Source organism: Schistocerca nitens, chromosome 4 (assembly GCF_023898315.1).
Source record: "Schistocerca nitens isolate TAMUIC-IGC-003100 chromosome 4, iqSchNite1.1, whole genome shotgun sequence".
Taxonomy (NCBI): domain Eukaryota; kingdom Metazoa; phylum Arthropoda; class Insecta; order Orthoptera; family Acrididae; genus Schistocerca; species Schistocerca nitens.
In genome coordinates this window covers 705,278,058-705,350,146 of record NC_064617.1, presented here as the reverse complement: position 1 = coordinate 705,350,146, position 72,089 = coordinate 705,278,058, and positions in this window count along the sequence as shown.

Sequence of the window (72,089 nt, the reverse complement as noted above, 5' to 3'; positions counted from 1 at the left end):
ACATCAATCTTCGTCCGATTTCGACTTAGTAAATTAAGTTAATATCATGGATTTCTGCTTTGCAAATTCCAAGGTGCTTCACTGTAAAATAGACCCTGAAAAGATTCAAACCGACTGTCAACGATATAAATTTGAGCTTTGTTCGTCATATAGGTCTAACATGTCAGAAGGTTGTTTATGAAGCGCACATGTTCATTAATATAGTTCCCTTCTTCTAAATTTTTGCAATAGCATTTAACTGTAGACGTTTTCTAACACCGGCGTTAGCAATTCCTTTCCGTTCTCTGAAACCTTCAAAACGACAAATTTTTCTGGTTTAAATCTGATGACCTTAACTATCACTTCCGATCAACAATAAATACTTCATGAACCCATACATGGAACTCCAAATGTGCAGTGTTCCTGCACTGCTACAGAGCATGCATTGCAAGGTATTCACACAGTTTATCGCATAGACTTACCATAAGGAATGAAACAAGAACTGTAATACACTTTACACCACAGACGCTCACTCTGGCTTGACGAAAACATCCAAACATTGACCAAAAGTTGCACAAATAATTGAGTTTGAAAGGAAAAGAAACGAGGTATGAAGCATTTATAAATTCATCGAATGTAGTGAGGTGGTTTAATTTCGTCCCAGTCTATAAAATTAATTTCGGGCCATACTCAGCTCTTGCCGATTAATGTAATATAATACCCGCCTACTAATCAGGGCGTCTGTCTCCGTTGCTTTTGAGCGTGAATGGAAATTGTAGAAATTTTCTGTGGAGCAACATTTAATAATAAAGCGTTTTAAATCATCAAAAGCGATGAGCGGTAGCAGGCGCTTTCGATAAAGAACGGGGGAGTGCTGCGCCGCTGCTGTCGCCACGGCCGCTGCCAGTAGCCAGCAAATGGATCCCGGAGCTTTGCCGCATACGGCGTCCAGAGGAGGACAGTCTGCAGGAAATCTGCCGCAAAATCGTTACTGGATAAAATTTTGATATCGGTGTGTCACAAAGCGAAATAGATTGAATCTGCGCTACCATTACATTCACGTCTTCAGCATTCAGACAGAAGAGGCTATAAAAATGTTTTATGCCAGCTGCTCTCGATCCACTGACATTATGAACAGAAACAACGCACGCTACCGCTAGACCACAGGCGTAATCAGCCTTGAGTTTCTCTATCGTGGGACAAGTTTTCCTCCAGGAAGTGCCGCAGTCTACAGTGTTGCCAGATTGTGCAGATAACCGGACTTAGAGAATTAGCGAGTTGGCCAGTTTTTTTGTCCCATGTCGCGATCGGCGCGGACTTAGCCTCTGAAGCGGCCGGCCGCCGGTCAAGTTTTATGTCAAAGAGTGTACATTATTCCTGTCAGCAAAAAGGATGCACGAGCTGTTAGCTGACTGTGTGTCGCACTTGTCACGTCTTGCACTCCTTCGAATTGTGTGGATGACATTTTTCCGGGAGTCAGATGGTATATTGCCAAACTCATGCATTCTAGATACAAACGTGAACAGACATATTGTGTCACTGCCCCACTAATTTTAGAAATTTTAGTGGAATTTCATCTATCCCTTCAGCCTTATCATATTTGAAAGACCTACCCGTGGTCTAGGGGTAGTGTCTTTGATTCATCATCAAAACGTCTTTAGTCCCGGGTTCGATCCCCGCCACTGTCTAAATTTTGATAAACAATCAGCATTGGCGGCCGAAGACTTCCAGCATAAGAAGTCAGCCTCATTCTGCCAACGGCCTTGTCAAAGAGGGCGGGGGAGCGGATAGAGGTTCAGGCCACTCTCTTGTCCTAGGGGTGGGAAATTGCCCCTAAAGGCGGAAGAATCAGCAATGATCAACGACACGAGGATGCAGAAGGCAATGGAAACCACTGCATTAAAGACAAGTAACGTGTATCCACAGGACATGTGGCCTGTAATTGAAGAAGTGTCATGATGATCTCTCCATTGGTAAAAGATTCCGGAATAGTCCCCCATTCGGATCTCCTGGAGGGGACTGCAAAGGGGGAGGTTACCAAGAAAAAGATTGAATAATCAACGAAAGGATAACGTTATACGAGTCGGGGCGTGGAATGTCAGAAGCTTGAACGTGGTAGGGAAACTAGAAAATCTGAAAAGGGAAATGCAAAGGCTCAATCTAGATATAGTAGGGGTCAGTGAAGTGAAGTGGAAGGAAGACAAGGATTTCTGGTCAGATGAGTATCGGGTAATATCAACAGCAGCAGAAAATGGTATAACAGGTGTAGGATTCGTTATGAATAGGAAGGTAGGGCAGAGGGTGTGTTACTGTGAACAGTTCAGTGACCGGGTTGTTCTAATCAGAATCGACAGCAGACCAACATCGACAACGATAGTTCAGGTATACATGCCGACGTCGCAAGCTGAAGATGAACAGATAGAGAAAGTGTATGAGGATATTGAAAGGGTAATGCAGTATGTAAAGGGGGACGAAAATCTAACTAAGAAGGGTGTAAGACAAAGCTGTAGCCTTTCGCCCCTACTCTTCAATCTGTACATCGAGGAAGCAATGATGGAAATAAAAGAAAGGTTCAGGAGTGGAATTAAAATTCAAGGTGAAAGGATATCAATGATACGATTCGCTGATGACATTGCTATCCTGAGTGAAAGTGAAGAAGAATTAAATGATCTGCTGAACGGAATGAACAGTTTAATGAGTACACGGTATGGTTTGAGAGTAAATCGGAGAAAGACGAAGGTAATGAGAAGTAGTAGAAATGAGAACAGCGAGAAACTTAACATCAAGATTGATGGTCACGAAGTCAATGAAGTTAAGGAATTCTGCTACCTAGGCGGTAAAATAACCAATGACGGACGGAGCAAGGAGGACATCAAAAGCAGACTCGCTATGGCAAAAAAGGCATTTCTGGCCAAGAGAAGTCTACTAATATCAAATACCGGCCTTAATTTGAGGAAGAAATTTCTGAGGATGTACGACTGGAGTACAGCATTGTATGGTAGTGAAACATGGACTGTGGCAAAACCGGAACAAAAGAGAATCGAAGCATTTGAGATGTGGTGCTATAGACGAATGTTGAAAATTAGGTGGACTGATAAGGTAAGGAATGAGGAGGTTCTACGCAGAATCGGAGAGGAAAGGAATATGTGGAAAACACTGATAAGGAGAAGGGACAGGATGATAGGACATCTGCTAAGACATGAGGGAATGACTTCCATGGTACTAGAAGGAGCTGTAGGGGGCAAAAACTGTAGAGGAAGGAAGACAGAGATTGGAATACATCAAGCAAATAATTGAGGACGTAGGTTGCAAGTGCTACTCTGAGATGAAGGGGTTAGCACAGGAAAAGAATTCGTGGCAGGCCGCATCAAACCAGTCAGTAGACTGATGACCAAAAAAAGAAATTCTGATTTTAGTACTTTATTGCCTATTTCCTCTAAATCGACTCCTGTTTCTTCTTCCATCCCATCAGACAAATCTTGCCCTCATAGAGGCCTTTAATGTACTCTTTCCGCGTATCCGCTACCTCCTTTGCATTTAACAGTGGAATTCCCGTTTCTCTCTTAATGTTACCACCCTTCCTTTTTAATTTCACCGAATGTTTTTAGATTTGCTTTGTGACGAGTTCGATTTCTTCAGATTTTTCATGAAACTATTTCGTCTTAGCTTCTCTGCATTTCCTATTTGTTCCATTCCTGACCGACTTATATTTCTGTATTCCTGGGTTTCCCCTTAACTTTTTTTGTACTTCCTTCTTTCATCGATCAACCGTGGTATTTCTTCTGTTACCCATGGTTTCTTCGGAGTTACCTTCTTTGTACCTACTATTTTCTTTCCAGCTTCTGGGACGGCCCTTTTTGGAGATATTCCTGTCCATGACTATTAGATTTTCATCTCCCTTTATGTACTGCATTACCCGTTCAATATCCTCAATACTTTCTGTATCTCTTCATCCTCGGCTTGCGGCGTCGGTATGAATACCTAACCTATCGTTCTTGGTGTTGTTTTGCTGTCGATTCTGATGAGAACAACCCTATCACTGAACTGCTCACAGTAACATACTCTCTACCCTATCTTCCTATTCATAACGAATCCTACTCCCTTAGATTATTTTCTACTGATTTTGATATTACCTCATACTAATCTGGCCAGAAATCCTCGTCTTCCTTCCATTTAACTTCACTCACTAACACCATATCTAGACCGAGCCTTTGCATTTCCCTTTGAAGATTATCTGCTTTCCTACCCCGTTCAAACTTCTGACATTCCACGCCACGACTCGCAGAAAGTTATCCGTTATCATTACATAATGTATGAGAAACCTTCCGTAGTGTCCTGCTCTCTTCCACATGTACAAACTTCTTTTATGATTTCTAAACCTTGTATTAGCAATAATTTAACTGTGCAAAATTCAACAACGTGGCGTTTTTTCGTTCCTCTCCCTCCCGCCCAACTTTTCCTATATTTAGTGGCTTTTACGCTTTGACATTTCTAGCTGTATGTCTGTCTAGGTAGTGTAGTTTCATACCTATTAGGGACTGTACGTCACCATTAGTGGCATTTCTAATGGCGCTTCTGTGTTTAAACTACCTAATTGTATAATTACGTACATTGCAATCGGTCCCTATAAACACTGCCCGTCTGAGCTTCTATATGTGATTACTGTGTTACCGTAAATTTCTCATGTGCGTCTTCACACTTCAACTCTAAAAGTTTTACACAACCTTTGAAGTTAATGATATCGGTGTGTGTGTTAATCGTAACAGCATTTTGCTAAATGGAATCTGACGCGCAAAAGCGTAGTCCTCAGTGTTCCCTGAATGCACTAAACAATATTAAAATTTGGCCCCAAATAATGTCATGGGTTTCCTGTGCGACAACAAATGACTGGGCTCTGCTAATCAGTGCAATTACAGTATTCGCGCTGCTAGCAGTGTTGTGTAAATAAATCTTGCAGAGTGCGATACGAGAGTGCCAAGCGCCAACATATCTCATTATCACTCAGATTGCGAGAGGTGCAATGCGATTCCCAACAGTTTTATTTCACAAACATTTGAACAGCAAATGGGATATGCAGTCTCAATGACGAATAACTTGAAAGTTATTTCTTTAGACTAAACTTTCATGAAACAAATACTTTGAACTAAATTTAGATTCAGTGCTTTGAAAGAAAAAGGGGTAGAGAGTGATTTGGTTCCTTCCTGAGCTTATGCATATTATTAAGTAGTTAAACCGACAAAGCTACTGAAAATGCAAACCCAAAAACGCTGCGTAAACACTACATTCTACTTGTTCCAATGCTAGCGCAAGCCAATTCGTAGCCAGATATTATCTTATTTTATATCTTTCAAGCTTAACCAACAGCATTTCGAATATTTCGACCGACGCTCAAAACAGGAGTCCTCCCCAGCGGATATGCTACTCAACAACGTCATGAACTTTGGAATCAAGAGAGTCTCATTTATGTGTGTCCTCAGGAAAGGTGTTCTCTGTGGCAAATATAACAACAAAACTGTCACTTCTCATAATGCAGAAACCCTACAGTATCTTTCTCGTCGTCCTATTACTGAACTCCAGTCATCCATCACATATAAATCTTCCCTTTCGTTACTATCTAAATACTTCTAATTCCATCATATATTCATTCAATATATTCACAAACCGTGAAGCTAGTTGGCATATAGACTTCTGCTACTGTGGTTGGTATTGGATTCATGTCCGTCTTGGCTACTATAGGGTTTTCACTATGCTTTTCATAGTAGTTTACATCAATTCCTACTTTCTTATTCATTAATGAGCCTGATCTGGCGATACTCGTATTAAATTTTGTGTTGATAGCCCCCTACTGGGCTGACCAGCAGTCCTGTTCTTCTTGCCACCATCGCTAATTCGCACTACTTCTAACTTCAACCAATCTATTTCCTTTTTTTAAAAAGAAAGTTTTTAAGCTAGATATCTGATTGAGAGGTTTCATATTTCACGCTTCGATGGGAAGAACTCCAGTTTTGTTTCTCTCGATCACAGTATTCTCCTGAATGGTCACCGCCTTGAAATCCGAATGTGGAACTATGTTAGTTCCCGAATATTTTACCCGGAATGATGCCGTCATCATTAATCTACACAGCAGGGCGGTATGTCTTCGGGATATACAGCGGATGTACACTGAGCAAGACAGTTAAAGGGCCACTAATTCGATACCGCGTTACTGTCTCCCATTCCTATGCAGAACTTTGAATTTTGGTTCAAAGATGCCTACAATGTTATTCTGTAAGGGTAAAATTGTATGACGGCGTATGAAATCACACTCGAGCTTCAAATATCAAGATTTCCACACATGCGAAGAAATGTCAGATCTGGATTAATGAAGTCGCACTGGCACCACATTTCACCACAATTCTACCCAGCACCACCGTAGACCTGTCACATGATAGTAAGGTCGTCTTAGCCCCTCTTAGCCATATTACACCCCTTCTTTTGAGGCCTCTGCGATTGAGGTCGAAAACCCGATACCCAGCGTTTAAATTATGCAGCTTTCTCATGAGTGTCGGCGGAGAACATTTCAGACACACCACCTCTTAGTACCGACACGAAAATGCTTCAGGAGGTGCGACAAAGAGTGTTAATGAAAACGTTCTTTCCTTTAGGGCCTTTTCTTCACGAGTGCTGGCGTCGCCGACTCCGACTGCTACGTCACAGGGCGCCACGCTTTGGCAGCAGTAGAGAGGAAGGTTAGAGACATGTTTGAACAATATTTCAAAGTTCTGCGTCGACATTCGAGATATTTACGGGGTTTTGAAAAAATAACCCCTTAATTGCTTTGGACAGTTTAGTTTCTCCTAGCTATCAGCCGTTCGCGGTACCTGCATAACAAGACCCAGTTGGCTACTCTTACAGGGGCAGTCAAGTATACAGACTGTTACCCTGCTACCACTGCAAAGGCTGCTGCCCCTCTTCAGGTAACACTTGTTTCACCTCTCCACTGTTCTTCCCAACGCGGTTACACTTATGCATGTAGAACTCAAGTAAGTTACATGCCATTGGCAACAACAGTGTAACACTTCTTAATTCTTATATTTTCTCTTTATCTGATCCGAGTGAACGCTTGGTATATAAATTTACGTAACATACCACATTCGAGCAAGTATTCCTCTTACTAAATTTTTCCAGTCAAGTTAGTACGTAGTAATGAAGCTAAAGAGAACGTAGCTACTTGGAAATGGTATGGTATTAAGGTCTCCACTGCCAGATGTGCAGTGCCAGTACCTGCTTCCCTCGAGGATCCTGTTTCAACTACCGTTCATCACATCGTGATGCTCTGTGACGCAAAACAACGGAACGAGTTACGTCTAGTCCATAACGACGAACCAGAAGCCGCTCAAGTAAAATACAATCTAAGACCAAAATAACGACACACCACGAACGTGTGCCCGACCGAGACTCGAACTCGGGACCGTTGCCTTTCGCGGGCAAGTGCTCTACCATCTTTTTTTTTTTACATGGCAGGCGCTTTATCCATCTTCTTTTTTGTTTTTTTTTCTTTTTTTTAAAACCCTTTAATAAAATGGAACTAAAAAAACAAGTGCCACCGCCACTTTTCATCCTATAACAAAATAATCTGGGCCACTTCAGGCGTTGGCTCCTGACTATACCTACCCCAGAGAGCTGCCCATATACCAGGGGAAATATGGGAAATCAAGGTTAGGGCTATCCTTACAAACAAAACAAAATCTTCCTTTTTCTGAATTTTATTTTAATTTTTTTTGTTTTATATTTATTTATTTAATTTTTTTTGTGTGTAATTGATCACATGCCTTCTGCGCCCCGCTGGTAATATGTTGAGTCACGTCTTCTCGAAATTGATGTGTTCCGTTCAATTGTTCAGAAATGTTCATTGGTTCAAACAGGAAACCTTCTTCTCTCTTGGCTTAACACATTCCAGCTGCGAGGCGGCTCGTGGAAAGCACTCCCAAGGAAGTTCGAGAAAAATTGTCTGTATTTTGGGTGACGGGCAACGACATAATGACGGTCATTGAGGTATGTCCAAAAATCGAGTACAGAGTCTACAGTTTGTCCAAATAAGTAGTGAATGGCATGTCCGCGAATCCAATTCACAGCATTGGTCTTTGTCCGAGGAAAATATTCACGTTCCGTAAATAATAATAAAAGGGGAGTACCATCTGAGCTACCGAAGCACGACTCACGCCCGGCCCTCACAGCTTTACTTCTGCCAGTATCTCGTCTCCTACCTTCCAAACTTTACAGAAGTTCTCCTGCGAAACTTGCAGAACTAGCACTCCTGAAAGAAAGGATACTGCGGAGACATGGCTTAGCCACAGCCTGGGGATGTTTCCAGAATGAGATTTTCACTCAGCAGCGGAGTGTGCGCTGATATGAAACTTCCTTTCTTTCAGGAGTGCTAGTGCTGCAAGTTTCGCAGGAGAACTTCTGTAAAGTTTGGAAGGTAGGAGACGAGATACTGGCAGAAGTAAAGCTGTGAGGGCCGGGCGTGAGTCGTGCTTCGGTAGCTCAGATAGTAGAGCACTTGCCCGCGAAAGGCAAAGGTCCCGAGTTCGAGTCTCGGTCGGGCACACAGTTTTAATCTGCCAGGAAGTTTCAAAATAATTACAGTTTCAGAAAAATTGGATAATCTATTCAAAAGAAAGAGCTTGACAAATTCAGCAAGTCAATAAAGTGTTGGTCCACAGCTTGTCCTTCCAGTTATTCGGTTTGACATCGATTGACAGAGTTGTTGGATGTCCTTCGAAGGAATATCGCACCAAATTCAGTCCAATTGGCGCTTTATATCGCTGTTTATCAAGGCTCAGTTCGAAGTGAGACCTATCGCTGAAGACATTTCTACTCCAGTCAATGAAATTTCAGGACGAAGACGTATCTGGAGACGCTCCGGACAGCAGGTAGTAACCTGAGGGTCGCCCAACATACGGCCCGCAAACCAGGAGTGATGATGGTCTGGGGTGCCATTACTTTCCATAGCAGGATCCCTTTGGTTGTCATCCGCGGCACCCTTACAGCACAGCGATCCGTCGAAGACATACAAATCTCCATTCAGTTTCCCTTCTTGGTAAGCCACCATGCGCTTATATTTAAGCGAGATAATGTCCGTCCACACACAACCACGGAAAAATATAGGTTCATTCAATATAACACTTTGTGCGGTTCCATTTGTGCCAAGTTTATTTTCCAGGCTTATTATGTGTTTGTAGACAGGCATGCGGTAGCGGCGTTGACGATACACACGTCGACGAGGCATAGTGCTTCAATGTTGTTGCAGATAGAGCTCATAGCGGAATGATTCCGCTGGCGTGCACTGCCCGCTTATAAAGGGAGCGAACGACCATGGTTACGTAACGCAGCTGATACGGGACTTAGACTCTGCAGGCACCAGCAGGCGGGCGTTATCCCGGACGCGCGCTGTAGGTGTTCTAGCAGCGCGCTCCGCTGGTGCTGATTCGAATCCAGGTAGAGAGACATTCTCACATCGGACACATAATAAGCCTGGAAAATAAACTTGGCACAAAAGGAACCTCACAAAGTGATATACTGAATGGACCTATATTCTTCCGTGGATGTCTAGTTAATTTCAGTCTCAAAAATGGCTCTGAGCACTATGGGACTCAACTGCTGAGGTCATTAGTCCCCTAGAACTTAGAACTAGTTAAACCTAACTAACCTAAGGACATCACAAACACCCATGCCCGAGGCAGGATTCGAACCTGCGACCGTAGCGGTCTTGCGGTTCCAGACTGCAGCGCCTTTAACCGCACGGCCACTTCGGCCGGCATTTCAGTCTCGATGCTGGCACTGGGAGTACTGGAAGTGGATGGGTTACTCTAGCTATTGCCCGATGTGAGCGTCTTGGCCAGATACGTCACCGAATCTCTTCCCACTTGAGGACGTTTAGGGCATTATGAGCATGGCGGAATTTTTACCATCTAACGCGCTAATTGGACGGAATTGCGCACGATATTTCTCTGGAGGACATCCAGTTAATGCCATACCGAATAACTGATTGCATAAGGGCCACTCGCGGACCAAATCGTTAGTGGCTTGCTAGATTTGTGAAGCTCTTTTTCTTGAATAAATCATCCAGTTTTTCTGATATTCCAATCGTTTGTTTGTCTGTACATGTGCATCACATCTATCAGTTTTCGTCTCATTCGGGTAACTCCTACTTAATGATTTTTTAAAAATTTTTATGTTACTTTTTTAGTGGAATTCAGTTAAATCAATATACAGGTCGATACAGCGAATCAAAACAGGACGGGATGCATTACTCATGCTGTACCGTGGTTAATTGCGACCGCAAACACGCGTTGAAGTATGCCACAATAGAAACAAAACCATTGCAGTACACATGGGTCCACAAGTGAGGCATTTGCGCTCTGTGTAGTTACGATTCATCACTCACTTGAATATGAAACATTGTTCTAGTTTCCAAAACTGTAGACTCGGCCGCAAAACTTAAAGATGAGATAGAAAGAGTAACATGACGTGTCAACAACAAGGCGGAAATAACTGAAAGTGCCGAAGCACGATTCAAGAGTTTTCCAAGTCGTCCACAGTTAGCTTGATGTTACATGCCATTGAGTTCAACGTGACAGCAACGCCAAATTGGCTGGTCCCACAACACGAGGTATATATATATATATATATATATATATATATATATATATATATATATATATATGTGTGTGTGTGTGTGTGTGTGTGTGTGTGTGTGTGTGAGTGAATGTCAGTTAGCGAGCAGTTACGGTGCACTCTGGATGTATTCTTCATTAGAATGTGGCTCGAACAGGACATCTGGATGTCTTCAAACGAGGAAGAATCAGCAAGGGATTGGAAGAAGGACGAAATGTGTGGGGTGTAGCTCAGGAATTGGGTATTTCTTAGAGCACTGTTTCACGTGCGTGGGGAGCGTTTCGAACCATAGTTACTGCTGGTCAAAAGACAGATCGCCAATCACAGTCAAGTACTGCAATACATGATCACTACATTGTCAAACGTGCAAGAAGCGACAGACTTCCAACAACGGGAGCAATTGCAAGAAATTTTACAGGACTGCAAGGCATCTAATCTCACCCCGATTGCACGGGGTCGATCTCTTTCCCCGACGATTAGTGCCTTGTGTTTCGTTGACACCCGCACCTCGGCGGCTCCGTTTGTGACAGTGCCAAGAGAATAGGGACCGGACGAATGAGGTGTGGGGTGGAATGCTCATCTCGGATGAGAGCAAATTCAGTCTGAGTAGTGATATGGATACGCCGTCATGTAGCGAGAGGTGGGAATACGTAATACACCCAAGAACATTGTCGAACACGACCATTTCAAGAGTCCATGTGTAATGGCATGAGGACGCGTAATGTTGCGTGGGAGAACTGAGCTAAAAATCTGGAGTACGGTACACGCGCCGATCAGTGTTGTGAGTACTCCTTTCGCTTGTGCATCTTTATTGATGACAGTGCGCGACCCATCCAACAGCGCAGTCGAAGGAGATCTTCGTACGAGAGGAGGCACGTGTAGGATACTTTGTGGGAGGCATATTGCAGCACTTCGACAAGCAGCAGCGATAAACCAGCCGTTGTCAGTCTCGCTGGTGGAGGCATGGAATGCCCTACCACAAGAACTCCGTATCACGCTCGTGGCCAGAACAGGAGCACGTTGTAGGGTATACTTCGCAGTCCGCGGTGATCACATACCCTATGTAGAACCATCTCCCATCTTCTGTACACTTAGGTAACAGATGTAATAGGATAGCCATATGCAGATATACAAATGGCGGTAGTATCGGATATAGACATTGGCGGGGATATCATTTGTACTGAGGTGATTCATTAGAATATGTTCCCGACGTGATTACGGCTGCGTGACGGGTATTAATAGACTTTGAACGCGGTACTGTAGTTGGAGCTAGACGCATGGGACATACCATTTCGTATATCGTTAGGAAATTCAATATTCCGAGATCCACAGTGTGAAGAGTGTGCCGAGAGTAGCAAATGTCAGCATTACCTCACAGCACGGACGATGCATTGGCGACGGCTTTCACTTAATGATAGAAAGTAGCGGCGTTTGCGTACTGTTGTCAGTACTAACAGCCAAGCAACTCTGCGTGATAAACCGCAGAAATCAATGAGGGACATAGGACTAATGTGTCCTTTAGGACAGTGTGGTGAAGCTGGACCTGAATTGGCTTTGGAGGAAGACGATTTAACTCAGGTTCCTTTGCTAAGAGTGCGGTATCGTCTGCAGCGCCTCCGTTGGGTTATGACGGTAATGGTTGTTTTGTATCCCGCCTGGAAGGCGGCACGTGGGTCTTCTCCTGAAAGCTGACAGACAGGCCGAATGAAGGAAGCGATCAGGAGCAGGTGAGGTAAAGAACGTCGGTACTGCAAGTAATTAAAAGAGGTTTTGACTGGTGCATGAATATATATGAATGTATACGTAACTTTGTACAGATGAGCAAGTAGGTGTGCAGTCAAAGTCCAGATAAGAGAATCACAATACCAAGCTAAGCTAAAGCGATGGTTCTCGGCCGTCTGTTCTTCACGAACTGAGGGAAACTGGAGCGACGCTCGTAGAGATGCACAGCGTCGGCTAGAGGGCGCTGTCGTCGGTGTAGATCTTCAGCTCTCCCAGTGCCAACCTACGTTGTCGCATCGAAACTATCGATACCACAGGTTATATCCAACCTTATTCCCGATTTCAGTTGCTGAGAGATGATGGAAGGGTTCGAGTGTGGCATAGACCCGACGAAGCCATGGACCCAAGATGTCGACAAGGCACTGTGCAAGCTGGTGGTGGCTCCATAGTGGCCGTGCGGTTCTAGGCGTTTCAGTCTGGAACCACGGGACCGCTACGGTCGCAGGTTCGAATCCTGTCTGGGGCATTGATGTGTATCATGTCCTTAGGTTAGTTACGTTTAAGTTTCTAAGTTCTAGGGGTCTGATGACCACAGATGTTAAGTCCCATAGTGCTCAGAGCCATTTCAACCTTTTTTTTTTTTTTTTTTTTTTTGGCTCCATGGTGATCGAATGTACTGTGTTCTTTGGTCAAACTGAACCGATCATTGACTGGAAATTTTTATGTTCGGCTACCTGAAGACCGTCTCCAGCTATTCATGGACTTAATGCTCCGAAACAAAGATGTCACGTCACAGGGTCACAATTGCTCACCATTGGTTTGAAGAACATTCGGGACAGTTAGAGCGAACGATTTGGCCATCCTGACCGCCTGAAATAAATACTATTGAACATGTATGGGAGATAATCGTGAAGTCAGTTCATGCACAACACCCTGCAAAGGTAATATTTTCGCAATTAAAGACGACTATACAGGCAGCATGGGACAATATTTCTGCAGAGGGCTTACAATGACCTGTTTAGTCCATGCTACGTCGAGCTGCTGCCCTACGCCAGACAATAGGAGGTCGGCCGCGATATTAGGTGGTTTTCCGCCTCTTTTGTCACCTCACTGTAATGTCCAGAGGACGAACGGCGGTCACTTCAGTGTAATTATCCTTTTTGAATAAAGCAAAATTTCTGTTCTGTACAGTACTGTATCGGTTCTTTGAATTTATGGTCGAAGTTTCGTCCAGCTCCGTTATTTGACAGTGATGCATTATGCGATAGGTTAAGGAAAGTCAAACCTACGTTTCTAGCGTTTGTAGACTCAGAGAAAGCGTTTGACAATGTTGCCTGGAATACTCTCTTTCAAATTATGAAGGTTGCAGGGGTAAAATACAGGGAGGGGAAAGCTATTTACAATTTGTACAGAAACCAGATGGCAGTTATAAGAGTCGAGGGACATGAAAGGGAAGCAGTGGTTGGGAAGGGAGTGAGACAGGGTCGTAGCCTATCCCCGATCTCATTCAATCTGTATATGGAGCAAGAAGTACAGGAAACAAAAGAAAAATTCGGAGTAGGTACTAAAATCCATGGAGAAGAAATAAAGACTTTGAGGTGTGCCGATGACATTGTAATTCTGTCAGAGACAGCAAAGGACTTGGAAGACCAGTTGAACGCAATGGACAGTGTCTTGAAAGGACGATATAAGACGAACATCAACAAAAGCAAAATGAGGATAATGGAATGTAGTCGAATGAAGTAGGGTGATGCTGAGGGAATTAGATTAGGAAATTAGACACTTAAAGTAGTAAAGGAGTTTTGCTATTTGGGGAGAAAAATAACTGAAGATGGTCGAAGAAGAGAAGATATAAAATGTAGACTGGCAATAGCAAGGAAAGCGTTTCTGAAGAAGAGAAATTTGTTAACATCGAGTATATATGTAATTGTCAGGAAGTCGTTTCTGAAAGTATTTGTATGGAGTGTAGCCACGTGTGGAAGTGAAACATGGACGATAAATAGTTTGGACAAGAAGAGAATAGAAGCTTTCGAAATGTGGTGCTATAGAAAAATGCTGAAGATTAGATGGGTAGATGATATAACTAATGAGGTGGTATTGAAGAGAATTGGGTAGAAGAGGAGTTTGTGTCACAACTTGACTAGAAGAAGGGATTGGTTGGTAGGATATGTTCTGAGGCATCAAGGGATCATCAATTTAGTATTGGAGGGCAGCGTGGAAGGTAAAAATTGTAGAGGGAGACCAAGAGATGAATACACTAAGCAGATTCAGAAGGATGTATGTTGCAGTAGGTACTGGGAGGTGAAGAGGCTTGCACAGGATAGAGTAGGATGGAGAGCATCAAACCAGTCTCTGGACTGAAGACCACAACAACAACAACAAGATTATGCGAAAGTCACGTTCTGCAGTTTCGCTTACCCGTGTATTTGAAATGAAAATTAACTGTTAGGTCTACATGTAATTTTCGTAATATGTGCTACGTTATGATTCTGTCGCTATTATTTATTATTATTCTTTCAGTTTCGGAACTAGACAGGACCGCGTTTAAGCTGAAGCATCTCCGTAAGTGTCTGCTCAGCCAACACTGAAGCTATGGTGTGTTCCCAAGTGGCTGGTCACGGGACTCCGTTGGTGATGAAACAGTTTGTGCTCGTAGTGCCGGCACACGGCCAGTCGAGTCATAACGCGAAGAGCGAACGGCGCGACGGCGGTGTCGGTCCGGTGCTGCGGGCAGCCGGCCGCTCGGCCCGCGCCGCTGCAGACGCGGTTTACGGCGGCGCTGCCGGCACCATCCGCTGGCGGGCCTTCTTTACGACCGGCCCACGTGCGGCTGGCCGTAATTCCATTCTGTGTGGTCGCGGGCCGACGGGCCACTGCCCGGAAGCGCTCGGAAGACCAGCTTCCACAGCCGTCGACTGCCGTGCCGGACCGCACGGGACCTTTACTAAGGTCCCCTTCAGTGCAACGTAAACAAATGATCGTTCAGAGTTGACAGACTCCATGGGACCACTGTAGTGCACTGCGTACGGTACACCAGAAGTGTGTTTCGATTGACAGATTTCTAGCAAAGAGAACTTATCATGTCATTCTTAGAGGAGACAAATCATCACAGGGAAAAGTAACTTCGGATTGTTCCGCCTCCTCGAACTGACTTAAGTAAAGACGATACAGCCGCGCGGGATAAGCCGAGCGGTCTAGGGCGCTGTAGTCATGGACTGTAGGGCTGGTCCCGGAGGAGGTTCGAGTCCTCTCTCGGGCTTGCATGTGTGTGTTTGTCCTTAGGATACTGTAGGTTAAGTAGTGTGTAAGCTTAGGGACTGATGACCTCAGCAGCTAAGTCCCATAAGATTTCACACACATTTGAAAGACGATAAATGTATGTTAATAATAGTCACGTATATTTCGCAATATCGATTGAACCAAAGACGTAATTTTGATTAGTGAGTGTGTGTGATTTCTCAGAAAAAGACAGAGAAATTACAAAATGTAGATGGAAAATTTTTTATTTGTCAAAATGTTTCATCTCTTCAGCTAGTACCGGTGAACTGAATTGCCGCACAGACATGTTGCTCTATTTGTTCCTCTCAAGGTGTGTAACAATTAACAATTGCTTGGTTTATGTTTGAAGATATATTCGTTGCTTTAAAAATTAAAATAATAGTCTTTTGTTTTTGTAAAAGTAGCGTCATTTCTTGTGTAGTACAATATTAAGATTAGTGGGCAATTACCATTGTTGGCCGCCTTTAATTTTCTTAAAGACGTCCCACAGAGCCAAATTTTGGTAAAGCGAAGTAATAAAATCTGAACATCTAATGAAATATTGAGTAATAATATGTAATAATTTTGCTTCAACTTTTGCTCATACCGGACTGCATTTTCAGAGTATGCTACTTAATAGCAACTAGAATGGGGGAACCTTACATTACCTTAAATAAATGATATTAAATGTGCTCAACCAAATGAAATGTGCGTTGTCTACATATACATCGAAGCTGATACCTGAGATAAATAGTAGAGCTCATGTTTCAAAGAATTTGCGGCACCCAGTGTGAAAAAAAAGGATTGTGTCCTATGGTCTGTAAGCGCATTTAATTGCAATATTGAAACTAATTCTGCTTACAGTTTATTTAAAAGTGAAGTTGTAGGGAAGCAGCCTACTCACGCCATATAGAATCCATATGCTTTCCATTGTGTGCCAGCCTAGTCCACTCTAACTAGCTATGACGTCACAAATATTGCTCAGTACCTTAAAAGTAAAGTAAATGATCTGAAAAGTTAATAGCATGTCAGGAGTGATGCTAAAATAATAATGTGTTACGTTTCAGTTTAGTAACTTTAAAAGTTTTCGAAATTTGGACATTTTATGTAAAAATCATTGGCGCAACAGGAAGGAGCTAGAAACTACAAAATTTATATTTGGATTCCTTTATCATTGTAATTTAATGTAAACAGCATGCTGGATCTCACAAAGTAATATTTTGGTTGAAATTCATGATTTTCTGGTTTTGTGTCCTAAAAATACAGAAGCAAGATAGATTAAGTAAGTGATTAGATAAAGCTAGGATGTTTAGATTTAGGTAGAATGGAGATACGCTCTAATATCAGAGTTATGAGAAGTTTCCAAAAAGTAGCTATGAAACTATAGCTGTAGTGTCCCTCCAAAGGGCAAGCTCAGAGCTCTTCTATTGCGTGCAGTGCAACCAAAATAATTCCCTCGCCTAAAGTATTTAACCTAGCCACATCAGAATTTTATTACAAATACTTACCTGTGTGCTGATTGCACAATTAAATTGAGAGCTTCGTTGGCCATAAGCAAATGGAGCAATTAATTATTTAGTTACTTTAAGTGGTGTTCTGCTAGCCCCAGCGGCTAGTCAGGAAGGCAAATGTTGTCGGCTGCGCCTTCAGGAGTCCACACCGCAGGTATATACGAGTAAATAAGAGTGCTGAGAGCTAGAGACAGGTCCCAGTTCCCTTCTAGATTCGTATCAGGGCGCACTCCATGTCAGAAGCCACGTCGCATCTGCGCAGTTGCAAGGAACAGGTATTTTCACGTGTAGCCACAGGACATTGCTAGCATGGCATTTGATGATTATTAACATCAAATTTTGGCGAGCATTTTACTTTGAAAATTTACATCAATAACGGTTATTGAACAGTTTCATTATCTACGGATAACAGGATCTGCACAATAGACTCTGAATAGCTCTGATAGTACAATAGCTGACAGTAGCATTGCTTGGATAAATATTTGTCTGAAACTTTATGCTATCTCGTTTTCAGAATATAGTGAAAATTGTAATAGTAAACTGCATTTTCTATGAATCGCAGACATCACCCCAAAAAAACTCAGCCTAATAAACTTCAATGATCAATAACTTTATTTATCCATCAGAGTGGACACAGTGAACTTTAATTACAGGCATCGCAATTTTGCTAATCACTTTCTTGTTGCCAACATTGTAGTTACAGAGCCAGTGTTGAGAACGGCAACAATAGAAAAAATTCTCAATGCGCTGCCCCACAAATTCATCAAAGTTACCACTTGGATTTTTATGTGGACATGCACTGTTCCGCTCGAAAGCACACCACCTTCCTGTCGAACAATAGGAAGTAATGCAGGGATAACAACCAGTGTGGTGTAGCGAGCACTGGTTACTTTACCTAGTTACTTCACCATGCAGAAGCATCACGCGTCAACGCGAGTTGCAAACTGTAGCCCTCCACGCCACAAAGCCTGGGGTGGGACCTGGGTCTCACAAGCCAATGCGCAGGCCACCACGTCTAAGTCACACACTTGTATATCCATCACTTGAATACAGATAGAACCAACTGTCATCATTAAGACAACAGAGCTCCATACCATTCTCCTTTAGACTCTTGCTCGACACCAGAGTAGCCGTGCTTGGTAGTGTCTTGGTACCAGTGGTAGGCTGCTGGAGGCAGACGTAAAAATGTCTGTTTCAAGCAGATGGTCCCCAATGGTCCTTGGTGAGACAATAGGTGCATCTCGTGCCCGCATTTCTTCTGTGGATGATGTTCAGTCGGCCACCGCTGCTCGCACAGTGCATCAATCTTGATTGCGCCTGTACTACACGCAGGTCCCGGACATGGTCTAGCAGCGTGGGAATGTTCCACAGACCGCTGCTGAAGGTAAAGAAACGCTAACGATGCATTGGACCCAGCACGTTCAGCAGTCCGTCGATACGTCGACCTAGCTTCCCGCAGGCCTACAGTGCAACCCCCTTCCAATGGCTGAAGTTATTCAACAGCAGTACGTCGGCGTGGCGTGATTGCACCCTATAATGAATGGTACAAACACTGTTCACCTGTAAACTCAGCACAGTTAATAGCTGATGAGTGTGACATATGGATCACTAACACTGCAATTCCTCAGTAAGAACGTGGTGCCACTGAACACAGTTCTTCAGTGGTTTGCAGTTTTCCGGCATTATATATAGAAATTACGTAGTGGATAACGTTGGAAGTTCAGTAAATCCTTTCTTGGATGATACTAATTTATAAAGAAAATGCGCAAAGCTAGAAAATAGTGGTTAAATGCAGGAAAACCTCCAGAGAGCGAAGCTTGGTGCAGGGATTCACAGCTCACCTTCAGCATAAACAAATATATCATACTGAGCATAAACAGACAAAAAGACCCATTATGGTATAATTAAACAATTACAGAACAATCACTGGAATCAGTCACAGACATTAAATAGGTAAACAGGAGCATGTGTCCGGACCAGATAAAACCCAGTAAGGGCAGATCCCAGTAAGAGATTCATTGGCTCAATCCTGAGGGGGTGTAGTCCACATACGAAGGGGTTAGATTACAAAACACCGCTTCGACCTGTATATGAATACTTCTCGTCAGACTGGGATCCGTACTAGATAGGGTAGTTTGAGGAAAGAGTGAAGATACAAAGAAGAGCGGCACGTTTCGGTTCTAGTTCATTTAATAAGCGAGAAAGTATCAAACCTTCAGTGAACTACCGTAGCAGGTGCTTTAAGAGAAGTATTCTGCGTCACAGCGCAGTTTACTCTAAACATTTCGAGACCGTACGTTTCCGAGTCAAGCAAAATGCTCTGCCTCCTGTGTATATCTCTCGAAATACCTTGAATGAAAAATTAGAGGCTTACCAAGGGCGCTTATCAACAATCGTTCTTCCCACACTAGAGGAGCAAGTAAGGTGAGAAGTGAGAGTGCTGCAGAAAGTGTCCTCCACCACACGCCATAAATTAACTTGGGGAATATAGGTGTAAATGTAGGTGTGGATTTATGACCATAAAGTTGTGATTATAGCTGAAAATAAGCGTATTTGAATGTAAAGCAATGTTCTCAGTTTGAAGTTCCCGGGGATAACAACATTTCCAGCTTCGTAAAATGGTATAAGAGTCACAACGCATCGCTTCAAACCAGTGATATTATATTATACATCTATGTGTTACCTACGAGCTGCTGCAGTTTCCTTAATACTGCTGATACCTGACGTCTGCCCCCCATGAAACATGGACCTTGCCGTTGGTGGGGAGGCCTGCGTGCTTCAGCGATACAAATAGCCGAACCGTAGGTGCAGCCACAACAGAGGTGTATCTGTTGAGAGGCCAGACAAGCGTGTGTTTCCTGAAGAGGGGCAGTAGACTTTTCAGTACCTGCAGGGGAAACAGTCTGCATGATGGACTGACCTGGCATTGTAACATTAACCAAAACAGTCTTGCTGTGCTTGTACTGCAAACGGCTGAAAGCAAGGGGAAACGACAGCATGCAGCTTTACTGTGTGGTTAAATGATGATGGTGTCCACTTGAGTAAAATTTTCCGGACGAAAAATTGTTCCTCATTCGGGTCGCCGGGCTGGGACTACCCAGGAGGACGTCGTTATCATGAGAAAGAGAACTGGCGTTCTATTGATCAGAGCGTGAAATATCAGTTCACTTAATCGGATAGGTAGGTTAACAAATTTAACAAGGGAAATGGTTAGGTTAAAATTAGATATGGTCGGAATGAGTGAAGTTCGGTGGCAGGAGGAAAAAGACATCTGGTCAGGTGAATACAGGGTTATAAATACATAATCTAATAGGGGTAATACAGGAGTAGGTTTAGTAATGAATAAAGAAACAGGAGCGTGGGTACGCTACTACTAACGGCATAGTGAACGCATTATTGTAGCCAAGATTTACACGAAGCACACGCCTACCACAGTAGTACAAGTTTATATGCCAACTAGATTGAAGAAATGTGTGATGAGATAAAAAAAAATTCATATAGTGAAGGGAGACGAAAATTCAATAGTCATGGGGGACTGGAATTCGATAGTAGGAAAAGGAATAGAAGGAAAAGTTGCAGGTGAATTTGGAATGGGGGTAAGGAGTGAAAGAGGAAGCAGCCTAGTAGTATTTTCCACAGAGCATAACTTAATGACAGCTAACACTTGGTTTAAAAATCATGGAAGAAGGTTGTATATGTGGAAGAGGCCTAGAGATAGTGAAAGAACTCAGATAGATTATATAATGGTCAGACAGAGATTCAGGAATCAGGTTTTAAATTGTAAAACATTTCCAGTGGCAGATGTGGATTCTAACCACAATCAATTGGTTATGAACTGTAGATTAAAACTGAAGAAACTGCGAAAATGTGGGAATTTATGGAGGTGGGATCAGGATTAACTGAAAGAACCAGAGGTTGTAGGGTGTTTCCGAGAGAGCAGTACGGAATGATTGACAAGAGCGGGGGGAAGAAATACAGCAGAAGAAGAAGGGGTAGCTTTGAGAGATGAAATAATAAAGGCAGTAGAGGAGCAAGCAGGTAAAAAGACGAGGGCTAGTAGAAATCCTTGGCTAACAGAGGAGACATTGAATGTAATTTATGAAAGGAGAAAATATAACAATGTAGTAAATGAAACAGGCAAAAAGGAATACAAACGTCTAAGAAATAAGATCGAATGCAAGTGCAAAATGGCTAAGCAGGGATGGCTAGAGGACGAATGTAAGGATGTAGAGGCATATACAACTAGGGGTAAGATAGATACTGCCTACAGGAAAATTAAAGATACCTTTGGAGAAAAGAGAACAACTTGTATGAATATGAAGAGCGCAGTTAGCAAACCAGGCCTAAGCAAAGAATGGAAAGCAGAAGGGTGGAATGAGTATAAAGAGGGTCTATACAAGGGCGATGTACTTGACGGCAATATTATTGAAATGGATGAGGACGTAGATGAAGATGAAATGGGAGAGATGATACTGCATGAAGAATTTGACAGAGCACTGCAAGACCTAAACCGAAACAAGGACACAGGAGTAGACAACATTTCATTAGAACTACTGATAGCCTTGGGAGAGACATCCGTGAAAAAACTCTACCATCTGGTGAGCAAGACGTATGAGACGGGTGAAATACCCATAGACTTTAAGAAGAATATAATAATTCTAGTCCCAAAGAAAACAGGTGTTGACAAATGTGAAAATTACCAAACTATCAGTTTAATAAGTCACGACTGCAAAATTCTGTCACGAATTGTTTACTGACGAATGGAAAAACTGGTAGAAGCCGACCTCGGGGAGGATCAGTTCGGATTCCGTAGAAATGTTGGAACATGTGAGGCAATACTGACCCTACGACTTATCTTAGAAGCTAGATTAAGGAAAGGCAAACCTACGTTTCTAGCATTTGTTGATTTAGAGAAAGCTTTTGATAATGTTACTGGAATACTCTCTTTCAAATTCTGAAGATGGCAAGGGTCAAATACAGGAAGAGAAAGGCTATTTACAATTTGTACAGCAGCTAGATGGCAGTTATAAGAGTCGAGGACCATGAAAGGGCAGCAGTGGTTGGGAAGGCTGTGAGACAGGGTTGTAGCCTCTCCCCGATGTAATTCAATCTATATATTAAGCAGTAAAGGAAACAAAAGAAAATTTTGTAGTAGGACTTACAATACATGGAGAAGAAATAAAACCTTTGAAGTTTCGGATAACATTGTAATTCTCTCAGTGACAGAAAACGACCTGGAAGAGCAGTTGAACGTAATGGACAGTGTCTTGAAAAGAGGATATGAGATGAACGTCAACAAAAGCAAAACGAGGATAATGGAATGTAGACGAGTTAAATCAGATGATGCTGAGGGAATTACATTAGGAATTGAGACACTTAAAGTAGTAGCTGAGTTTTCCTGTTTGGGGTGCAAAACAACTGATCATGGTCGAAGTAGAGAGAATATAAAGTGTAGACTGGAAATGGCAAGTAATGCATTTCTGAAGAAGAGAAATTTGTTAACATCGAGTATAGATTTAGGTCTCAGGAAGTCTTTTCTGGAAGTATTTGTATGGAGTGTAGCCATGTATGGAAGTGCACCATGGAAGATAAATAGTTTAGACAGGAAGAGAATAGAAGCTTCGAAATGTGGGCTACACAACAATGCTGAAGGTTGGACGGGTAGATCACGTAACTAATGAGGAGGCACTAAACAGAATTGGGGAGAAGAGGAATTTGTGGCACAACTTGACTAGAAGAAGGAATCGGTTGGTAGGACATGTTCTCAGGCGTCAAAGGATCTCCAATTTAGTATTGGAGGGCGGCATGGACGGTAAAAACCACAGAGGGACACCAAGAGATGAATACACTAAGCAGGATGTAGGCTCCAGTAATTAGTTGGAGATGAAGAAGCTTGCGCAGGATAGAGTACCATAAAGGTTGCATCAAACCAGTATCTGGACTGAAGACCACAACAAGAACAGCTGCCGTCTGAGGCACAGATCTACACGTCGAATGTTTAATCAACGATGAAGCTGTGCACGATACCCACTAGGTATGACGAGTCTTACAAATATTACTAGAGAGAAACAGTACGCAGTTGTAAACGGTTCGTCCATGTTGTGACACGGCTTTTAGGTAGAGGATCGAGTCAGCAGCTTTCGTGCGGCTGTATGTATAAAATAGCTCTACTTCCTTTACCTTTAACTTTTTTATGAACTCAAGTCCGCATCAACACATCACAATTCTCGTTTCGTTGACACACGGAACCTATCCAACAGCATGTGGAATGGTTGCTGTTCAGTAAAATGTCATATGGGGTTCGCTATTTCTGTCGTTTGGCAAATTACCAGTAATATTGCTGGAGACTGAGTTCAGTATTTGATCTCCCTGCTCATTTTCTCTAGAGGATAGTGTGATCTACGTGAAATGCACAACACGTATATGAAGTATTACAAGTCTGCGACAGTATTTCCTACTGGAGATCACATCGTGAACTGTTAGAGGCGTCACACCGGTACGAAGGTGTAGCACCAGGACTGCGAAATCGCTAGGGGCAGGTGCAGCCACCTCTGACGTGGCAGTACCTCCTCGTGCGGCTCCGTATCGCAGATCGCCTCATCTGTCTAATGAAGTTTATCGCCGTTTCGATGTAACACAACGCAGTGGCGCAACGGGCGAGCCCATTTCGGTTTCACTGTTCGTCGACGACGTTAATATACAACGGGATTTTTTTTTTCAGAGTACTGGACACCTTCAGTAGGCATCGTCACTGTATAAATGTAAAGTACGTAACAGCGAAGTTCTATACTGCGTTGGTATCTGGCATTAAAGTTTTGCCATTCTCAAAGCGCGGCATGTCCACGTTCAAAGTCAGTGAGCTGCAGTTGCTCCTTCTCAACTGACAATACGATAGTCTTTGCCTTTTTTTACCCTGGCGGGTCAATTTCGCATTTCATAGGGACGTCTAGGTACCTGCGATCAGATAATGTGATCAGATAATGTGCATTGTTTCTGTTAATGTTGACTGTGATTGTATGAGGAGTACTAACCATGCATCTCATGCTGCGCGCGGTAACAAGCTATATGACCTTATTCAAATGAGTTACGGAATTGCCTCATGCTCTCTGCAACAATGCAGAGCTGTCTTGCCCAGTTTCCTCGTGGTAACTTTGTGTATATCAACACTTACTTAAAAATATCTACAGATGTTGCCGATAAAGATCCACTGGCGACCCTTTCTTCTGAGATTTGACGCACTATTCATTCCTAGAAAAACTGCAGCAACATCAGTAAGTTGTAGTTCTAGTGCATATGCCAGAATGTAATGATTCTTCTGAGGCGTAGCCATACTCATAAAAACTGTACCTAGGTATTTAGCTTCCTTTCTGGATGAACGATTCATTTGCGAGCTTATTAGAAAGAGGAGGGTAAGAAAGGTCGAAAAACGATGTGAAAAATAACGAAGCTTAGCCAGACACGATTATATGTTGCAAACACAAACAATACGCCTGTACTTCGAAGCAATTTTAAATGACATTGTGGGCTATTAAGCAAGTGTATGGGCTCACAGGCTGCTATTGGTAACGCGAGTATATGTCAGGGTTTAAGCGACTATTGCCCGCCTCTGCGGCCGAGAGGTTCTACGCGCTTCAGTCTGGAACCGCATGACCGCTACGGTCGCAGGTTCGAATCCTGCCTCGGGCATGGATGTGTGTGATGTCCTTAGGTTAGTTAGGTTTAAGTAGTTCTAACTTACAGGGGACTGATGACCTCAGATGTTGAGTACCATAGTGCACAGAGCCATTTGATACATTTTAAGGGACTATTGGCATCATTTAGTTATTTACTGGCTGAAGAGGAATAACTACCACAAAGGCCAGAAGCTCACAGGAGTGCATGCCAAACACAGGGAACCAATACGGAACTGGACGCTGGGGTGGCACTGAAAGAGGAAAAAGAATCTTCTTTTCAAAAACTAACCAAACGAGCCGATTACGGCATCTATAGCCCTCAAGAGGGCCAACCTATTTTCAGACTCTCCACGGTCCACATGCCACATGCCGCGTGCCACGTATGTGCTGCTAGCAATCGTGCGGTATCTGGCTGACCCAGTGGAGCACACCCACTGAGCCACGTCTCCAGCGGCTCTGGACTACTACGGGCGCCCTCTGCCAACCCAATATAGGACGGCTGGAGGCAGCTGCTCAACGCCACTCACACTTGGAGCCTTCTCACTTCGACACCATAGTTTGTGTTGCAGAGCATGATCCTCATCTACATCTACATCTACATCTAAATTTATTCTCCGCAAGCCACCCAGTGGTGTGTAGCGGAGGGCTCTTTACGTGTCACTGTCATTACCTCCCTTTCCTGTTCAAGTCGCGTATGGTTCGCGGGAAGAACAACTGCCGGAAAGCCTCCGTGCGCTCTCGAATCTCTCTAATTTACATTCGTGATCTCCTCTGGAGGTATAAGTAGGCGGAAAGCAATATATTCGATACCTCATCCAGAATTGCACCCTCTCGAAACCTGGACAGCAAGCTACACTGCGATGCAGAGCGCCTCTCTTGCAGAGTGTGCCACTTGAGTTTGCTAAACATCTCCGTAACTCTGTCACTCTTACCATATAACCCCGTGACGAAAGGCACCGCTCTTCTTTCGATCTTCTTTATCTCCTCCGTCAACCCGACCTGGTACGGGTCCCACACTGAAGAGCAACACTCAAGTATAGGTCGAACGAGTGTTTTGTAAGCCACCTCCTTTGCTGATGGACTACAATTTCTAAAGACTCTCCCAATGAATCTCAACCTGGCACCTGCCTTACCAGCAATTAATTTTATATGATCATTCCACTTCAAATCGTTTCGTACGCATACTCCCAGATATTTTACAGAAGTAACTGCTATCAGTGATTGATCCGCTATCATATAATCATACAATAAAGGATCCTTCTTTCTATGTATTCGCAATACATTTCATTTGTCCACGGTAAGGGTCAGTTGCCACTCCCTGCACCAAGTGCCTATCCGCTGCAGATATTCCTGCATTTTGCTGCAATTTTCTAATACTGCACCTTCTCTGTATACTACAGCATCATCCGCGAAAAGCCACATGGAACGTCTGACACTATCTACTAGGTCATTCATATATACTGTGAAACGCAATGGTCCCATAACAGTCCCCTGTGGCACGCCAGAGGTTACTTTAACGTCTGTAGACGTCTCTTCATTCAGAACGACATGCTGTGTTCTGTTTGATAAAAACTCTTCAATACAGCTACCCAGCTGGTCTGATATTACGTAGGCTCTTACTCTGTTTATAAGGCGACAGTGCGGACTGTATCGAACGCCTTAAGGAAATCAAGGAAAATGGCATCTACCTGGGACCCTGTATATAATATTTTCTGGGTCTCATGAACAAATAAAGCGAGTTGGGTCTCACACGATCGCTATTTCCGGAACCCATGTTGATTCCTACAGAGTAGATTCTGGGTTTCCAGAAATGACATGATACGTGAACAAAAAATATGTTCTAAAATTCTACAACAGATCGATGTCAGAGATATAGGCCTACAGTTTTGCGCACCTGCTCGGCGACCCTTCTTGAATAACTGGAGCTACCTGTGCTCTTTTCCAATCATTTGGAACCTTCCGTTCCTCTAGAGACTTGCGGTGCACAGTTGTTATAACGGGGGCAATTTCTTTCGCGTACTCTTTGTAGAATCGAATTGGTATCCCGTCAGGTCCAGTGGACTTTCCTCTGTTGAGTGATTTCAGTTTCTTTTCTATTCCTTGGACACTTATTTCGATGTCAGCCATTTTTTCGTTCTTGCGAGTATTTAGAGAAGGAACTGCAGTGCAGTCTTCCTCTGTGAAACAGCTTTGGATAAAGGTGTTTAGTATTTCAGGTTTACGTGTGTCATCCTCTGTTTCAATGCCATTATCATCTCAGAGTGTCTGGATATGCTGTTTCGAGCCACTTACTGATTTAACGTAAGACCAGAACTTCCTAGGATTTTCTGTCAAGTTGGTACATAGAATTTTACTTTCGAATTCACTGAATGTTTCACGCATAGCCATCCTTACGCTAACTTTGACATCGTTTAGCTTCTGTTTGTCTGAGAGGTTTTGGCTGCATTTAAATTTGCTGTGAAGCTCTCTTTGCTTTTGCAGTAGTTTCCTAGCTTTGGTGTTGAACCACGGTGGGTTTCTCCCGCTCCTCAGAATTTTACTCTGCACATACCTGTCTAAACCGCATTTTACGATTGCCTTGAACTTTTTCCATGAACACTCAACATTTTCGTTTTGATCTGTTAGGTAGTCTGAAATCAGCCTCCCATTACTCTTGCTAAACAGATAAACCTTCCTCCCTTTTTTTAATATTCCTATTTACTTCAATATTCAGGGATGCTGCAACGGCCTTATGATCACTGATTCCCAGTTCTGCACTTACACAGTCGAAAAGTTCGGGTCTGTTTGTTAGCAGTAGCTCAAAGATGTTATCTCCACGAGTCGGTTCTCTGTTTAATTGCTAGAGGTAATTTTCGGATAGTGCACTCACTATAATGTCACTCGATGCTCTGTCCCTACCGCCCGTCCTAAACATCTGAGTGTCTCAGTTTATATCTGGTAAATTGAAATCTCGACGTAAGACTATAATATGCTGAGGAAATCTATGTGCAATGTATTCCAGATTTTCTCTCAGTTGTTCTGCCACTAATGCTGCTGAGTCGGGAGGTCGGTAAAAGGAGCCAATTATTAACCTGGCTCGGTTTTTGAGTGTAACCTCCACCCATAATAATTCACAGGAGCTATCCACTTCTATTTCACTACAGGATAAACTACTACTAACAGCGACAAACACGCCACCAACGGTTGTATGCAATCTATCCTTTCTAAACACCGTCTGTGCCTTTGTAAAAATTTCGGCAGAATTTATGTGTGGCTTCAGCCAGCTTTCCGTACCTATAACGATTTCAGCTTCGGTGCTTTCTATCAGCGCTTGAAGTTCCGGTACTTTACCAACGCAGCTTCGACAGTTTACAATTACAATACCGATTGCTGCTTGGTCCCCGCATGTCCTGACTTTGCCCCGCATCCTTTCAGGCTGTTGCGCTTTCTGTACTTCCCCGACGCCATCTAACCTAAAAATCACCCACTCCACACAACCCCTGCTACCCGTGCAGCCGCCTGCTGTGTGTAGTGAACTCGTGACCTATCCAGCGGAACCCAAAACCCCACCACCCTATGGCGCAAGTCGAGGTATCTGCAGCCCACAGAGTTGCAGAACCGTCTCAACCTCTGATTCAGACCATCCACTCGGCTCTGCACCAAAGGTCCGCAGTCAGTCCTGTCGACGATGCTGCAGATGATGAGCTCTGCTTTCATCCCGCTAGTGAGACTGGCTGTCTTCACCAAATCAGATAGCCGCCGAAAGCCAGAGAGGATTTCCTCCGATCCATAGTGACACAAATCATTGGTGCCGACATGAGCGACCACCTTCAGATGGGTGAACACTGTACCCTTCATGGCATCCGGAAGGACCCTTTCCACATATATCCCTAAGGGGCCCCATTACGCACCTGACATTAGAGCTCCAAACTACCAGTAAGGCCACTCTCTGCGACCGCCCGGATCTTGCAGACTGAGGGTCAACCTCTGGAACAGACCAAGCAGCCATGTCCGGCCGAAGATCAATATCAGCCGGAAACAGAGCCTGAAACCGGTTCGTCAGACAAACTGAAGAGGCCATCCGTTCAGCCTTCCGGAAAGTCTTTCGCCCCCTGCCACACCTCGAGACGACCTTCCACTCTACCACGTGTGAGGGGTCAGCCTCAATGTGGGCAGTATCCCAGGCAGCAACAGCCGTAGTCCGATCGGGGGATGTGTGGGATGAGCTGGCCGTACCCGTCAAACCCCCGTCCGCAACCCCACAGTGATGCCCATTAGCAACAGCCTCAAGCTGTGTGACCGAAGCCAACACTGCCTGAAACTGGGAGCAAAGGGATGCCAACTCAGCCCGCATCCGAACACAACAGTCGCACTCCCTATCCATGCTAATACTGTTGTGCAAAGAACGTCTGAATTAATCTACAGAGAGCACAAACAATTCGACTCAAAATTTAAACTGTTATTAAAATTCAAGACTACCTAGTAAATGCAGTAATGCTGCTACTTCCGCACTGCTGACACACTGCTGATGGCCGAAGGCTAACTGTACTGTCAGTAACGTACAAAGGCTCATACTTGTTGAAATTGAGATTTCTGGACACTGTTTGTTGCTGCATTGTTTGTAATGAGTCTTCATATGCCTGGAGAAATAGTTGTCAAGAAAATATTCTGTTAACTATGATTAACTTGTTCACTAATCATACCTGCTCCATCTTTCCTATCTCGTCAGTTGCTGCACTGCTGTGTAGCCAAAATCACTTCGCCACTGTGTATCAGTTTATTCTCCATCTAAAGCGGGTGGTGATTCATGTACTGCTAGATGATAGGCGAGAGACCATAGTCGAAACTCTGGTAAATTAATATGTAATTGTGCTTCAGATTCAATTTATATTCATTTAAGGAGTTTGTCGATTTTTAGTATCTTTAAAGCAAATAGCATGTTTAGTTAATAAATACTGGACGTTGTCCATAAGAGCTCAGACGATCACATCTGCACACAGTACATGCTGTATGTTCAAACGAATGGATCGAGTATATAACTGTTAGCGATCATTATATAAATGCGAAATATTTGTTCCATATATTAACACTAACAGCAACTGCCAGCATCTGTAAGAGATGTGGTAATTTAATGCTTACCAGAAAATTTGAATTTCATCTAGTTGCTATGCTGAACCCCAGATTACAGATAATATCGGTATACTGAAGGGAACCCAAATTGAGCAACGAGGAGAAGCGTTGATCCCTCGCACTTCGTCTGTTTTTCAAATAACGCATTCAGTGTTAGCGTTTCGATGCGTAAGGTTAAATACGAATGTACCATTTTATAGATACAGTAGAAGGAAGTTAAGTGTTTAATGTCCTGTCGAGATCTTGGTCATTAGAAAAGGTGTAATTAGACAGCAAAGGTATGGAGGCGAGAAATGGCTGTGACCCTTACCATTCAACTGAAGTGATTTAGAAAAACGTCTATTTCAGAAGTATCCACTGCCATTATTTCTATTCGTCAGTGATGAATGAAGGCCATGACAAATGGCTCTGAGCACTATGGGACTTAACATTTATGGTCATCAGTCCCCTAGAACTTAGAACTACGTAAACCTAACTAACCTATGGACATCACACAACACCCAGTCATCTCGAGGCAGAGAAAATCCCTGACCCCGCCGGGAATCGAACCCGGGAACCCGGGCGCGGGAAGCGAGAACGTCTGCAATATTTGTCCACAGTTCACTCAGGTACCCCTTCAAAGGATATAATGCGTAATAATATTATTAAACATCTGCGTGCTTGAAATGAAAACTGCAATTTAGAGTCTCATCAACGACGTCCCACACTGGGCGACGCAAACTGGAAACGATCCAAGAACTCTAAATGGACAAGGATGAAAATCATTTCGACCGTACCTTTCTCAAAGGAACAGCCGCTGCATTTGCCTTCATTAGTTTAGGAAAACCGTGTAAAACTCTAGCCTGAATAACTTAAACGAGATTTTTAACTCACTTCTCTCGAATGTGAAACTCATGCCTTAATCAACGTGCCACTTCTCTTGATTCGAGCGCTGGAGTAGAATACGTCCCATACGAAGGGGCAAAAAGGCTACTGGCTGCCTCTGATAGGTTGGTGAGATTACTTCTCGGCGACACACCTGCTCCTCATTCTCGTGCTGTAACGAATAGAAACTTGAAAGAAGTGTTGATTGTGGCGCAAATTCTCTATAATCTTCCGAGGAGACAAGAAAAATAGCGAATCACTGAGAAATAAAATATTAGCTCATCATGTCACAGAATAAGAAATTTAACAGCACGAACGACTGCAGGAGGAGATTACTGTTTTCCCCACAGAAACGGAAGCACTTGAAGGAAATTGGAAAATAAACAGTGGGGCACTGATCGATAAAGTAACTATGGAGACGATGTGAAGTGAACTGTTCCGATCGAGAGATAGAAATAGACACCGGCGTGCGTAATAAGCAAGTCGACACACACACAAATAGCAGCACCGACAATGGTTCAAATGGCTCTGAGCACTATGCGACTTAACTTCTGAGGTCTCAGTCGCCTAGAACTTAGAACTAATTAAACCTAACTAACCTAAGGACATCACACACATCCATGCCCGAGGCAGGGTTCGAACATGCGACCGTCGCTCGGCTCCAGACTGTAGCGCCTAGAACCGCACGGCCACTCCGGTCGGCCAGCACCAACAGCGATGCAAATAGGCTTAGTGAACGCTACAGCATATGAGTCATACGGCTTTTAAATTACTGCTCTGCTTAAAGTGTGCGCCAGCAAAGTCAATGTGGTAAGCAGCGTTAAGCAGTTATACAGACGCTAGTTGGACTTAAACTTACGCAAAGTGACGTGAAGCATGGTAGCTGAACAACATGGGCAGAAACATTAAAAAAGTAATCTGTTTAATAACAAACAAAGAATGTAAGGATTTAGAAGGATATAGCACTAGGGAAGCGTGGATACCGCTTACAGAAAAATTAAAATGGTATTGGAAAAAACCTGTATGAATATCAAGAGCTCAGATGGAAAACTAGTCCTAAGCAAACAAGGGAAAGTTGAAATGCGGAAGGAGTGTATATAGGGTGTATAAAAGGGAGATGAACTTGAAGGCAATATTGCATGAACGGAAGAGGATGTACGTCAAGATAATATGAGAGATACGATGCAGCGAGAAGAATTTGACAGAGCACGGAAAGATCTCAGTCGAAACAAGGCCCAGGGATTAGACGACGTTCCGTTGAAACTAGCGATAGCCCTGGGAGAGGCAACCTCGAAAAAACACTTTTTCATCTGATGAGCAATATTATGTCTCCCTGCTCGTCATTAAATATGGCTTGTCTAGGAAACCTGCTTACTCGGATCGCTAAACGACATTCAAATAAATTGTATTAATGAGTTTTATTACAAAAAGTAAATGTCAATACTTAACTTTGCCAATTACACAGATGTGTCGCAAGCGAAGGGCGACATACAAAATAAGCAGTTTTCTTCAGTATAAACAGTTCCAAGTCTGTGCCACATGGCCAGTACATACGAAATGACTAATACTGATGCTGCTGTAGAACTCGCTAATCTTGAAGCTGCTATTCAACTGGGACGTCGTCAGCCGCTCGCGGTGCTTATGTCCACTTCACATAAAGGCCGCTGCTGTGGCGTTGTCGTCCTGGAGAGAGGTAGGTCAGCCTGCGATTGGCTGCCGTCTTCTCACAGCCATCTCTTCTCTGCCGGCGCTTGACTTTACGCCGTAACAAGCAAGATGTATGAGAAAGGCGATATACCCTCAGACTTCAAAATGAATCTAATAGTTCCAAAGGAGGCTGTATGTAACAGGTGAGAATATTACAGAACCATCAGTTTAGTAAGTCATGATTGCAAAACACTAATACGAATTCGTTACGGAAGATTGGAAAAACTCGTAGGAGCCGAACTCTGTGAAGATCAGTTTGGATTCAGAAGAAATGTAGGAAAACACGAGGCAATACTGACCTTGCTCCTTCTCTTAGAAGACACAGTAAGGACTGGCAATTATGCGTTTATACCGTTTGTAGACTTAGAGAAAAATTTTGACAGTGTTGACTGCAATATTCTTTTCGAAATTCTGAAGGTATCGAAAGTAAAAAACAGGGAGAGAAAGGCTGTTTACAACTTGTACAGAAACCAGAAGGAAGTTTTATGAATAGAGGGGCATGAAAGCGAAGCACTGGTTGAGAAGAGAATGAGAAAGAACTGCAGCTTATCCCAGATGTAATTCAATCTGTACATTGAGCAAACATGAGGGAACCAAAAAGAATCTTGGAGTAGAGATTAAAGTCCAGGGAGAAGAAATAAAAACTTTGAGGCATACGATGACACTGCAATTCTGTCAGAGACAGCAAAGGACTTGGAAGGGCAGTTGAACGGAGTGGATAATTTCTTGATAGGAGGATATATGATGAACATCGACTTACGCCAAACAAAGGTGAAGCGATGTAGTAGAATGAAATGACGTAGTGCTGAGAGAGCTAGATTAGGAAACTAGAACCCCCCAAAATGTGTATGAATTTTGTTATTTGGGCAGAAAAATAAGTGATGATGGCCGAAGTAGAGGGGATATGTGGATTTAAGTGTCATGAAATCCTTTCTGAAAGTATTTTTATGCAGTGTAGCCACGTATGGTGGTGAAACATGGACGATAAATAGATTCGACAACAAGAGAAATGAAACTTTTGAAATGTGGTGCTACAGAAAAATGCTGAAGATTAGATGGGAAGATCACGTAATTAATGAGGATGTACTGAACAGAACTGGAGAGAAAAGAAGTTTGTGGCACAACCTGACTGGAAGAAGGGATTAGTTGACAGAATACATTCTGACACTTTAATGGCTCACCAGTTCAGCATTGGAGGGAAGCGTTGCGGATAAAAATCGTAGAGGGAGACCAAGAGATGAACACAATGAGCAGATTCAGAAGGATGTAGGTTGCAGTGGTTACTCGCAGATGTAGAGGCTTCCACAGGGTAGAGCAGCTTGGAGATCTGCATCAAACCAGTCTTCGGACTGAAAACCATAACAACAACAACTCTATAAACAGTATTAAAAGTATCTTATCACATGTTCGTTGACACATGTTCTTAGGTGATACAAAGGTCATGTAATCATTTATACCACAGTGAAGTAAACATTTTGAAGTTTAATTTCATTTGGCATGTCACTAGATCCAGAACAGTCTAGCGCCCAGGAAATGACAAAATCTCACCATATCGTGCTACGACTACGACAAGATGTAACTACCGTCAGTACAGTGACCATAACCTTTTAGGTAGCCCAAAAACACAGAAAATTTTGCAAACGGTTGTAAATGTTCCACTCTTCCAATCTTCAGTATGTAAACACGTCTTGGTACCCGCAACTGCAGTCCACAAGGTTCCTCAGCTCACATAGTGAGATCTTTCTTCTTCTGTAGTGGTCAATCCAAGGACTGGTTTGCAACAGCTACAATGGCAGCTTGTCTCCATTCTGTGCGTCTTTCAGCTTTTCTCTCCATTTCTTTATAGGTGTTACATCCCACATCTTTCACGATTTGATCCATGTACCTCAGTCGTGGTCTTCCTCTTGGTCTTTTTCCCCCGACATATCCCTCTATGATTGTGTTCAGGAGTCCTTTATGTCTTAATAGATGGCCTGTAAATTGCACTCTTCTTTTAACAATGAAACTCCAGAAGCTTCTCTTCTGACCTGCTCTTCGTTTGTGACCTTGTCGATCCATTTTATTTTGAGCATGCGTCTATAGCACCACATTTCAAAAGAATTTAGCTTCTGGTCTTCCTCTGTCCCGAGAGTCCATGTTTCACACCCATAGCATGTCACACTCTACACATATGATTTCAAAAATATTTTCCTGATTTCAAGGCTGATGCTCTTAGATGTTAATATGTTTTTCTTCTTGTTAAACGCAGCCTTTGCTTGAGCTATTCTACTTCTCACTTCTGCCTTGCTCCTTCCATCCCTGGTAATATTACTGCCCAGATAAGTAAATTTCTCAACTTGTTCAAGCAGTTCATTGCCTACATGAACTTGGACTTTCACTTGATCTTCTTTGTCGCATGCCATTACTTTTGTTTTTGTTTTATTAATTCTCATATTATATTCTTCACCCATAACTTTATCCATTCTATTCAGTAGGACTACAAGATCTTCTTCACTTTCAGCCAGGACAGCTATATCATCGGCATATCTTATCATATCTATTCGTTGTCTATGAATTACTACACCTGTCTGTGAATTTTCCCTTACTTTTTTCAGCGCCTCTTCAATGTATACGTTAAAGATAACAGGGGATAGTGCGCAACCTTGTCGGACACCTTTCCGTATCTGCACCTCTTCTTGTTTTGTCCGTCCACGGATAACTGCTGTCTCGTTTTTGTACAGGTTCCATATCATTTTTCTATCTTTATGGTCTATTCATACTTTTTTGAGTACCTCAAACATCTTATCCCATTTAACATTATCAAAGGCTTTCTCTACATCTACGAAAGCTATTATTAGTTTTAGAGCAAATGTTGCTTCTCTGGTTCCTCTATCTTTCCGGAATCCAAACTGGTCTTCGGAGAGTGTAGCTTCGACTTTTTGTTCTATGCGTTTTAGGATAATTGAGGTTAATATTTCAGAGGCGTGTGTAACTAGGCTGAGCGTCCTATAATTTTCACATCTTGTAGCATTTGCCTTCTTTGGAATGGGGATCATAATGTTTTTCTCAAAGTCTGTAGGAATTTTCCCTGCTCGTACATGTTGAAAACCAGATTATACAACTCCTGATTCAGTTTTGCTGTTCCAGATTTCAGAAGTTCGGCTGGGATATTGTCTATACCAGGTGATTTGTTGTTTTTTAATTTTTTCAGAGCTAGTTCAAACTCTTCCTTTAATATAGGTTCACCTATGTTGTGTGCATCTACTTCTGTTTCTTCTTCCATGATGTTTTCATAGAGGTCTAGTCCGTTGTACAGTTTTCCTATATATTGTTTCCATCTTCTTGCAACTTCATCATCGTCATCCAACATATTGCCATTTTCATCCATCACAGCCCTACACTTGTTTCTTCTGTCTCCAAAGCAATGTCTCACACATTTATAGGCCTTGTCGATATTTCCCTTGCTCATGTTGTCCTCAAATGAAATACAGAGATCATCAAGGTATTTTTCTCTTGCTTGTTTTGCCTCTCTGTTGATTCTGTTTTTCAGACTCTTGTATTTCTCTTGGTCTTCCTTCTTCACAGAATTTTTTAATTTCCTTCTTTCTTCCATCATATTTAGTAGGTCGTTAGTGATCCATTCCTTCCTTTTCTCTGTCCTTTCGTTTCCTATTACTTCTTCTGCTGCTTCTAAAATACCAGTTTTTATTTTCTCCCAGCTGCTTTGGATGTCATTGCAGTCCTGTGTATTTGTTTTCTTGTCTGTTTCTAGTTGATAGTGCTTCAGTGTATTTTCGTTTTTCAAGTTTGTCAAATCCCATTTACATGTACTTCTTTTTTAATGTTCTTGAATTTTAGTTCAGTCGTCATCATAACGAGTATGTGGTCACTTTCCACATCACAGCCTGGATATGATCTGCTGTCCTTAACTTGGTTTTTAAATCTTTGCTTCACTAATATGAAGTCAATCTGATATCTGTTAATGTCACCAGGCATTTTCCAAGTATATCTTCTTCTTGGATGATGATTAAAGAAGGTATTTGTAATGCAAAGTTTATTTCTTTGGCAGAATTCTACAAGTTTATCCCCTCTTTCATTTCTTAATCCTAATCCAAAATTCCCTGCCACATCCTCTTCTTTACCTTCCCCAACAACGGCATTCATATCTCCCATGATGACAAGGTTTTCAGCTCCTTTAATTCTGCCAATTACTTCTTCAAGGTGGTCATACATCATGTCGATTTCATCATCCTCGTGCCTCGTACTTGGCATGTATACTTGGATTATGATTGTGTCTCTTGGTTTAGTTTCCAATCGGACATAAATTATCCTCTCACTATGTTGAACAAATCCTTTTACTCTTAACCCCATCTCTTTATTGAGGATAATTCACACTCCTGCAATCCCGGGATTGTCTTGTGCTGTTCCAGTGTGTATGATTCTGTAATCCCCTGACCAAAAGTCGCCAGCGTTTGGCCATCACATTTCTGAGACTCCCAGTACATCAATATCCATTCGTTTCATTTCCATTTTCAAGTTTTCCAGTTTACCACATTTAAGAAGTGAGTTGACGTTTCATGTTGCTATCCTTCTTACATTAATGCTTTTGGATTTTGGTATCTCTTTAGTTGTACCCGCCCGGAGATCCGAATGGGGGACTATTTTACCTCCGGAGAATTTAACCAAAGAGCTTTCCATCATAAGCTGTTGATACTTGGGATACCCATCCGGGTCTTTAATGGAGTGGTTTCCCGTTGCCTTCTCCATTCTATGCCGTTGGCCACCTTGTGGCTCCTCCGCCTTTAGGAGCAGTTTCCCACCCCAAGGGCAAGAGAGTGCCCTTCTTCTAGCCGCTCATCCGCCCTCCTAGAAGGCCGTTGGCAATTGATAGAAGGTAATCTCCTTATCCCGGGAGATATTCGGGTCAGTAGAAGTATAGGTTGGAAATGGAAGACCCCTAGCCCTCGAAACCTAATAGCGCCAGGGTCGGAAAGGAACAAGAGCTGGCCGAGGGTGGCCAGATAGGAAAGATAAAAGTGAGGAGCCTGGCATAAGTAAGTGGAAGCAATGCCAGGACTCAGCTCGGGACCCCGTGGTCGCCAGCCACGTACTCACTGGGTGTGAGTCCCTGGAGGGACATAGTGAGATAGAAAAATAATATTACAAACTTTCGGATATGCACATATATTACTATTCTTGTATTGTCATTACTTCCCACGCCACATCTCCCCCACCGCCCTTCGTATTTCTCTCTAAAAATGGCTCTGAGCACTATGGAACTTAACTTCTAAGGTCATCAGTCCCCTAGAACTTAGAACTACTTAAACCTAACTAACCTACGGACATCACACACATCCATGCCCAAGGCAGGATTCGAACCTGCGACCGTAGCGGTCGCGCGGATCCAGACTGCAGATCCTAGAACCACTCGTCCACCCAGGCCGGCGCTAATTCTCTCTCTTTCTCTCTCTATCTCAGAAATTCTGTGGCGCAAGTCCGTAACCGATCTATTCGCCTGACTAGAGTGCAGCCTTTTATTGCCTCGGCACTAGGAGGGGAAGGACGGCAGGTCCATTGGCCCGGCCACATTTTACGGCCGGGAACGGACACAGGTACTCATCTGAAAGCAAGTTGAGTGGATCTGGGGCCGCGCGAAGGGACTAGTACTAGCACGAGTGGAAACCAGGACCTATACATATTACAATACTGGGAAAGCCTTATTGTAATTCGTATGTCTTCTGCTGTTTCGAAACTTAGAGATGACTTGCCCACTACAATAACTACAGAGGAACTCTCAGTTTCTCGTGGACTCTGAACCACGGCAAAGTTTATAAACATGTGACATTGCAAGAGCTGAAAGATGTGCGAGGAATAATAGGAAAAATCGTACCATGCACCCACACACAATCCCCTTCCCCCTCCTCCGCAACCACAGTCTTCTTTCTTTTCTTTATTTTGCGACCTACACACCATTGGCGGGCTTGAAAAATATGTAGAGCTGATATTCTGTGTGACAGTAGGAACGCCTAACGGAGTACACTAGTGCTGTTCGTGTTTAGTATTGTTATCCGGCCTGGTAGGATATATAAGAGACATGAACAGCGTTACCTGACGGTGAGCCCATATTCACGTATAGCGTCTAGAGTCATTTTCTGTATCTTCTCCTAATACTGCGTTCCAGCATCCAATAATAATGATGTTGTCTTTTTCTTCAGTTTTCATCCAGACTTATTCGATCTGTTTGCAGACTTCTTCCACCTGATAATATGTATGGAATGCGGCATATATTTCTTATCTCTACCTTAATTTCCGATGTGATTTTTCTTTTACTGTATCCTCACACACATTTTACGCTTCGTATTACTTTATTTTTCATTTAAGACCAACTGCACTTCCACTGCAAGATGGCAGGCCCTCTGGCCTCTTGATACACTTATTAAGGGCCATCAAACCAGCCTATATTGTATTTAGAAAATCTGAGTTTGTATCCATGCAAATTAATATTATCTCGCTACTGTATGACACTGTCATGCAAAGCAGATAGTCAGATGCTATGTACTAGTATGAACATAATCGGGAGTTGGATGCATGCATATCATAATTCGTGGGGGATTCCGAGTCTGCGCGGTAAGTGGTGTCTCGCAGATTTGTTTGCCAGGTGTTCAAGCACTCACCTGTAGTGGTTCCAGATTCCAGGAGTGCATGAAACAACTGTCTGTACCTCAGCATCAGTCTCTCTGAAGGAGTTGCTTGATTAAGTCACTGTAAATTGAAATACATAAAGTGATTTACATACCTACAGGTAAATCATACAATGTTTTCTTTGCTGTTACCGTTATTACAAGTTTAAAGTTGTTTATATTATTTTCAATGAAGAAATGTTTATTTTACCTTACGTAGCTAATTGTTAAAACTTTGCCATCGACCATTGTACATGCATAACTTGGCTTTGATGGAATTTAAGATTCTTACTACTGCGATGAGATAGTCTTTTCTGTGTCAAAAAGAATGAAAGATCAGTAAGTCACATAACTGTCTTTGAATCATAACTTATCTTCCCAAATCGTATGTTAGCGTAGTCATTTAAACGTACAATAATATTTGTCGATTCGTTGGCAATTAACAATGCTAAATTTGTTCTTGACGCAGCAGCATCTTGGCTGGTGCTTGACGGGTTAGAAGCAAAGTAAATCGTTCACATGAATTTTCTCTTGAGATAGCTTGTGTAGGTGTCTTCTTTAAATGTTCAAGCACGCTAATCCAGCGAGTCCTTCAGTGTCATGCTCTAATGATTCTAAAAGTTTTCAGTTTTTCATTGACAGTAAACACCTATTATACAATCCTGGAAATGGAAAAAAGAACACATTGACACCGGTGTGTCAGACCCACCATACTTGCTCCGGACACTGCGAGAGGGCTGTACAAGCAATGATCACACGCACGGCACAGCGGACACACCAGGAACCGCGGTGTTGGCCGTCGAATGGCGCTAGCTGCGCAGCATTTGTGCACCGCCGCCGTCAGTGTCAGCCAGTTTGCCGTGGCATACGGAGCTCCATCGCAGTCTTTAACACTGGTAGCATGCCGCGACAGCGTGGACGTGAACCGTATGTGCAGTTGACGGACTTTGAGCGAGGGCGTATAGTGGGCATGCGGGAGGCCGGGTGGACGTACCGCCGAATTGATCAACACGTGGGGCGTGAGGTCTCCACAGTACATCGATGTTGTCGCAGTGGTCGGCGGAAGGTGCACGTGCCCGTCGACCTGGGACCGGACCGCAGCGACGCACGGATGCACGCCAAGACCGTAGGATCCTACGCAGTGCCGTAGGGGACCGCACCGCCACTTCCCAGCAAATTAGGGACACTGTTGCTCCTGGGGTATCGGCGAGGACCATTCGCAACCGTCTCCATGAAGCTGGGCTACGGTCCCGCACACCGTTAGGCCGTCTTCCGCTCACGCCCCAACATCGTGCAGCCCGCCTCCAGTGGTGTCGCGACAGGCGTGAATGGAGGGACGAATGGAGACGTGTCGTCTTCAGCGATGAGAGTCGCTTCTGCCTTGGTGCCAATGATGGTCGTATGCGTGTTTGGCGCCGTGCAGGTGAGCGCCACAATCAGGACTGCATACGACCGAGGCACACAGGGCCAACACCTGGCATCATGGTGTGGGGAGCGATCTCCTACACTGGCCGTACACCACTGGTGATCGTCGAGGGGACACTGAATAGTGCACGGTACATCCAAACCGTCATCGAACCCATCGTTCTACCATTCCTAGACCGGCAAGGGAACATGCTGTTCCAACAGGACAATGCACGTCCGCATGTATCCCGTGCCACCCAACGTGCTCTAGAAGGTGTAAGTCAACTACCCTGGCCAGCAAGATCTCTGGATCTGTCCCCCATTGAGCATGTTTGGGACTGGATGAAGCGCCGTCTCACGCGGTCTGCACGTCCAGCACGAACGCTGGTCCAACTGAGGCGCCAGGTGGAAATGGCATGGCAAGCCGTTCCACAGGACTACATCCAGCATCTCTACGATCGTCTCCATGGGAGAATAGCAGCCTGCATTGCTGCGAAAGATGGATATACACTGTACTAGTGCCGACATTGTGCATGCTCTATTGCCTGTGTCTATGTGCCTGTGGTTCTGTCAGTGTGATCATGTGATGTATCTGACCCCAGGAATGTGTCAATAAAGTTTCCCCTTCCTGGGACAATGAATTCACGGTGTTCTTATTTCAATTTCCAGGAGTGTACTTGACGAAAATGTCGTTGGCTTCGAAGAGGTCTTTATAACATTTTACCAGGAACCAGCATTACAATCCCGCACTTGCTTCCTGTCAACACTAGGTGAGTTACTGTGCTTTACCTACTTATGGATCACTGAATATATTTTTTCACTATAAATTTATTTATTGTCCTATATCGGTTATGTACTTTTAACTCAATAACTTTTTGTATAAATCAGTTTATCATGTTGCTGACTAATTTTTTTGAGTCATCTGCTCTACATACCACACTGGCAAAATTTAGGTCGCTTTCTTACTCATTGAGTTACCTGGATGTAGTATTCAGATTCTTCAAAATGATATGTCCTATCATGAGCTCACAATTCTTACAGATAGGTCAGAGAACATCACCAGGACAGAAATCTACTTAAGGTCCATGAGCGCTTGAACATACATCATCCTATACCAAAGTGACAAAGAACAGAACACTAAAATAGCAAACCTAAACGAATAAAAGAAAATCATCGCCCATCAGCAGCACGCAACAGTTTTATTGCATAATATTGTGTTAGTGTGAGTGTATTACTGGTACTGAATTATATACAGTGAGCACACTTGCTTGTATTCTTATACTAGTGTGATGCACAATTCATAGTAGAACACGTCGGTACAGTAGTTCCACTCATGGAACAGGTGCATTGCACTATGTGATTCAGTCATTTTGTTTGCCTCTTCAATCGGACAGATTATTTTCTCAGTTTCTTATCAGTGCTCAGTGCTAAAATACATGCTACATATAACATACGCTATATCCATCTTTCATTGTGAATAGCACTTTTCATTAAAAAACATAAACTGTAAAGCTTGACGGTTAAAAAAATATTCAAGCAATCAAATAGACATAAAGATAAAATCAGAATAAATTGTGGCTGTGCCAAATGCCGTGTTTCTTAAGTGAAAATACATATATATACTTAGAAGATAAATAAAATTTACTGCGGATAAACTTCAGTACTCACCACTGCCCCCCCCCCCCCCCCCCCATGAACCAAGGACCTAGCCGTTGGTGGCGAGGCTTGCGTGCCTCAAACATACAGATAGCCGTACCGCAGGTGCAACCACAACGCAGGGCTATCTGTTGAGAGGCCAGAGAAATGTGTGGTTCCTGAAGAGGGGCAGCAGCTTTTTCAGTAGTTGCAGGGGCAACAGTCTGGATGTTTGATTAACCTGGCCTTGTAACGTTAACCAAAAAGGCCTTGCTGCGCTGGTGCTGCGAGCAGCTGAAAGCAAGGGGAAACTACAGCAAGCAGATTTACTGTATGGTTAAATGATGATGGTGTCCTCTTGGGTAAAATATTCCTGAGGTAAAATATTCCCCCGTAAGGATCTCCGGGCGGGGACCACGCAGGAGGACGTCATTATCTGGAGAAAGAAAACTCCCTTTCTACGGTTCGGAGTGTGGAATATCAGATCCCTTAATCAGGCACGAAGATTAGAAAATTTAAAAAGTGAAATGGATAGGTTAAAGTTAGATATAGTGGGAATTTGTGACGTTCGGTGGCAGGAGGAACAAGACTTCTAGTCAGGTGAATACACGGTTATAAGTACAAAATCAAACAGGAGTAATGCAGGAGTAGGTTCAATAATGAATAAAAAAATAGGAGCGCGGATAAGCTACTACGAACAGCACAGAGAACGCATTATTGTAGCCAAGATAGACACTAGGCCCACACCTACAACATTAGTACAAATTTATATGCCAGCTGGCTCCGTAGATGATGAATCAGTTGAAGAAATATATGATGCGATAAAGGAACTTATTCAGATAAGGGAGACGAAAATTTCATAGCTGGGGGGGGGGGGGGGGGGGGGGGGGACTGGAATTCGGTAGTACGGAAATGAAGAGAAGGAAGAGTAGCAGGTGAATATGGACGGGAGTAAGGAATGAAAGAGGAAGCTGCCTGGTAGAATTTTGGGCAGACAATAACTTAATCATAGCTAACACTTGGTTTAAGAATCATAAAAGGAGGTTGTATATGTGGAATAGCTCTGGAAACACTAGAAGATTTCAGATAGATTATATAATTTTAAAAAAGAGATTTAAGAACCGGGTTTTGAATTGGAAGACATTTCCAGAGGCAGATGTGGACTGTTACTACAATGTATTGGTTATGAACAGTAGATTAAAACTGAAGAAACTGAAAAAAAGTGGAAATTTAAGGGGATGGGACCTGGATAAACTGAAAGAACCAGAGGTTGTAGAGACTTTCAGAGGGAGCATTAGGCAGCTATTAACAAGAACAGATAAAGGAATAGAGTAGAAAATGAGTGGGTAACTTTGAGGGATAAAATAATGAAGTCAGCAGAGGATCATGTAGGTAAAAAGAAGAGGGCTTGTAGAAATCCTTCGGTAACACAAGAGATATTGAATTCTATTCATAAAAGGAGAAAATATAAGAATGCAGTAAATTAAGCAGGCGAACAGGAATACAAACATCTCAAAAATGAGATCAACAGGAAGTGCTAAATAGCTAAGCTGGAGTGGATAGAGGACAAATGCATGGATTTAGAGGCATATATGACTAGGGGTGAGATAGATACTGCCTACAGGAAAATTAAAGACACTTTTTGAGAAAAGAGAATCATGTGTATGAATATCAAGAGCGCAGATAGCAAACCGGGCCTAAGCAAAAAATGGAAAGCAGAATGATGGAAGGAGGATATTGAGGGTCTATTCAAGGGCGATGTACTTGAGGACAATATTATGGAGATGGAAGAGGACGTAGAGGGAGATGAAATGGAAGACATGATATTGCATGAAGAATTTGATAGAGCACTGAAGAACCTAAATCCAAAAAAGGCCCCGCAAATAAACAACTTTCCATTAGAACTACTGATAGCCATCCAGCCATGACAAAACTCTACCATCTGGTGAGCAAGATACATGAGACAGGCGAAATACCCTCAAACCTAAAGAAGAATAAAATAATTCCAATCCCAAAGAAAACAGGTGTGAAAATTAGCAAACTATCAGTTTAATAGGTCCTGGCTGCACAATACTAGCACGAATTATTTCTAGACGAATGGAAAAACTGGTAGAAGACGTCCTAGCGGAAGATCAGTCCGGATCCCTTAGAAATGTTGGAACTCGTGAGGCAATACTGATCCAATGATTTATCTTAGAAGGCACATCCAGAAAAGGAAAACCAACGTTTCTAGCATTAGTAGACTTAGAGAAAGCTTTTGACAATTTTGACTGGAATACTCTCTTTCAGATCCTGAAGGTAGCAGAGGTAAAATACAGGAAGCGAAAAGTTATTTACAATTCGTGCAGCAACCAGATGGCAGTTATAAGATTCGAGGGCACGAAAGAGAAACAGTGATTGAAAAGGGAATGAGACACGATTGTACCCTATCCCCAATGCTGCTCAATCTGTATGTTGAGCAAGGAATAAAGGCAACAAAAGAAACATTTGGAGTAGGAATTAAAATCCACGGAGAAGAAATAAAAATTTTAAGGTTTGCCATTGACATTGTAATTCGGTCAGAGACAGCAAAGGACCTGGAAGAGCAGTTGAACGGAATGGACAATGTCTTGAAAGGAGGATGTAAAGTGAACATCTATAAAAGCAAAACATGGATAATGGAATGTAGTCTAATTAAATCAGGTGATTCTGAGAGAATTAGATTCGGAAATGAGACACTGAAAATAATAGATGAGTTTTGCTATCTGCGGAGCAAAATAACTGACGATGGTCAAAATAGAGAGTATATAAAATGTAGACGGGCTCTGGCAAGGGAAGCGTTTCGTAACAAGAGAAATTTGTTAACAGCAAGCATAGATATAAGTGTCAGGAAGTCTTTTCTGAAAGTATTTGTGTGGAGTGTAGCCACGTATGGAAGCGAAACATGGACAGTAAATAGTTTAGACATGAAGAGAATAGAAGTTTTCGAAATGTGGTGCTACAGAAGAATACTGAAGATTAGATGGGTAGACCACATAACTAATGAGCAGACACTGAATAGAATTGGGGATAAGAGGAATTTGTGGCACAAACTGACTAAAAGAAGGGATCGGTTGGTAGGACATGTTCTGAGGCATCAAGGGATCAATTTAGTATTGGAGGGATGCGTGGAGGGTAAAACTCGTAAAGGGAGACCAAGAGATAAATACACTAAGCAGATTCAGAAGGATGTGTTGCAGTAGTTACTCTGAGATGAAGGAACTTGCACAGAATAGGGTAGCACGGATAGCTGCATGAAACCAGTGTCTGGACTGAAGACAACACAAACTTCAGTATCTATGCCGTAGAAGAATTACCTATTCATGGCGACATTAATACTCAAAGTATTCAGTGCGTTTGTTTCGTTCGAAAATTGCCGTGAAGCATGTTTTTGGAGCCTCCGGATATTACTGTTCACTGGTTCTGAGTATGGAGGAATTACTTGAGATCCTTATGTGGATACAAGCCTAGAATTTGGTTGTTTCGAGAGTCTGACAATAAGTAGAAACCTGTATTAGGTACGCGAGTAATAACATATGGTAATCCGTACAGTAATGCCCATTTACTGTTTCGTCTCCTAAGCTGTGATTATTTTCTTTGAATTTTAAGCAGAAAATAATTTAATGTTTCATGCTTGTGTACATTTTTACATTTTTATCATGTTGCGGCTTTCGGAGATATGCCTACCGTGTGAGTGCAATTAATGTTTCCGATGGAACTCCGCAAGAGGATTTACCCACTCGAGGTCTCCTTTAGCATTCAACATTAATTCTAAAATGAAATGTCGTGTGACGAGGGCCTCCCGTCGGGTAGACCGTTCGCCTGGTGCAAGTCTTTCGATTTGACGCCACTTCGGCGACTTGCGCATCGATGGGGATGAAAAACACAACACCCAGTCCCTGAGTGGAGAAAATCTCCGACCCAGCCGGGAATCGAACCCGGGCCCTTTGGATTGACAATCAATCGCGCTGACCACTCAGGTACCGGGGGCGGACATTAATTCTAAAGGATTGCACTGCGTGTCTTATATTGCAAGGTAACTTACTATTTGTTCAAATATTTCTAAATATTATGCCCAATGAATGTGTTCGTTGTGTATGTACGTCCGTATGGAGCGGTTAAGTTCGAAAAATAGTCTTTCGCAAGGCTCGGGTTGCGTGCTGAACCATGATATCAAGATTATTTTTATGTCATTCTGTCGTTGAAATAATATGCTTTGTCTGACAGTAAAGGTTTAAATTTTCCTGTTATAGGTGTATAATGATCAGAGATTTTCATTATGATTGTTGTTGCTGTTGCTGACTTACATTCGTAGAACCTTAGAGATTTTAAACATGCCGAGTGATCAAAAAGTCAGTTTAAATTATGAAAACTGTAATAAATCACGGAATAATGTAGATAGAGAGGTACAAATTGACACACATGTTTGGAATGACATGGGGTTTTATTAGAACCAAAAAAATACAAAAGTCCAAAAATTTCCGACAGATGGCGCTTCATATGATCAGAAGAGCAATAATTAGCATAACAAAGTAAGACAAAGCAATGATGATGTTCTTTACAGGAAATGCTCAATATGTCCACCATCATTCCTCATCAATAGCTGTAGACGAGAAATAATGTTGTGAACAGCACTTTAAAGCATGTCTGGAGTTATGGTGAAGCATTGGCGTAAGATGTTGTCTTTCAGCATCCCTAGAGATGTCGGTCGATCACGATACACTTGCGACTTCAGGTAACCCCGAAGCCAATAATCGCACGTACTGAGGTCTGGGTACCTGGGAGGCCAAGCATGACGAAAGTGGCGGCTGAGCACACGATCATCACCAAACGACGCGCGCAAGAGATCTTTCACGCGTCTTGCAATATGGGGTGGAGCGCCATGCTGGATAAACATCGTACGTTCCAGCAGGTATTTATCAGCCAGGCTGGGGATGATGCGATTCTGTAACATATCGGCGTACCTCTCACCCGTCACAGTAGCAGTTACTGACATTATGCTATCGGACATTTTGTGAACTTTGTTTCTTTTTTAGGTTCTAATAAAACCCAGTGGCATTCCAAGCATGTGTGTCAATTTTTACCTCTCTATCTACATTATTCCGTGGTTTATTAAGTTTTCAAATTTATACTGAGTTTTTGATCACCCGGTACATCATAAAGAGCAACAAGCAACCTCACACCTCCACGCGCCTTCGGATATGGAACGTGTAACGGAACATATTAAAGGCTTTACTTTCCCTAAGTATGCGATACCCTCCAAATTCAACCAGTTTAATGAGTATTTATGATTATAGAAAAGTTATTGTGTATGTTAACAATGATTGCACAACATGTCTCCATAAACAGTCAACCCATTAAATTATACTGAATAACTGAGCCACACAAAAGTTTATATCACTTGATCACTGATACAGCAAATGTCATAATGAAAAACACTAAGTTTATCTTAGATAATTAATATGAAGTACGAAAAATAGTGGCCAACTTAGGTATTTTGGATCTCCTTAAATAAAAATCACCCAGTGAAACCTATTTGTTCACTAGGAGCGTTTTCACTCAGTATTCACGTAATCAATCCTATTTTAGACGAAAACCAATGTAATTCTTAACAATTCATGTTACTTACTTATTTATGCAAATTAGAGAAGTCAATTGACAAACTTCTAAAAAACGGCCTTTTTGTAACAAAGAATTATTCTGTCAAGTCAACAAATCTGTCTGTCATTTTAATAACATGTTAAATTATGTCACTCGATGCAAATTAATAACTTTTCTGCACAAATTATGATAACAGATGTACATGTGACTTATAAACTATATCTCTTTTTAGTAGTTCTTTGACAATGTTATAAATACAAGCAGCGAGAAGGGTCAAAAAGTCAGTCGGAGGCAGTCGGGGGCAGTCGGAATGTCACTTTGGTGAAGTGTGTTTCTGTGTTATTGTTTGGGATGGAAAAATAATGCAAAGAACATGTAAAGGAAGTACTACTTTGTGTTGTGTTATGGTCTTTGGTGGACAGTGGAATTAAGATGGCCACCAAAGTAATAAATATTTGATGTTTACATATGTGTTGGTTTCGCTCGTTCTTTATCATCAAAAGCACATGAAAAACATGGGACCTCATGTGTTTACCCTAGACAACCAGATTTAGAGCCAGCATCAGCATCGAGACACAGCAGCGATCCAGCAAGCAGCAGCGATTACTACAATACAATACATTGTAATGGCGCCAACCTAACATCAAGTGCTAACAAGCTCCGTAAATTGGAGTGAAATAGTGCGATTATAGCAATTAGCAATATCAACGACTTAGGCGGAACATTACAAACGGCAGCATCAATTCCAACTGATTCTCTTGGTTTACTTGGTAAAATGGCATGTCATTCCTTCTTGCTGGTCACAGTGATTGTTTTGGTTTCCTGATATAATGTGTATGTACACAGAAGTCGATTAACCTTGCGTCTCATGTTCGGGAGAAATGCCCCCAAACGTCATGTGTGTACCAAATGAGAGAGTCAGTGCAGTCTGTAGGTCTGCACACCAACCCTACATCGATTTAGGGGTCTCCTACAGGAAAATACGTCGTTATACGAAATGTAGAACTGTTTTATTGGGGTAGTGTCATTGAGCTGTAAAAGTACTCTTACCTTGTTCCACCTGGGATAATTTTGTTCTAAATTCTTCATATTCCTGCACTTGGCACTGTAATACTTCCTGTAATATCTATCTTGTGTAAGTAGGATTCGGTACTCGGATATCTGTTCTATTGTTTCAGTGTTCTCGGTAACTGGGATGGTGCGTGAGCTATAATATTCTGTTTACCCGTGATATGGATTACACCAAGAGAGTATTGTTCTAAAAACAACGCACAACGTTCTACATGCCGGCGTAAAAGTTTGCATGACATTAAGAAACTTGGAGCCTGGTCGTCAGTGTAGGCTTTTATGTTTTTATCATACATGCAATAATTAAATTTCTTAAACGACCACACGATTGCAAGTGCTTCTGGTTTTGTGGCTGATATGTACGTTCGTGTTCAGTTAAGGTTGTTCTGGTAAAGGTAATTATTGTTACTCCTTGTTTCCACAGTTCTTTTATGATCTGGAATGTACGTGAACCCAAACCTGTGTTTGAGGTGTCACTCGTTATACAAAAGTCTTCATCCCTATTTGGATAGCATAAGTTGTATGAGTTGCTAGTTTAATGTCTGAGTGCTCGTTTAAATGCACTGAAATAATTCATTCATTCTGGAGCCCACAACCATAAAACGTTTTTTAAGTAGACTGAGTAGGTGTGGACCATTTAACAATTTATCCGGAAATATTCGACGAAAAGATGAACACAACTGAAGAAAGATTTCAATTGTTTCTTTGACTGTGAAAAAGGAAAACTTTTAATTGCATTGATCTTATCTGGATCTGGAAGTATGCCATCTTATGACACAAAACCTTGATTTCTTCCGTAGCGAATTTAGATATTTGCAAGTTTGTTTAACTCCTGCATATGCAAATATTTCTAAAGTCTTTCCCAAAATGTGTAAATGTCCTTCCCAACTACGTGTAGCTATTAAAATGTCACCAACATACAATGTTACATTCTCAGCTAGCTCTAGACCAGACACAGTGTCAAGGGCGGTAATATATACTCCAGACCTAACGTTTAATCGAAAAGATAAAACGCAAAATTTGTAGCTTCTACCTGAAAAGATAAAAGCGGTGTATTTCCTGTATTCAGGTGTATAAGTTGCCAATAACAACTTTTTTAAATCGATGTTAGAGACGTGCTTGATGCTCAAAAATTTCTGCAATTGTTCTTCCAAGCTCTCTGGCTCTTTACGTACAGATATAATGGTTTTGTTTATCGCAAATATGTCTAGCATGACCCAAATTTTTCTATTAGGTTTTTTTACTGCAAGAAGTGCGGTGGCGTTGATGGTTCAGTTATTTTCCAAGAAAGAGTATGTTTAATCTCATCCGTAACAGCATTTCGTTTAGTCCAGGGTATTGTACATGTGTTGTACCAAAGCCGTCATGGGGGTGAACTTCCATGTTATACGTATAGGTCTTGATTAAATTTGGTTTACTTGTAAAAAGTTGTACATATTGTAGTAACAGATCATATAACTTATCTTGTTGCTCGTTATCAATCGCATTAGATTCCTTAACATTACTGCTGACGAGTACCTTCAGGTCCGCTACTTCCTCACTAGTTACAGGTGGGCTATCAGTGTAACGGTCGTCAGTGCCCAACAATCGTCTTTTATAGCCCTGGCAGTATTTACCTTGGTGTAATTATTGTGTGTTCAGAGCTATTTTAATTGTTTCGCTAAGTAACATTTTCCTGATGATAAATCAGTAATTGTGTGTTTCTCATTCAAAAATCTACCCCCATCAAACAGTCTGTGACTAAGTGATCAGTTACAAGGAATAGGCATACCATTACTTCATTTACAGGGTGTTTCAAAAATGACCGATATATTTGAAACGGCAATAAAAATTAAACGAGCAGCGATAGAAATACACCGTTTGTTGCAATATGCTTGGGACAACAGTACATTTTCAGGCAGACAAACTTTCGAAATTACAGTAGTTACAATTTTCAACAACAGATGGCGCTGCGGTCTGGGAAACTCTATAGTACGATATTTTCCACATATTCACCATGCGTAGCAATAATATGGCGTAGTCTCTGAATGAAATTACCCGAAACATTTGACAACGTGTCTGGCGGAATGGCTTCAGATGCAGATGAGATGTACTGCTTCAGCTGTTCAATTGTTTCTGGATTCTGGCGGTACACCTGGTCTTTCAAGTGTCCCCACAGAAAGAAGTCACAGGGGTTCATGTCTGGCGAATAGGGAGGCCAATCCACGCCGCCTCCTGTATGTTTCGGATAGCCCAAAGCAATCACACGATCATCGAAATATTCATTCAGGAAATTAAAGACGTCGGCCGTGCGATGTGGCCGGGCACCATCTTGCATAAACCACGAGGTGTTCGCAGTGTCGTCTAAGGCAGTTTGTACTGCCACAAATTCACGAAGAATGTCCAGATAGCGTGATGCAGTAATCGTTTCGGATCTGAAAAATGGGCCAATGATTCCTTTGGAAGAAATGGCGGCCCAGACCAGTACTTTTTGAGGATGCAGGGACGATGGGACTGCAACATGGGGCTTTTCGGTTCCCCATATGCGCCAGTTCTGTTTATTGACGAAGCCGTCCAGGTAAAAATAAGCTTCGTCAGTAAACCAAATGCTGCCCACATGCATATCGCCGTCATCAATCCTGTGCACTATATCGTTAGCGAATGTCTCTCGTGCAGCAATGGTAGCGGCGCTGAGGGGTTGCCGCGTTTGAATTTTGTATGGATAGTGGTGTAAACTCTGGCGCATGAGACGATACGTGGACGTTGGCGTCATTTGGACCGCAGCTGCAACACGGCGAACGGAAACCCGAGGCCGCTGTTGGATCACCTGCTGCACTAGCTGCGCGTTGCCCTCTGTGGTTGCCGTACGCGGTCGCCCTACCTTTCCAGCACGTTCATCCGTCACGTTCCCAGTCCGTTGAAATTTTTCAAACAGATCCTTTATTGTATCGCTTTTCGGTCCTTTGGTTACATTAAACTTCCGTTGAAAACTTCGTCTTGTTGCAACAACACTGTGTTCTAGGCGGTGGAATTCCAACACCAGAAAAATCCTCTGTTCTAAGGAATAAACCATGTTGTCTACAGCACACTTGCACGTTGTGAACAGCACACGCTTACAGCAGAAAGACGACGTACAGAATGGCGCACCCACAGACTGCATTGTCTTCTATATCTTTCACATCACTTGCAGCGCCATCTGTTGTTGAAAATTGTAACTACTGTAATTTCGAAAGTTTGTCCGCCTGAAAATGTACTGTTGTCCCAAGCATATTGCAACAAACAGTGTATTTCTATCGCTGCTCGTTCAGTTTTTATTGCCGTTTCAAATATACCGGTCATTTTTGAAACACCCTGTACAAGCTGCAGCGTGACGAAAATTTGCTCCCTAACTCTACGGCACTTGCCGCTAACGACGTCTATAGCCCAGCATTACTGAACAGGAAAGTTGGGAATGGGGCCTTCTTCCATACTCTTTTTATGCAGATCATATGACACAAAACGTATGGCTGCCGCCACATCTAATGTGACAGACATACCACCAACGATTTCTTGACTCGTGGACTGTCTTAATTCTGTTTGTGGTTCACGACACCCAGTATTTTCATATATTAACGCGTCGTTTAAGTATGTGTCTTCATTGTGTGTTAACAGTAATACTGATTCTGTCTGTTTAATACTTAGTTTGTACTGTGTTTTTGTGTTAGTGTTACACGACAAGTTGTTATTATTACTGTTGTTGTTGTTATGTTGTTGTTGTGTCGCTTCCCCATTCAGTCCGCGTCAACATCTGGATGCGAGATATAATTTAGTTTGATGGGATGCTGTTCGCTGACGGTGGTTCGTTTACCGCTTCAGTTCCATTAACCTGTGGGTATTTTCTTTGCCGGTCTTCCTGAACTGCACGACGTGTTGTGAGGCTCCGTGTGTTGTTTTGATTCCCGCTGCGGTTGGTGCACTCGGTATGTCTGCCTTATCCGAGATGGGGAGGCGGCCCTGCCTGCAGCTATCGAGCGTGCAGAGTGCAAAGTAGTGGTTCACTTCGGAACCAACGACATCTGTGGCGTGGGTTCTGAGGCCATCCTCAGTTCATACTGGCAGCTGGCGTAAGTGGTCAAGAAAGCTAGCCTCGCGCGTGGTGTGCAAGCAGAACTCGCAATGTTCAGCATTGTTCCCAGAGTTGAGCGAGGTCCTTTCGTCTGGAACCGAGTAAAGGGTCTCAATCAAAGGTTCGTCGACTCTGTGACGGTAATGGGTGCAGATTTCTAGACCTACTTTATCGGGTTGGGATTTGTAGGACTCCCCTTGATAGAATAGGAAGCAGGTACTTGAGTAGTAGCGTACTTGTGGCTTACGCTAGATGGCAGTTTGAGGTATTCTGATGGACACGTAGCAACGGAAGTCAGACCGTGTTCAGGATAAAGACACTTCGACTGTCAAAATTTTATCAGTAAACAGTCTAAATATTCGTAACAAAGTTCCAGAATTTACTGCCCTCGAGGAAAGCTTTCGCGCTCAATTTAATCTTGGGATCGAGAGCTGGCTGAAACCTGAAGAGATATTTAGTGAGTCGTGGCATGAATATCGGAAAGACAGAGGCCATAGGAGGGGGAGTGTTCGCCGCAGCTGACAGAAACATTGTCTCTATTGAGGTCGAAGTGGACTGCGATAATGAAGTTACCTAATCGCTTGTAACAGATGTTGGTGAAACCAAGCTAATTGTTGAATGTTTTTAATGGCCACTCAATTCCGCAATGACAGTTCTAGAGTCTTTCAAAGCAAGTCTACGGTCAGTAGCACGTACATTTCCAGATCATGCAGTAGTAGTTGGAAGTGACTTCAGCCCACCAAGTATAGAGTGGGATGTCTATGGACTCATTGCGTTTGGTGCAGACAGACAGTCATGCGAAATACTTTTGAACGCGTTTTCTGAAAACTGTTTTGGGCAGCTAGTTGTGCAGCCACTCGCAATGGAAACGTCTTAGACATTGCAACTACAAATAGGCCGGATATTATCGAAAAAGTTTGTGTAGAAACGAATTTTAGATATCGTGATGTCATTGTAGTAACTATAGTTACGAAAGATAATAACTCACTCAAGAAGGCTAGGAAAGCGTTTCTTCTAGATAGAGCATATGATCAGTTGTTAGCGTCCCAATTGCAGTTGACAAATGCCCCGCACCGAACTCCCTGAGCCGAGAGCCGACCCAAGACACCAAGCCCCGGCAGTACCACCCAACCGCCACGATTAACCAGCCCCGGATACCGACGCCGCAGCGTCCACGCCATCCCGCCCACCAGGACCGCCAACCGCCCTCCTCAATGACCATCCGCCGCAAGGTCCGCCAATCATACAGCAAACTGGGTGCCCTCCGTTAGATGGTCGCTGGACCACAAAGCATCGGCACCACAGTTCCACTGCGCTTGCACCGACACCCTGCTCCGCTCACCATCCTGGAGGACACGGATTCTGGCTGCGACTGACGATGGGCCCAATACGACCACGCTTTACTGTCCGTTTCGCACACTCACTAGCAGTGGCCTGTTCTCGTCCAGCCACTTTTTTCTTCGACCATAGAGTTGGCGCATTACTGCACCCTTCCTCTGTGCATCCACCGTCGGAGGGTGGCACGGAACTACTTAAAGTTCCACCGCCACACCATCAAAGTGCTATGTTCGGCTGTTCTTCAGCCGTTGTTTTGAATGTACTCGCACTTGCCCACAGTGACAGTTGGACCGGATCTGAACCGGTGACGCTGTGTAATAGTACACTGCCACAAAAAAGGGAAATTGATTCGCTAGTGTTGATTTAACAATTTAAAGAGTACTACGTGTAAGTGATCTTAGATGTGTTTTGATTGAGAATACGAAAATGACATATAACGTCATGAAAACCACGTGATTAATTTAGAGAACAACCTGACTGTTACGAACACCAAGTTGAACGGTGAGATTACCTTTATGTAGTGAGCGAAAGTATTGTGAGTGTGTGCACGCAGCGTCAGTCAGGTCACAGATGTTGGCTGTAATCCCGCAATCGTAATACGAAAGAGCACGATGTAGTCCATCATGCTTTCTCTTGCGATGCAAGGGTGTGAATGATTTGGCTGTCGAAACTCTTGCAGTGAAGACTGCAAATGGTAGTATATGCTCTCGTCATTTAAAAAAGAAAAAAAAAAAGGAAACTGGTCGTGTTGGACCCTTGTGTTCAGAACTGCTGAATTTACGGCGGAAACAAGAGCCGAACAGTGGTGGATTTCCGTTGTGTAATCTGACTTGTATTAGTAGCGACAGTGATAGCACGCCAGGTGCAATAGAGGAAAGGATGGAGCATTTTAATGAATGTGAGACTCATAGAAGGAGCATAGAGACGTTAGAAGAGCTTGCACCACGGAAGGAGGTGATAAATGCACAATTACGGATCAAGCTGTTAGCAATATTTCGCATAACGTCAGTTTGCAGAATTCCGTAGCGGCATTACAGAGGAGAAATGCCTGTCCGATAAAAAATGTGCATTAAATTGCGAACACGCAATAATCATCTTCGAAGTCCGTTGTCATCAACGAAACAACATGTGTATAATGAGGAAAGTAACAAAAACGCAACTGTTTCTAATGAAATCAATCGAGTACTAGGGAAAATACCTTTACGCAGTCAAATCAGAAGTTTGCTACAGGGGTTAAAGCAGGTTCGATGCGGTGAAGCGGACATTTTCAGCTCGATTACTTTGCGAGCTGTGCTGCAGAAAATTTATAATTTTCTCAGGGAAAATAATCTGATATACACTAACTGCAATGTCAACCTAAAGGTCTTGGATAAACTGCAAATTCAGTTACCACGCAGGTATTTTGAAGGATGTTGTAACGATGAAGAAAATGCAAGCTGGAACACTGACTGACAGGGAACATTTTTGCGTTTTGTCACTTTGTGAATTGAACACCGATAGCAGAATCTGTTATGGTGAGCTAGATGGCCGGGTATTTGGGCCTCACAGCAATGTCGATGTTATTGTCCTAGGATTGTTTGGAGCATGGAAGCAAAAGTTGCGGTATTGACCGAAGTAATATTGTTTCCTTGGCCAGTAATTACTATAATGTTATGGCTGTAGCAGCTCACATGGGTGCGACGAATACTTCTGTCTGGAAGGAGCCTGGTGTTAGTCACAAAAACAGTTTTTAATCACACTCTGGTGATTTTCTGAAACGCGTTGGGTGCTCACTAACATTATACATTTCCTAAAAGTCATAAGCGATCATTTACTGGATCAGTGCAATATGGTGTATAACATGTCAGTGACAACAACCTCTTTCGAGAAACTTAATTTTGGACAATGGCGAGACGAAAATAGCTCCTAGACTATCTTGGCAACACACAACGGTGACGGGCAGAGACCGATACCGTGTGCTCTCAGCAGCACAACTAATGTCTCACACAAACTGTTAATGCCTGAAGGAAGTGACTTCACACAGAAGATGGCTGAGACGTGGATTCGCGAACGTGATAAACAACTAGCCTGTGGATTGGGTATTCATTTTCGGGTCCAGGAACAATGCCTACGTTACTTTCATAAATGCTTCGACAATACTTGCATTGGATCCTTGAAGCATTCTCTACCATTTCAAAATTATTCATTCTTCTTAAACCTATTCAGTAGCTTTTGGTTGTCTTCAGGGACTTATAAGCTTATAGTGAATACATTCTCACTGCAAACCTAAATCAAGACTCCTTGGACTACTTCCTCTCATTACAAGAGGCCTTTGACATTTCTATGACCATACTTCGCCAGTCGAGGTAACGTGCCGTATAAGACTGTTGTTGCTGCAAGCGAACGCTCCCGATATTCCTGTTTCCAATGCTTGTGTTGAGCCAAGTGGATAAGGACGACTCGCGACTGCAACGGTGTTTGGCAGCACCCTGTCAGAAATGTCTATGGCGTTGGCAGTGGTTGGAGCAGAGGAGATTGAAGACCTAGATTTCGCAATAGCAGATTCCGGTATCCTATCAATGTCACTGGCGTCTGACTGTAGCGTTGAAGGATTTAAATATCTTGCTAGATATGTAACGTACCGGTGCAGACAGTACGAGAGCCACACTTGCTGCATACTGACAGTGCTTGAAGACATGTCGTCTGGGTGGCGGGGCATTATTTCTCGCGGACGTTTGTTTGAATTCTCGCACATGTCGCTTGAGATAGTTAGCAAATCTTCATTAATTTCTGCACAGATCCATGGATACCACGGTTAGTCGAGGGAAATTACTGTCACGTGTGTCACATTTCCCGGGAATTTCTCCACTGTCCATCCTAAAGCAATTAAAATTTGCGTCAGATCGAGAACATTTACCGATTGCGAGCGCTGTCATCAAAAGACAAAGAAAAGGCAACGAAACCAGAGACAGATCACCGTCGCAAAGCTAGGAAGTGGCATTTGTCATTCCTAAAGGATATAAACGAACAATACTTCCCTTAGCGAAGTTATATAGCAGCCAAATAGTGACAGACGTCAAGGTTCTCCGACAGTGTTTGTTTGATAACCGTTTAGCAAGATTAAAAGACAGACGGTGCCAACGTTTGACATATTTCATCCCAGACTACATTCCAGCTTTGCTGAACGGCCGGCACGGTGAGTGAACTCGCTTTTTTTCCTTGTAAATAGTATTCTGAAATGCTCTTTGAAGAACTGGGTGGAACATTCTCCTACTACTACGATAAAAGGAACTCCAAAGATTAGTCGGGTGACTAAATTTATAGAAGTATGTGCAGCTCTTAAATTAGCTAGTTAAAATCCTTCAGACAAATACGGCACTTGCATTATTTCTCGAGGGAAAACGACAGAGTCTCCTATTAGTTAAAGTTTTTTAACCTTGTAACAGATATAAAATGAAAATGAGCGATATAGAGGCTGAGCTTTTTTTTTTTTTGATTCAGTCAACCAAATATCACAAAAACTCTGTTCATTACTTCTAAAAATGCTATCCGGCGATACCAATGTTGATTTTAAAATCCTAAACAGGAGCTTACGACTTTTTTCTAGATTCGGATTCTTCGAGAAAAATAGGTGATTTTTATATGTAACAGTTCTGTCGTTGCTCGATAAATGGTGCTGTATTCTACAGCTACATCTACATGGATACTCTGCAAAACACACTTAAGTGCCTGGCAGAGGTTCATCGAACCACTTTCGCGATAATTATCTATTATTCTACTCTCGAACAGCGCTCGGAAGAAACGAACACCTATATCTTTCCGTGCGAGCTCTGATTTCCCTTATTTTACTATGATGATCCTTTCTCCCAAGGTAGATTGGCGCCAAAAAGAATTTTCGCATTCGGAGGAGAAAGTTGGTGATTGAAATTTCGTGAGATCCCGCCGCAACGAGAGACACATTTCTTTTAATGGTGTCCACCCGAAATCCTGTGTCATATCCGTGACACTCTCTCCCCTAATTCTCGATAGTGCAAAGCATGTGGCTCTTCTTAGAACTTTCTCGGTGTATTCCGTTAATCCTATCCGGTAAGGATCCCACACTCCGTATCAGTGCTCCAAAAGGGCGCGGACAAGCGTAGCGTAGGCAGTCTTTTAGTAGATCTGTTGCATCTCCTAAGTTTTCTACCAATAAATCGCAGGCTTTGGTTCACCTATCCCACAATATTTTCTGTGTGTTCTTTCTAGTTTACGTTTCTCGTAATTTTCATGTCTAGATATTTATTTGAATTTACCGCCTTCAGATTTGATTGATTTATCGTTTAACAGAAGTTTAACGGGTTCCTTTTACCACTCATGTGGATGACCTCATTCCTTTTATTATTTAGGTTCAGCTGCTAATATTCGCACCATACAGGTATCTTTTCTAAAACGATTTACAGTTTGTTTTGATCTTCAGGCGACTTTACTAGGCGATAAACGACAGCATCATAGGCAAACAACCTAAGACGGCTTCTCAGATTGTCTCCTAAGTCGTGTGTATAGATAAGGAACAGTAAAGGGCCTATAACACCACGATGGGGGTCGCCAGAAATCACTTCTGTTTTACTCTAAGTCTTTCTGTCAATTACTACGAACTGTGACTTCTCTGACGAAATCACGAATCCGTTCGCACAACTGTGACGACATTCCATTAGCAAGCAATTTGATTACAATCTGCTTCTGAGGTACAGTGTTAAAAGCCTTCTGGAAATGTAGAACTACGGTATCAATTTAAAATCCCTTGACAACAGTACTTAACACTTCGATTGAATAGAAAGGTCGTTGTGTTTCACAAGAACGATGTTTTTTAAATCCCTGTTGACTGTGTGTCAATAGACCGTTCTCTTCTAGGTAAGGTTCGGACACAACGTTTGCTCCAAAATCCTTCCGCATATCGGCATTAATGACATGGGCCTGTAATTCAGTGGACTGTTCCTATTGCCTTCCTTGAATACCGGTGTGACCTGAACAACTTTCCAGTCTTTGGGTATGGATCTTTCGTCGAGCGAACGATTGTGTGTAATTGTTAAGATGGGAGTCTCTGGATGTTCTGCCAGATTTCGAGACAAAGTTTCGCTATGGAAAATATTAAATGCATCTCGAATTGATGTCCACCCTAAATTTCGAGCTTGTGTAAAAGATCGCCAATCTTGGGAATTTTACGTTCGTTTGAATTTGATATGCTTTCTTCGTTCTTTCTGCAACAGTGTTCCGACCAGTTTTGTCCACCAAGGGAATCAGCTCCGTCGTTTCTTAATTTATTTGCTATAAATCTCTCAACTGCGGTCAATACTATTTCTTTGAAATCAAGCCACGTCCCGTCTACACTTCGACTGTTGATTTGGAAGGACAGGAGATTGTCTTTCAGGAAGGCGTCAAGCAAATTTTTATCTGCTTCTTTGAGTAGGTGAGTTTTTCGTTTATTTTTTGGATGGTTTGGCAGTTACAGTACTCAGTTTCGCTGCGACAGACCTGTGTGCACTAATCCCTGTACTCGTTTTGATAGTCTTTATCAGCTTAGAATGATTTGTTGTTAGGAGGTCAAGAGTGTTTTCACAACTGTTCAGTATTCGAGTGGAGTTATGAAGTAACTGCTCCAGATAATTATCAGAGAAAGCTTTTAGCAAAGTTTCGGATGATGCTTCATTTGTACCTCAAGATTGAACATGTATTTTCGCCAACATCTTGAGGGTAAACTGAAGGCACTACTAACTACAATTGTATGAGCCAGGTGCGTATTTTATATTAGTCTCAAATTATCTTCGAACCTTTCAGTAATTGTATCACCTGAGTTGGGAGGTCGGTGAAAGGATCCCGTTATTATTTTATTCGGCTTGCCAAGGCTGACCTCTATCCACAGTAACTGACGGGAAGTGTTTACATCAATTTCGCTATAAGATAAACTACTTCTAACAGCAACAAACATGCCAGCGTCAACTGTATTTAGCCTATTCTTTCTGAACACCGTACGGTCCTTCGTAAAATTTTCCGCTGAACGTATCTCCGGGTTTAGCCAACTTTCAGTGCCTATAACGATTCGAAGATGGTGATTTTTATTGGCACTTGGAGCTCTGGTACTTTTCCTAACACACCCTTGACGATTACAACTATGATACTGATAGTTCTTAGATCTACATTTCCCTGAGTTCGACCTGCACCCTTTGAGACTGAAGCCCTTTCCGTGTTTCCCCGTGACCCTCTAAACTAAAATGGCTCTGAGCACTATGGGACTCAACTGCTGAGGTCATAAGTCCCCTCGAACTTAGAACTACTTAAACCTAACTAACCTAAGGACATCATACACATCCATGCCCGAAGCAGGATTCGAACCTGCGACCGTAGCGGTCGCGCGGTTCCAGACTGTAGCGCCTAGAACCGCTCGGCCATGAGACCGGCTCTAAACTAAAAAACCGCCGAGTCCACGCCACACAGTTCCTGCTACTCGTGTAGCCGCCTCCTGCGTGAAATATGGACTGCTGACCATTTAGCGGAACACAAAATCCCCCCATCCTATGGCGCAGGTCGAGCAATCTGCAGCCTACACGATCGCAGAATCTTCTGAGTCTGTTAATCAGACACTCCACTCAGCTCTGTAACAGAGATCCGAAGTCGGTCATGTCGACTATGCTGCTTTCATATCGCAAGCAAGACTTGCAGCCTTTATTTCTTCTGACAGTCGCTCCAAACCACAGAGAATCTCCTCCCGCCTAAAACGACACACACCATTGGTACCGTCGTGAGCCACAAACTGCAGTTGGCAGCACCCTGTGCTCTTCATGGCATCCGGAAGGATCCGATCTGCGACTGGAATGACTCCATCCGGTATGCACACGACAGCCATGTCCGTAAGAGGCCCCATAACGAGCCTAACATTGGAGCTCCCAACTAGCAATAATCCCACCCTCTGTGATTGCTCAGATCTTCTGGACAGAGAGGTTTCCTCTGAAACAGGACAAGCGACTACGTGTGGCTGAATGACAGTGTCAGCCACAGAAAGTACTTGGGTACTGTTTGCGAGACTAACCCAGGAAGCCTTACGTTCGGCCCCCTGCGATGTCTTCCACCTTCTGCCACGCCCCAAGGCGATCTACCACTCGACCACGGGTGAGGAGTCAGCCACAGTGCGAGCTATTACTGGCCTGGCCACCGGTGGGGAGCTTTAGGTGGATTGTGGGACGTGCTGGAAGTCCGTTGGATCCCCAAGGCCAGCCCACAACAGTGATGCTCATCCGATGCATATTTCAAAACCTGCTGTCTGTTATAAAGAAAAGGTCGTACATTTTACAGTTTTACATATTACAGTACATTGTTGCATATTTCTAACAAAATTTGGTTTTAGCAATGGAACAAGAGTAACAATAACGAGTTAATACTGGTATGATATGAAATTAATTTGGGGAAGAGAAATGAAAAAAGTAAAATCCACAGCAGCCTCAAGCTGTGTAACCGAAGCCATCACACTTGTAGCTGATAACGAAGTGTCGGCTCGCATCCCAGCACAGCAATCACAGTCCCTTTCTATACTAAAAACCGTGAAAAATTATACTACAGAGACAAAGAACTATCAACACACGCTACGGAACTCTGCTGTAGACACTGACGAAAACCCAAGAACTGTGACTAATAAATTATACTGACACGCAGAGATTCAAAAACTGAATGACCAAAGTACTCAGATAACACTAAATAATTCTTTCCTGATTAGGAACTTGTAATATTTCACATACTAAGTTTACTTTCCGACGTAAAGCAAAACGTGAGAATTGTGTCTATTAAATATTAAATTAACACGCACAAATTAAAGAAAAACTAAACTACCAAAGTACAGGGTTATTACAAATGATTGAAGCGATTTCACAGCTCTACAATAACTTTATTATTTGAGATATTTTCACAATGCTTTGCACACACATACAAAAATTCGAAAAGGTTTTTTTAGGCATTCACAAATGTTCGATATGTGCCCCTTTAGTGATTCGGCAGACATCAAGCCGATAATCAAGTTCCTCCCACACTCGGCGCAGCATGTCTCCATCAATGAGTTCGAAAGCATCGTTGATGCGAGCTCGCAGTTCTGGCACGTTTCTTGGTAGAGGAGGTTTAAACACTGAATCTTTCACATAACCCCACAGAAAGAAATCGCATGGGGTTAAGTCGGGAGAGTGTGGAGGCCATGACATGAATTGCTGATCATGATCTCCACCACGACCGATCCATCGGTTTTCCAATCTCCTGTTTAAGAAATGCCGAACATCATGATGGAAGTGCGGTGGAGCACCATCCTGTTGAAAGATGAAGTCGGCGCTGTCGGTCTCCAGTTGTGGCATGAGCCAATTTTCCAGCATGTGCAGATACACGTGTCCTGTAACGTTTTTTTCGCAGAAGAAAAAGGGGCCGTAAACTTTAAACCGTGAGATTGCACAAAACACTTTAACTTTTGGTGAAATGCGAATTTGCTGCACGAATGCGTGAGGATTCTCTACCGCCCAGATTCGCACATTGTGTCTGTTCACTTCACCAATAAGAAAAAATGTTGCTTCATCACTGAAAACAAGTTTCGCACTGAACGCATCCTCTAACACGAGCTGTTGCAACCGCCCCGAAAATTCAAAGCGTTTGACTTTGTCATCGGGTGTCAGGGCTTGTAGCAATTGTAAACGGTAAGGCTTCTGCTTTAGCCTTTTCCGTTAGATTTTCCAAACCGTCGGCTGTGGTACGTTTAGCTCCCTGCTTGCTTTATTCGTCGACTTCCGCGGGCTACGCGTGAAACTTGCCCGCACGCGTTCAACCGTTTCTTCGCTCACTGCAGGCCGACCCGTTGATTTCCCCTTACAGAGGCATCCAGAAGCTTTAAACTGCGCATACCATCGCCGAATGGAGTTAGCAGTTGGTGGATCTTTGTTGAACTTCGTGTCGTTGCACTGTTATGACTGACTGATGTGAGTGCATTTCAAGCACGACACACGCTTTCTCGGCTCCTGTCGCCATTTTGTCTTACTGCGCTCTCGAGCGTTCTGGCGGCAGAAACCTGAAGTGCGGCTTCAGCCGAACAAAACTCTATGAGTTTTTCTACGTATCTGTAGTGTGTCGCGACCATATGTCAATGAATGGAGCTACAGTGAATTTATGAAATCGCTTCAATCATTTGTAATAGCCCTGTACATAGATGAAACTAAATAATTCAGTCCTGGTTAAGAACTCATAAAATGTCACAAAATCGGTTATTTCCCTGTTGCTGCTAGTGTCTCTGCCGGCTGCTGCTACCCGGTGTTCGACAAATAAAAACTGTTCCAAGACAGTATTACCTCAAGGTAATTCTTTGTTAGCTTTACTCTTCAAGTAACACCTCTAAGTGAATGCCAGTGCCGATCAAGGTATTGCATGCTTGTAGAGATGGTGTAGTACATCCCAAAAATGTCTGGTAAAGTAACAGCCCAGCAGTATGGCATCACTGGATCTTTATGGTGCCATAAGTAAGTGCAATCTGCAAATTTGTCTTCTCATATATTGTAGTAGTTTGCATTTGCACTGAAACGCCAAAGAAATTCGTATAGGTACTCGCATTCAAATACAGAGATATGTTAACAGGCAGAATACGGCGCAGCGGTCAGCAATGCCTATATAAGGTATCAAGTATCTAGCGCAATTGTTGGATCGATTACTGCTGCTACAGAGGCAGGTTATCAAGATTTAAGTGAGTTTGAACATGGTGCTATAGTCGACACACGAGCAATGGGACATAGCATCTCCGAGGTAGCGACGAAGTGGGGATTTTGCGCACGACGATTTCACGAGTGTACTGTGTACTGTATCAGGAATACGGTAAAACATCAAATCTCCGACATCGCTGCGGTCGGAAAAAGACCCTGCAAGAAAGGGACCAACGACGACTGAAGAGAAACGTCCGACATGACAGAAGTGCAACCTTTCCGCAAATTGCTGCAGATTTCAATTCTGGGCCACCAACAAGTGTCGGCGTGTGAACAATTGACGAAACGGCATCGTATGAGCTTTCGGAGCCGAAGACGCACTCGTGTACCCTTGTTGACAGCACTACACAAAGCTTTACGCCTGTTGACGACTGAAAAGATGTTGCACTTGTAAGTAGGCTGTTTAGGTTTTTTTATTAGTAACGCCACCTCTGTATGAAAATCACCGGCTGTGCCGTGTGCAGTCTGTGGCTGCTTTGCATTGTTGTAATACTCAACCATTGTAGTGTTAGGCAGCTGGCTGTGAACAGCGCGTAGCGCTGGGCAGTTGGAGGTGAGCCGCCAGCAGTGGTGGATGTGGGGAGAGAGATGGCGGAGTTTTGTAATTTGTCATGATATCAAGGTAAATACATTGTTGGTTCTCTATTAATATCTTTTATTTGCTAACTATCCCTATGAGTAGTTAGTGCCTTCCATAGTTCGAATCTTTTATTTAGCTGGCAGTAGTGGCGCTCGCTGTATTGCAGTAGCTTGAGCAGCGAAGATTTTTGTGAGGTAAGTGATTTGTGAAAGAGATAGTTTAATGTTAGTCAGGGCCATTCTCTTGTAGAGAATTTTGAAAGTCAGATTGCGTTGCGCTAACAAAATATTGTGTGTTGAAAGTCAGATTGCGTTGCGCTAAAAAATATTGTGTGTCAGTTTAAGCACAGTCGTATGTAAAATTATTCAAAGGGGAAGTTTCATATGTCGACCCTTAGCCGAGGATACCTCACTGGAATCTTCTGATTTTTTTCTTGTAGTTTGTGTAATTAGTGTAGATTTTGTTTATTGCTAGCGCGTAATTGTAGAGAATTTCCATTGTAGTTGTAGTTTTTTCATTGTTGTACAGTAAAACAGTTGTGGCATGCATGTAGATTTGCACCAAGTATTTCGCAGCTGCAATTAACTAGATATTATTTTCAGTGTTATGTTAATGTGTTCTCTTATTTTTGCTCTTGAAATTGTGTTTTTCTGTGTTGTCGTGTGAAACACTGTGACAATAATGGCGTGTGAAAAACGTAACACTAGGCTCCAAAGTAAATTGAGAAATGACAGCGAAGACGAAAGCAGTATGTTAGCGCCGCAGAATAATGAATTAACTAATGTTAATAGTAGTAATTTGGTAATTGCGCATAGGGAAATGGAGCGGGGTTCAAACAATGGCGTGGACAGTGAAACAATTAGTGAAGAGGGAAGCATTATCGATCGATCGGTCGGCAATAGCTCGCCTCAGGAAGTCGAAATGACACGACACGATCTCGCAAATACTGTAGATTCAGGTTCTGGGTCATCACCGTTTTCTCAAATGAGTCAAGACACATTTTCTGCTTGTCAAAATGTGAACGTTGTCGGTGAAAATGCACTGCCAAAAAGCATAGAGAAACAGATTCCAGACACTAATACATTATTATTGCAATTAATGCAACAAATGGAACAAAATCAGAGACATATGGAACAAAATCAGAGACAAACACAGCAAAAGCTTGAAAAATTAGACATAATGGAACAAAATCTTCAAAAGTTAGACACAATGGAACAAAATCTTCAAAAGTTAGACGCAATGGAACAAAATCTTCAAAAGTTAGACTCATTGGAGCAAAAGCTTGAACAAACACGTGAGGATTTAACTACTGAGTTACATAACATCGAATCGAAATGTCAAAAAGTCTGTAATGACGTAAAAACACAAATTTGTGAGCATTTTCAACCTATTTTTTCGCGGCATGAAAATGCATTACAGAATCACGAAGCAGCCATAAAAGAACTGCAAATTATTGTTCATGAAAATCATGAGACTTTGCAAGCTAAAATTGACTCAGTTGCATCTACCGATTCGGTTATGCAACTTGCAAAAACTCAGGAAAACTTGAAGGACACAGTAGATTCGATTTCAACACAAATGGACACTCTGAAACTTGGTTCAGAAAAACACACTGAGGAAATGTGTACACTATCGGAGAAAGTAGGCGAACTTTCGGATCAGGTCACTAACTTATCTACAAAGGTAGATGATGATCTGAATGACACAAGACCTGTAGCCTTCACTGACACAGAAGAGTATGAACAAATTAGAAAATTCAAACAAAACCAAAATCAAATTAATACGCAACACCAAAGAGAAATCCGCGAAGTACAAGATCATTTGGCACAAGTAATACAAGAATTACATATTTCAGAGGACACTCGCGCTCCAATACAGGAAGAGGGACATAGAAATACGGAACAACCACAAAATAATAACACAGGACACTTCGGAAATTATAAAAGAAATTGGCAAGGCACACCGAATTTTGAGATGGAACCGCCGACACGACGTAACAATGACCGATATGCGACGCGCCGACATGATGACTTTGACTATAAGCTGTTCATTACTACACGTAAATTCAAAACGTTTAAAAATTCTGCCAACGACATTCATCCACAAGCGTGGCTCCATCAATTCTCTCATTGTTTTCCCCCCAACTGGTCATTAGAACACAGATTAGAATTTATGTGTGGCTATTTAGAGAATGAACCAGCTGTAAGAATGCGTTCGGTCATTCACGATTGTCATAGTGAAGGAGAATTTTACCATGCCTTCCTCTCAGCATATTGGTCTCAAGCCACACAAGACCGAGTAAAACATGGCATCATAATGATGAAACATTTCGAACAATCTGAATTCTCCAGTCTTGTGAAATATTTTGAAGACATGTTGCACAAGAATCAGTACCTGTCAAACCCATACAGCCCCTCAGAACTCATCCGCATTTGCTTAATCAAACTGCCTGAACATTTGCGACATATTATTTTGGCAGGACGTTGCAAAGACGACATTGAAGCATTTCAAGGACTCTTACAAGAACTGGAAATTGACACTGACAATCGCGGAACGCACGAGCACAACAATTACAGATCACATCCGTCGCAATTCCGCGATGAAAGAAATAATAACTGGACGCGACAAGGCTATTCTCACAACACAAATCGTGACCGAAACAGACACCACCCGTATAACAACCGTTGGCAGAGTAGTAATAATTACAGGGAAAGATCACCTCTCCGCGGTAATGACTATCACAGAGACAATCAGAGAAACAGACAATATGGGAACCAAAACAATTATTATTACGAGGGACAGAATAACTTTAGACGCAACGGTCCAGCGCGCAGTTACGATTCAGGGAGAAATTCTCCACCACTTAACCGACAAGAAAGAAACCACAGAAACTACCAACATGACGACAGACGATGTGATCGTAACGACAGACCTGAATTGCATCAGAACTGGCGGGATTTAAACAGGGCAGGGCCGTCTCGTCACGGTGAATTTGTAGAAATTAGGTCTCCAAACCCCAATAACGACGCGCGCCAACAAAGAGACAATAGGCAGTGACTCATACAGCTGGCAGCCACGAAACGCACGTGTGACACTAACGACGCAGCTGCCGTAGCAAGTAATTTCGTAAAAATGGAAGACATTAGGGACATCTTACTCCAAGAACACGACGTAAAACATAACAACATTGCATATCCTGTGATTCACATTACAGTAAATGACGTAAAATTTACGGCAGTACTTGACTCTGGCAGTCCCATTTCAGTAATTAGTGAAACAGCTTTTAGAAAATGCAACATATCGAACGATTGCCCCACACTTCCGTTACGTAAGATTAAATTGCAAGGTGCAATCTTTGGAAAAAGTGTAGATGTACGCCAACAAACCTACTTAGAATTCTTTTGTCAAAGCCACAGCTTCTCTATGAACTTTCTTATTGTTCCATTATTGTCGACGGAAATTATACTGGGAGTAGACTTTTTGAATAAATACAAAGCAATCTTAAGCTTTCACGATGCTGAAATAAGTTTAGAAAAAGAAGGTAAGTCAGTAGCTTTGAATTTTGAAGATTGGCTCTCAAACCATGACGAAGAAATTAATCGGCTTTACCTCCTGTTAGACAACAGTTCGGAATTTTCGACGGAACTTGACACTAACAATCACTCTGCAAGTACTGACAGGGGTGATATCGACGGCGCATTTGATACTTATGAGTTAATTCAGAATAAAATTCAAACAATTGAGAATTGTAATGACACTGATAGGCAGGACCTTTTTGAGATTTTACAAGCACATTCCACAGTTTTTACTCATAAAACAGGAACCATCAAGGGATTTCAATACCAATTTCGTGTTCGTGAGCATACTAAATTTTGTGTTAGACCATACGTAATTCCGGCGCATTATAGGGACCGTGTTAGAACAGAAATACAATCTATGCTTGACGAGGGCATTATTGAGCCTGCAGTAAGCTCATACAACAATCCATTACATGTTGTTGAGAAGAAAAATGGATCAATCAGGCTTGTCTTAGATTCGAGACAAATTAATAGTATCATTATTCCTGAAACAGACAGGCCGCAAACGTTGGAAGAACTTCTTCAAAATTTCAATGGTGTAAATGTGTTGTCTTCCATTGATCTCAGATCCAGCTTTTATCAGATCGAACTTCATCCAGAATGTAGAAAATACACAGCTTTCCTTTGTTTCGGCGTTTGTTATCAGTTTCGGAAACTTCCTTTTGGTTTGAACATTTCTTCAGCAGCATTCATTCGCGGGCTAAATTCCATATTACCTGAGTTCTTAAAACGTCACATCACCTTATATGTGGACGATATTCTAATAGCAGAAGCTTCATGGGAACAACATAATCGCATCCTCAACAGTTTGTTACGTATTTTTGCAGAATCTGGAATTACAGTTAACTTGGAAAAGTCTGAATTCGGTAGGTCAAAGGTGAGGTTTTTGGGACATATTATTTCTTCTGAAGGCATTCAGCCGGATCCTGAAAAATTAGAAGCAATCAGAGCCATTCCAGTTCCATCCACAAAAAGACAAGTCCGCAGTTTTCTAGGTCTCGTAAATTTTTACCGTCGTTTTCTGAATATGCAAATCCTTGTTACACCAAAACTTTGTTCTCTCACTGGAAAAAATACTATTTGGAACTGGGACGAAGAAGCACAGTTGGAATTCAATTCTTTGAAAGAATCGCTACTTAACGCGCCAATTCTAGCTCATCCAGATCTGTCACAAGATTTCTGCCTTAGCACGGATTCTTCTAAAGTCGGTCTTGGTGCCCATTTATTTCAAGAAGCCACAGAAAATGACACTACTGTTCAGAAAACCATTGCTTTTGCTAGCCGAGTGCTAACAAAATCTGAAAAAAATTATTCCGTTACTGAATTAGAAGCTTTAGCTATCGTTTGGGCATTTAACAAATTCCGTTTCTTTCTTTCTGGTAAGCACGTAAAAGTATACAGTGATCATCGTGCATTACAATTTCTTATGTCTTCAAAATTAAATCATGACAGGTTAAAACGTTGGGCATTGTTTCTGCAAGAATTCCGCTTCACAATAGTCTACATTCCCGGCAAGGTGAACATTGTTGCGGACGCACTGTCACGCGCACCGGCTGGGCTTGAGAAAAGTAACACAGAAGGCAACCTCGAGAAAAATTTCAGTATTCTTTACATTCAGAAAGTCGCCTTTGAAAACTTCATCACCACATCTTTAAAGGACATTGCTCATGAACAAGATAAAGATCCGATTTGGAAAGACATCAAAAGCAAATGGCATGAAAAGACACACACACAGATTCGGCATTATTATCTGGTTAGAAACAACATACTGTTCAAACGCTGCACTGTTGATGACAAGCTATGGGTACTTTGCATTCCTGAGGATTTTGTTAATAAGCTCATTTGGTACATTCATTTCAGCTACGCACATTTTGGTCCACGAAAATGTTATCATATTCTTCGAACGACTTGTTATTTTAACAATATGGAAAAGAGAATTCGAAGAGTCTTGTCTATTTGTAAACTTTGTCAAAAGGCGAAACCATCTATTGTCTCACATCGTGCTCCGTTGTTTCCTATTATTCCTTCTAAATTAAAAGAATTTGCTGCAGTTGATCTATTGGGACCCCTTGTCAGAACATCGAATGGATTTTCGTACGTTCTAGTCGCTGTTGAACTTACTTCCAAATTTGTTTCTTTCACTCCGTTACGTAAAGCCACTGGACGATCTGTATCCAACGCCTTTGTTAAAAATTTCTTACGTGAAGTTGGCCACGTTGCTAAAGTCATTTCAGATAACGGACCGCAATTCAGATCTGCTGTTTGGTCTCGCATGCTTCGCAACCATAAAATCAAACCTGTTTTTATTTCATTGTATTCACCACATTGTAACCCCGCCGAACGGATTATGAAAGAAATCAATAAGCTTTGCAGACTTTATTGTCACAGAAAGCATCAGCATTGGGACAGATATTTACACTTATTTCAAAACGTGCTGAATGAAATGCCTCATGACTCCACTGCTTTACCACCTACTCTTGTGCTGAAGAATGAAAAACCACCGAACAGAATCAGAGAGCTTGTACCTTTCCCGAACACACGTAAACTTCGACACAAAGACATAATTGATTTGGCTCTTAAAAATATAAGATCTGCAGCAGACAAAAGGAGAAAACTACACGGAAAAGCAAACGCAAAGAAATTGTATATTGGTCAGAAAGTTCTCATTAAAGCTCATTCATTGTCACATAAGAAGAAACACTTGAGTCACAAATTCTTTCTAGTTTACAATGGACCTTACAGAATCCGACGTATACCACATGATAATTGCGTTGAAGTTGAAACTCTGCGTACTAGGAAGAGTAAAGGTTTACACCACATTTCACATGTAAAACCATTTATTGAAAGATAATCTGCTTTTTTTAATGCAGCATTTGGTTTACTTGGAAATACATTATGGATTCAAGGTGCTTTCTGAGAGATACCAGGTGACACAGTGGTTAGTTTATTTCACAGCTACACGACTATATCACGACGCTACTAATGTGTGACACAATTCACCTTGTTGCTTTTGCAGTGTTTCTGTTTTATATCTGCACAGTTTTTCTGAATTCTTCTGGAAAGTAAAACATGTTTTAGTAGTAACTTTTGTGGTATAGCAACAATGAGGCAGCCTTTTCCGTAGCACAACAATACGCTACAGCACAGTACTTTCTTCATCACAACAATAAGCGTAATAACTAAGATATCTATACGCAAAGCATTTCACTTTTGTCTATCATCAGGTAAGTACATTGACTTCTGCAGAACTTAGCTTTCGGAGGACGATAACTACAAGACTTCCACAGAGATTATCTTACAACATGACGTACAGTTTAGCGCTACAGGACACGTATTTCAGTGATTAATTTTGTACTTAAAACATTTATTTTTAAAGATTTTTGAATTACAAAGAAAGTTTTCCGAGATACATTTCATTCCATTGCTGTAATTTGTAACACCTGAGGGTATAATTACATTTATCCTCAGGGGGGTACACGCTTACTTTGTGTACCATGTGTTTGGCACGCACAAGGAGCCCTAGCTAATATGGTATTTGCTTATACAACTTTACACATCGGTACCATATTTCTCTAACACAGAATTACACAGCTATCTGATTATTTACCTGAGAGAGACAAACATTTATTTTACTACATCAGTGACAGATGTTTACGTAATTACACAGTTGGATAACTTCACACTTATGAAACTGTATTTTGTCTGTACTTTGTAAACTGTTCATATTTTTTCGGAACCATTGTGATACTATGAGAGCTTTGAATGATGTATTTGGTATGAGATCATGATTTTTAAAGTACGTTTGAGGTAGATGACACTATTGAAATGAGCAGAGAATTTTTTTAGGTTTTGAAATTATTGGAGGAAGCTACGACGATTTTGAGAATTGACTGAGATGTTATGATATTTTTACG